This window comes from Enhydra lutris, unplaced genomic scaffold, assembly GCF_002288905.1.
Source record: "Enhydra lutris kenyoni isolate GAN:26980312 unplaced genomic scaffold, ASM228890v2 scaffoldscaffold12, whole genome shotgun sequence".
NCBI classification, from domain to species: Eukaryota; Metazoa; Chordata; class Mammalia; order Carnivora; family Mustelidae; genus Enhydra; species Enhydra lutris.
The window spans coordinates 76699074-76769777 of NW_019154096.1; the positions used below are offsets into that span (position 1 = coordinate 76699074).

General features: G+C 48.2%; 1 protein-coding gene and 1 long non-coding RNA gene across 6 annotated transcripts in view; one reads left to right on the forward strand and one right to left on the reverse strand.

Annotated features, from left to right (window-relative positions):
* Window positions 1-480: 480 nt before the first annotated feature.
* On the reverse strand, window positions 481-25947 carry LOC111145116 (marker of proliferation Ki-67). Of its 5 annotated transcripts, none has more exons than XM_022499772.1 (16): window positions 25840-25906; window positions 25277-25456; window positions 21907-21985; window positions 21681-21796; window positions 18930-18996; window positions 17027-17072; window positions 15451-16527; window positions 13657-13826; window positions 12204-12525; window positions 11995-12113; window positions 11726-11897; window positions 9819-9974; window positions 8007-8659; window positions 4401-7274; window positions 3127-3570; window positions 481-1744 (listed from the first exon to the last, which is right to left on the reverse strand). In XM_022499772.1, the coding sequence occupies exons 2-16, from the start codon at window positions 25366-25368 to the stop codon at window positions 1679-1681; spliced, it is 6453 nt and encodes a 2150-aa protein (XP_022355480.1). In that variant the 5' UTR covers window positions 25369-25456; window positions 25840-25906; the 3' UTR covers window positions 481-1678. The 5 variants fall into 5 exon arrangements, with proteins under 5 accessions (XP_022355480.1, XP_022355479.1, XP_022355481.1 ...); XM_022499771.1 differs by having other exon boundaries at window positions 4401-7412; window positions 7779-8659; XM_022499773.1 differs by having other exon boundaries at window positions 4401-5231; window positions 6324-8659.
* Window positions 25948-68703: 42756 nt separating this feature from the next.
* Window positions 68704-70704, forward strand: part of LOC111145059 — a 3001-nt gene continuing 1000 nt past the window's right edge. The window contains exons 1-2 of the long non-coding RNA XR_002640450.1: window positions 68704-69032; window positions 69555-70704. The exon at window positions 69555-70704 is cut by the window's right edge and continues 537 nt beyond it. This is a non-coding gene — a long non-coding RNA (uncharacterized LOC111145059). The remainder of the gene's footprint in view (window positions 69033-69554) is intronic.

Genomic DNA, 70704 nt, shown 5'->3' on the forward strand with positions numbered 1-70704 from the left:
GAGCCGGTGTACCGCAGTGAGATTTTGGTTAGAACTGAACCCTAAAGGGTTTTTTAATTAACCAGTACGTCCCATTCCCCAGGCATGTGGCTAATTGAAAATTTTCTCTATGCAAGGTTCATAATTACTACGGAATCTGGAGTACTGGCAGAACAGCTTAATCATAGAAAAATCCCATTATTTTACGTTTTCTTGTATTTTGCTGCCACAAGGACACACTCGTGACTCGCACATTCAAATAAAGAGCTTCTCCTCAGGGCTGCGCTTCCTCAACTCCCCTGCCCCTTCTGCTGCTGCCCAAGATCCCCCACCCTCTGGCCCGGCTCAGCCACCACCCGCCCCGCGGAGCCTTCCGGAGCGCCCTCCCCCCAGCTCCCCCCAACCGTGTGACCCCCGACAATGCTCTTCGGAACGTGATCATGGCAGCTGGGTAGGCAAGGGCAACATCCGTGGACCCAGAGAAGCGCCTAGACTGAGGCATTCATTCAGCAGACATTTATTACGAGCACCTGGCTCCACGCCAGACACAATGGTGTCAGAGTGGACAGACGGGGACGCTGTAGGGGACAGCTCCCCTACCTGGTCTTCCAACCCCACTTCGACCTGGTTGGACAGGGCACCAGAGGGACGGTGTGCTGTCTTCTCATCCAGGGAACACGAGAGGAACAGGACAGTGGAATGTGGAGGTGGAGATGCCCGGCACGTGGCCGTCTGGGTCTGAGACCAAAGGGGCCGTGGCTCGCGTAGACGGCGCGGGAATCACAGTCCTTCTTTTGGAAGAGGGTTTTGGTTATTTCCTGAACAAGGGGGCGTGCTGGGAAGGAAGGCGGCCAGCAGGGGCAGTCAGAGAAAGCGCTGGTGGGCGCAGGTTCAGGAGAGCTCAGAAAACATGAGGAAAATGTGAAAAGCTAGGAGAGCTATGGCCATTCAGAGCTGAGGGGCACCCTGGCCCACGGCCCTGGGACTCAGCGCTGGGTGCCTTCTCAGATGTGAGCAGTCCCAGGTCAGAGAGAGATGCTTGAAGCGGAAAATGTAAGACACCAGTGACCCCTACACCCTGCAGCTGGGGCCACCAGCCTCCTCCAGGCCCCACGCGTGTTCCCTTCCATGGCGAGAACCCTGAGAATGGGACTGTCCCATACAAGGGACCAACAGCCCTTGTGAGTGGACCCAGTGTGCCCCCCCCCAACCCCCGCCCCGGTAAAAAAATAGCCGAGGAGTTTGTTCATCGGCCCGTTCATTTGCGTTTCCTGAGTGCCTGCCCAGGGCTGGGGACTAGGGACAGAAGCCTCTGCTTTCACATTCTGATGCGGGACGCGGGCCAACAGAAAGCATTTACAGAGCAGCGGGGGCAAGTGCTGGCGCATGGGGCCGATAAGGACTGACGGGGGTGACAAATGTCACGGCTTCATTTCACTGCATTATTCTGAGTCCCAATCCCCGCCCCCACCCGTCCCCAAGCCAAGTTTGATATTTTTGTCACTTTATGAGACCAACAGTCCTCTTCGTGACCTCCATGTGGCCTTTATGAATAGACCACTCGGAAAGAGAAAATTCTTTCCTTAAACACCCGAATAGCATTATTTACAAAATTCCCTTTCAAATTTACCCAAATATCATACTAGAATATATCACTAGACTGCACTTATTAGTTTTTTTTCCCTTTTCAACTTCTCAGCTAAATATCTTCATTGTCCTGACGACTTCTGGTTCTTAATTTCTTGATACACACATTGTCATCATCCTGTTTGGGAAGAAAATAGAGCTCTTAAGTAATTGAAAAGAACAATTTTTCATGACCAACTCTGCGAAAACCCAAATCCTTAATAGGTGTGATGCAGGCTTTTAGTTTGAGGAAATTAATTTTAAGGTTGGAAATGAGTTTTGAGATGTGTCATGTGAAAGGCACTTTGGTTTTTTAAAATGTTGTTACTATTTGTTTCTTTAAATTTAAATAGGAAGCTTTGTAACTTACTTTTAAGTTAATACATAATAAAAAAAGAAAACTTCTACATAAATATATGCATTTTTTTCACTAATTAAAAAATACCACTCAAAAAAGTGAATTCAAATATATAAACAGGACAGGACGTTTTGGGTCTTCTCAAATAACCCACGTGTGAAGTGCACAATCTGTCCATACTCGATGGGGGTGGTACCCTGCTGGGCCTGTCCCAGGAACCCGGAGGAGGCTCATCCCTCTGGACAGTCAGATAACGCAGGAGACCATCTTCTTTCTCAGAACCAGGGGGGCGTCTGCTTCTGCCCCTCCCCCAACCCAACAGCCCACCAGAGGCAGTCCCCACCAGTGACCGCACCAAGTGATCTTGATCACCTGCCCTGTCCCTGCTCCCTCACAGCTTAAAAGGGGGCAGGGGAGCCCAAAGACACCCCGGACAGTGCCATCACCCCCATTCTGGCACGCAGGAAACAGATCCCTTCTGCCTTCACGGCCAACACCAAACCAGATGTTGGAACAGAGCTGTGGCCCACAGCACTGGCCTCTAGGCTCGAAATACATGCTGAGAAATTTATAGCACTAGGGAGCTGCCGACCCCCCTTCTTTTAAACTAAGAAAATCGAGTATTCCCCAGAAGAACACGGACTGAATTTAATCTTGCTGTGGATTTATTCCAGCGGCAGATGGCTTACGTGCCGCTCAAGGTGACAGGACATGAGCAGGCCTGGCGTACCACTTGCCGTGTAAACACCTAGCTTCCCTCCCTTCTAGCTTTTTCCACAGGAACTCCTGAGGAAACTGGACAGGACCGTCTTTCTGCTTTAGGAAGTTGTGCTGAACTAACGGGGAGACTGAAGACCGCTATCTAGAATTTTCTTACTCAGTATGTTGTATGCAGCCAGAAAGTACTGACTACCTACATTCCTTGCTCTTCCTGGATGGTGACTTCACAAGGTCAAGTTTCTACCGGAAGTAGAATTCCCAAGACAGAGACAGCTGAATACAGTGCCGACAAAATACACGGTTTAGACTTATGCTTCCTACAGTAGTATAACTAGGAGCCGACAATGTGTTATATTTCCTTGCTTTTGCACATGGGGCAAAAATTAGATTACGATACTCGTTGCTCATAAAAAAAATAAAAAGGAAAACAGTAAATTACTTGCCTTTTTTATATTTTCAGCGCATCTCTTGGCATTCCGAGTTACCCTCTGCTGGGGTTCACTCTCCAAAGTCTTTCCTCCAGGAGGGACTGTGATTTTTCTAGATCTCAAACGCATGGGGTCTGAAGGTTGCCTTACTTCTTCCTCCTGCTTCTTCTCCTGGACACCCACTCTTTTCTCCCTTTGCTTCTCCTGGGCTACGTCCGGCGAGGGCATCTTAGTGGGTCTCGCAGACCTCAGACACATTCTGCTTTCCCGGGCTTTGCTCCCAGATGCCGCATGCTTGGCCCCGTCTTCTGGGCTTTGTAATGCTGTCTCTTGGGACGTCTTCAAGGGCTTCTTGTCACTTCTTTTTGTTTTCGGCTTTTCTGTCGCTGTTACAACAGGCTCGGGTCTTGTCTCTTCTGCCTCGGTTTTATTTGGACGTCTAGAGCGCAGGGACCTTCCCTAAAAATGACAAGACATCCGCAACGTGCCACTCATGAGTAATGCAATTCTCACAATTCAGCATGGAGAGAGACACTCAAAGTGAGCTAAGAATCTGCCTGAAATGTTAACGGTTGTCTTAGAAGATGCCAGGAAGCACTTCGTCCCAACAAGAAATCCTCTCCACTGGTAAACTGAGTAAGGAAGTCGGCCTCAGTTTCTATCACTGTATCTGAGTGTCGTACATGTCAAATTGGATTAAAACAAGCACTGACAGCGCATTCTAGAAAAGTGCCCCCTTTTCGAGCTGTAAACGATTTCCCAGTCCTTTACCAACCGTTGCTGGAGCAGGACGGGGGAATCGCAATTTCTGGAACCGAATTTACGAGCTTCGCTCCATGCGGGAGTGTCCCCCCCCGCCTCACAAACCCGACAGGTAGGCTGTTCTCAGGGCGCAAATCCCCACGCAGGATCGTCTAACCGAGTAAAGCCTGGGGCAGACACCACCCCGACCCAGGGCTCCTGCCTGGGGGTTCTGGAGCGGCAACACGGGACTGAGCTGCCACCTTCTCTCAGCACCTTTCCCACGTCTGCAGAGAAGCATAACTCAGCCAGGTTCCGAGAAACTTGTCAAAATTCGCTGTGACAATTTTGACCAGTTTTTCTCCCCAATTCGTCTATTCTCTCTGTATGTCCCCAAAGGATCCTTTACCTCAGTCTGCAGATACTCAGTGTGGAATGCAGACCCCTTTGGGAAAAGATACTCATCTGCACCTTCAAGCCGTGAACAGAGGACACCAGACATTAGCCCCGAGAGCACCCGTCCAAGATGACACGTGCCCCAGCATCACCTGATGGCTCGGGGTCATGCCCGCCGCTTCTCCTGCCCTCGGCGTAGCCTCCCTGCTGCTCCTTGGCGGGTCTCCCGGGAGTTGCATCTGCTCTGCCACGACCCTCAGCCTCTTCTTCACTGTCAGGGGTTCAGGTGGGTCACAGTCCTCGCGGGGAGCTGCCCTCCTCCTCTTCTGGGGCGGCTTCTCCTCCGTCGCGTCCTGGGCAGGGGTCGCAGAGCGCAGCCTCTTTGTTCCCGTCGAAGCTTCCTTGGTTCCTCCTTCCCTCTTGGAGGGCAGGGAAGCGCCGCCTTCCCTCCCAGACCCGACCGGCTCTCTCCCGTGCCCCGGGTCTTCCTCCGCTGTGGCCCGACGGAACCTGAGGCTTCTCTGAGGAACGCTCACAGCTTTCCTCCCGCCCGGAGGGTGCACGGGAGCGGCCCTACCGCCACCTGCGTCCTCTCCCGCTTCCTCGCTGGGATCCGGCAGCGGGGATGGCTCCGGGGAACTGGCCAGGTCTTCCAGGGGCGGGGCCTTCTCCTTAGGTGCTCTTAGCCGACTTTTCCGGAGCGTTCCGTTCGCTGCAGGGCTCAGGGTCTGCTCTGCGGTGTCATTCACGCATCTGACGTCTCCGTCGCGACCGGCGGGTTCTCGGCCGGAGACCGCACTTGGCCGCCGCCGTCGGGGGGACATCCGCAGAGCTGACGGCTCTCGCCCCACGCCTGCCTGCCGGGGAAGGGTCTTGACTTGCCTCCTTCTACTTGCTGGCCTGTGGACTGGATCTGCTAGTGGCGATTTGCCAGAGACTGTGGCGGTTGGGTCGTCAGTCACTGGGTCCTGGGTGTGCTCTGGGGTTTGGGAGAGCTCCCTGCGGCCGGCCAGGTCTAAGGACGGGGCATTTCCCTTGCGTGTTCTTGACCCCCTCTTGCTTCCGGCTCCATTCTCTGCAGAACGCGCTTCCCGCTTCACAGTCTCACCCAGCAGCTCGATGTCTTCCGCAGGGCCTCCCGCTTCTCTGCCCGAGTGCGCCTTTGCCCCCCGCGTTCGGGTGGACTTCCTGGGAGCTGACGGCTCTTGCTTTATGTCCACTTTCTGGGGAGAGGTCTTGAGTCGCCTCCTTCTACTCATTGGCTTGTGGACTGGGTCTGCTAGTGGCGACTTGCAGGGGACTGTGGTTTTGTCGTCAGTCACTGGGTGCTTGGGGCGCTCTGGGCTTCGGAAGAGCTCCCTGAGGCCAGCCAGGTCTTCTAAGGACGGGGCATTTCTCTTGGGTGTTCTGGACCGCCTCTTGCTTCCGGTGACATTTTCGGCAGGGTTCATCTTCTGCTTTGGGGTTTCCTTGAAGAAGCGGATGACTTCTTCACCGCCTCCCGGCTCTCCGTGTGCGCGTGTGGCTTCCGCTGGCGTTTGGATGGGCTCCCCGAGAGGTGCGAGCTCTCTCTCGGAGTCCGCCGTCCCCTGAGGCATCTTCCGACACGTCTTCCTCTGGGGTGCTGTGTTGACCGTTTCTGCCAGAGGAGATCTGCCCGGCGTTACTGTGCTTTTGACAAGAGCTGTTGGTTCCCGGGTGTGCTCTGGGGTTTGGAAGAGCTCTTTAAAACCGACCAGGTCTTCTAGGAATTGGGCCTTTTCCTTACCCGTTCTTATCCCCTTCTTGCTTCTGCTTACGTTTTCTACGCGGTCTAGCTTCTTCCTTGGAGTTTCCTTAGACAACCTGATGTCTTCATCACCACCTCCTGGTTCTCTGTGTGAGGGCCCACTTTCCCCTAGAGTTCGGGTGGACTTCCTGAGAGCTGAGGGCTCTTCCTCTAGATCCACTTTCTGGGGAAGGGTCCTGAGCCGCCTCCTTTTGCTCATTGGTGTGCTGACTGGATCTGCTAGTGGAGATTTGCGGGGGACTGTGGTGGTGTTGTCATCAGCCATTAGTTTTTCTGTGTGGTTTGGAGTTTGGAAGAGCTCCCTGAGGCCAGCCAGGTCTTCTAAGGACGGGGCATCTCTCTTGGAGGTTCGTGACTGCCTCTTGCTTCCAGTGACATTTTCTGCAGAGTGCACTTCCTGCTTCGGGGTTCTGTTAAGCAGTTTGATGTCTTCATCACCGCCTCCTGGTTCTCCGTGTGAAGGAATGCTTTCCCCTGGCGCTCGGGTGGGCATGCTGAGAGCTGAGGGCTCCTTTTCTAGGTCCACTTTCTGGGGAGGGGTCTCGAACTGACGCCTCCTACTTGTTGGTGTGCTGACTGGTTCTGCTAGTGGAGATTTGCCGGGGACTGTGGTGGTTTTGTCATCAGCCATTGGTTTATCTGTGTGGTTTGGTGTTTGGAAGAGCTCCCTGAGACCAGCCAGGTCTTCTAACGACGGGGCATTTCTCTTGGGTGTTCTCGACCGCCTCTTGCTGCCAGTTACGTTTTCTGCAGGGGTCATCTTCTGCTTTGGGGTTTCCTTGAACAATTTGATGTCTTCATCACCACTTCCTGGTTCTCCGTGTGAGTGTGTGCTTTCCCCAGGTGTCTGGGTGGGCTTCCTGAGATCTTTCTCTAGGTCTCCTTTCAGGGGAGGGGTCTTGAGCTGCCTCCTTTTACTTGTTAGTGTGTTGACTGGATCTGCTAGTGGAGATTTGCAGGGGACTTTGGTGGTTTTGTCATTAGTCATTGGTTTATCTGTGTGGTTTGGTGTTTGGAAGAGCTCTCTGAGGCCAGCCAGGTCTTCTAAGGACTGGACCATTTTCTTGGGTGTTCTTGACCGCCTCTTGCTCCCAGTTACATTTTCTGAGGAGTGCACTTTCTGCTTTGGACTTCTCTTAAACAATCTGACGTCTTCATCACCATCTCCTGGTTCTTTGTATAAGGGCACACTTTCCCCTGACATTTGGGTGGACTTCCTGAGAGCTGAGGGCTCTTCCTCTATGTCCACTTTCTGGGGAGGGGTCTTGAGCTGCCTTCTTCTACTTGTTGGTGTGTTGACTCGATCTGCTAGTGGCAATTTGCAGGGGAGTGTGGTGGTTCTGTCATCAGTCACTGGGTCCTGGGTGTGCTCTGGGGTTTGGAAGAGCTCTTTGAGGCCCGCCAGTTCTTCTAAGGAATGGACCATTTTCTTGGGTGTTCTTGACCGCCTCTTGCTTCCAGTGACATTTTCTGCAGGGGTCATTTTCTGCTTCAGAGTTTCCTTGAACAAGCGGATGTCTTCATCAGCACCTCCTGGTTCTCTGTGTGAGGGCATGGCTTTCCTTGGTGTTCGGGTGGGCCTCCTGAGAGCTGAGGGCTCCTTCTCTAGGTCCACTTTCTTGGGAGGGGTCTCGAGCTGCCTCTTTCTACTTGTTGGTGTGTTGACTGGATCTGCTAGTGGAGATTTGCAGGGGACTTTGGTGGTTTTGCTGTCAGTCCTTGGTTTTTCTGTGTGGTTTGGAGTTTGGAAGAGCTCCCTGAGGCCAGCCAGGTCTTCTAAGGACGGGGCATCTCTCTTGGAGGTTCGTGACCGCCTCTTGCTTCCAGTGACATTTTCTGCAGAGTGCACTTCCTGCTTTGGGGTTCTGTTAAACAATTTGATGTCTTCATCACCATCTTCTGGTTCTCCGGGCACAGGGATGTTTTCCCCTGGCATTTGCATGGACTTCCTGAGAGCTGAGGGCTCTTCCTCTAGGTCCACTTTCTGGGGAGGGGTCTTCAGCTCTATGTTCATCCTGGCTTGCACGCCAACTAGTTCTAGTTTTGAAGATTTCTTGCACTTTTCTGTGGTTTTGTTTCCCACGTCCATTGGTTCCTGGGCATGAGTGGGGGTTTGGGGGAGATTTTGGATGCCCCCCAGGTCTTCCTTGGGTTCTGTGTCCTGCTGTTTCTTGAGGGTGGTCAGGTTGGCTATTGGATCCCATCTTTGCTCTGAATATCTTCTCGATCTCCTCATAGCCACCATCTTTTCAGAACTACCTTCTGATTTGATAGCTTTCTCACATGTGTCAAAACAGCTCTCTCGTTCCTCAGTCGCTCCCTCTGGTTTCTGTCCTCGCTGTGGAGTTTTCCTCAGACGTCGCCCTGACATGTTCTCAGCAGTGTCTGTGTTTGCTTCTTCGTCGCTGTGCCCTGAACCTGGCATCTGTGTGTTTCCGAGCTCCGTGGACCTTCGAAACCTGTTTGCACTTGACGTCACCTTCAGAGGCTCTGCCTCTGACCCTGGAGTCTTCTTAATGTTTGTGTTTACTCTAATAGCCGGTCTTCTGAGGGCAGGGCTGGCAGGACTGTGATCGGATGGCTCTTGCAGTTTACTCTGAGTCATGTGGAATACATTTTCTCCTATAGGAAACAAAAACACACATGAGAAATAGATTCTCTTCCCCACATTGTGCCGATCTGGTATTTTATGTTTATCATAACAATGTTATCTGGTGACCAACAGTGGGGTCGTACTGAGGTGATAATTCTACAGGGATCAGATATAAGGAAAAAAATCCTTAAGAAGGGTCTCCTGTAGGGCACTGCACCGCATCTTGGGCACCGGAACACGGTCATTCTTTTCCTCAAACATGAGAAGCAAACAGCTATGTCACCTGACGCCATAACATGGCTTCCGTTCAGTGGGCTTGGGGTCCACACTGCACAGGAAACACCTGCTTCTCAGTGGGGGAGGTACCATTAAGGTGAGCTGTTCCCTCTCCCACAGGCGGTGGGTGCCCAGTATACCCGGTTTTCAGTTGAGAGCACAAGATGGGCTTATTTCTCCCACCAGGGGCTCACAGCACCACATGGGCCACCGAGAACAGCAGCAGTGATAATCACACAGTGAGCACATTCTCTTTCCCTTTCGTTATTTACACTTATTTTGAGTTTGAGAAATTGACGTAACTGTGATGAGACATCATTCTACTTCTGTGCTGCTCAACCTCTTTAAATTAAAAGAAGGCAGAAGCTGGGGTGCCTGGGGGCTCAGTCAAGCGTCTGCCTTCAGCTCAGATTATGATCCCAGGGTCCTGGGATGAAGCCCTGCATCGGGCTCCCTGCTCTGCCGGAAGCCTGCTTCTTCCTCTCCCATTCCCCTGGCTTGTGTTCCCTCTCTTGCTGTCTCTCCCTCTGTCACATAAATAAATAAGTAAAAATGTTTAAAAAAAAAAAAAAGGCAGAAGTATACACAGGTTGTTTATAATTGTTATACTACTGTATTAAAATTATTAATATAATTATCAATTACAATTATTAAAAATTATTAAAATTATTCCTTTTTATGCCACTCACTAAATACCAACATTAGTTCAATTGCTAATAGGAATTTCCCCTGAACATGACAGAACTGAGAAGCTACAAATGGTATTTTTTTGGGAGTATCTATTGTAGAGAAGTAATACAGCATCTGTTGTAAACAAAAAAAAAAAAAAAATCTTTAAAAATCTTTAATTCCTACTGAAAACATCAAAGTGCAAGGGAAAAAAAAAAAAAAACCGAAAAGCAGTAAACCAACCAAAATTTACTGAAGTGCACAGCGGAGGTTTTTCTCCCGAATTGGGTACTTCAAACTCCTTTCCGATGAAGTCCTCTGAATTTGAAAAAGCCTTGGGACATAGGCTCATTGTTTGTGGCTTCTCTTTGGCTGGAGTCTTGAACATTTCAGTTAACCCTGTGATGTGAGAATATTGGAGAAGCGATTAGCGTATCGTTCCCCGTGCCATCAGCCACGCCGGCCCTCAGACCCACCAGAGGAAGTGGCAGAGCGCGTACAGGGAATCCCTCCCCAGAATTCTTGGGAGACAGGGTCATGCATTAATAATGAACTCATTTCGTTGAGGAAGAGCGATGAGATGTTGGAATCGTATCTCTTCTTTGTCTTTCCTCTTGGTGAGAAAATCTAATGAAGGCAGTCGACAGCACAGTCTTCGACGGTTGCCCTGATCCCGAGCACCGGCTGGAGACAGAGCCCGGATCCCCATGCCTCCTGTCCCGACATCTGGAAAACTAGAGTCCTCATGCTGCCTTGAAAAATCCTAACTTATGTAGGCCTGGGTTTTATGCACAAATAAAACATCCCCAACTTTTAAAAAATGACGTCCATGGGGCTGTCCACGAATAGTATTGTCAAGTGACAATATGTTTTCATTTTACACCAAAACGTAGCATTGACATACTAGAAGAAAAGAACCATACAGTTCTTCGGATGGAAGATTCATCTTTCTGAAACACTCACTCGAATTTCCTCTTTTCTCACTCCGCCATCAATGGGTTGAAATGCTCTGTCTGGTGTGTTTGCAAATTGTGTTTGGGGAGCCTGTTCTGAGGGCCCTCAGATCAGACAGTTCACTTAAAAATCTCAGCCCTCTGCCCCAGTTCTGCCTTCCGTAAAATACCCCAGAGCACAGATCGGTGTTTTGTCATGAAAGTCACTCACACCAAGGGGTGGAAGTCGTTTGACTTTCTAGGAAGGTGTGTGGAAGGAAGGTTGAGGAAATCCGCTGTCCTGGGTACTGAGTATATAAATTTCTATTCATTAGATCTTAAAAATATTTTTGAGAATTGATCTTCAAGGCTCCATGACACAGATTTTAGTTACACTCGTACGTAATTTATAAGGACACACGTATGTGCGTATGTCTGCATATCGGGGGCATATACTCGAAACTTTTTCTCATTGAGCATGTTATCAAAACCGGCAACTGTTCTGCATTATTGTGGTTTGTTTTTTTAAAAGCTAAATGCATTGATCCAACTATGACCGCAATCACAGCGTCCCTTGTTTGGGTTCTACAGAGGAGTACAATGATTCCATCTTAAAATATGCCCGGAAAGAAAAACAAGAACCTTGTAATGGGCGGTGGAGTCAAGTGTCACCTCCCTCCAAAAATGTGCAAGGCAGAAACCAGTGGTCAAACTGTGTGGCATGAAATCCCAAACTCTGGGCTCTTGCCTTAGTTCTAGCCTAGGACAACCACAAGGAGGTCCCATTCCACTTCTGCTGCTTAAGGGAAACCTTTTCACAGGATTTTGTTTCAAGACACAGTTAAGCTTCATGCCAGGGAAGGAAAGTATGAAGCAGAGAAACGTGGCCCAAACCAGTGGCTCTAACTTTGGAGCGATCGGTTAGTAGAGATGCAGGGAAAGGACAATTTTAAGGGCAAGCCTGTTCTCTTCAGCACAAAGCAGCTTCCAGTTCTCCACACTCATGCTGCAACCCATTTCCCATGCCCACCTGCTCCCCGCAGGACTCATGAGCCTTTTGATTATTGGGGACCCCTTCTTGTTCTCCAAATCCAGCCTTCTCTTGTGCCCATCACCACCCCAGGAGGTCGACTAGAATGTTTATCCTCCCCAAACCCACTCACAGTAAATACAACTGTAGCACCCCTATCCGCATCCTCCCACGGAGGGGGAATTTACCTGAAAGATCTTCATTAAAGTCTATTTTCTTGTTGAACACAAGGTTGTTGAGCATTCTGTAGGGCCGAGCGGGCACGTGTACCTTCTCGATGTGAGCTTTCCCTATTATTATGGTACAAGGAGAGTTGGCATGGCCTGTGCTGAATTGACTGTGAATATCGCTAACAGGCTTCTGGAAAAAAGATAACAAGATGAGCAAAATGTCAAAGCGTCAATGCACACACCGCAGAACCGTACCAAAGAGTGTGAGGGGAAAGGGCGCCCCCTACCTTTGGAGTGGTCGTTCTCTTGTGCCTTTTGCTGGGCTGCCTCTGGGGGCCATGTTTAACCACTTTAGCTTGTGTTTGTTTGGCTCCGAGTTTTACGACGTCTGCCCACGATTTTGCCACTGTACGAAGGAGAAAGTGTTGAAACATTTCCAAACTCGTATTGCTGAGGAAACGACCCTGAGGACCTTCTCTGCCAACCCAGCACTCACCGATTAAATTGGCTTCAGAAGCACCGCTCCTTCTTCTGGAATAGATCCTCTGCAAGATCTCGTGTTGGCTCCGATCGATGGAAGCTCTCTTCGAAGGCAAGGTGCCACTCTTCCTGCCTCCCCTCTTGGGAGTGTCTGTGGGATGAGGAGATGCGCTGCCCCTGGAGACCGAGGGTACCTTGCTCGACCTACGGCGGGCCTCATTTGCCACTGGAGAAGTTCTCGTCGGATTCCGAGCTGGAGATCCCTTACGCTGGTCTTGTGCACAAACTTCCAAACGGATTTCTGAAGAATCTTCTTTTCTTGATGGTTGAGGGTATTCCTGACGAGATTTAAATGTTCATAAGAAACCTTACCACAGATATAACATCTCTGTAGGGAACGTGAGAACCCTATTCAAATAAGAATTTCAGTTGTTTAAATCTTGAGACACCAAAGTGTTTCATCCACTATCTGTCAGGGGCCCGGTAGAAATGGGAGTCTTTCCCCCTCATTTTAGAAAAAATAAAACAGGAATAAAACAACAGATAAGTCTTAGTTGGGGTGTTACGGGTAGAAAGGCGAAAGGAACCTCCCGGGGAGCTCCTGGGGGATGAGCGTGCTCTGATCTGAACTGGAGAAAAGCACCATCCGTAGGTGTCTAATCCCCTTCGGTCTACACGGAAGGAGGGCTGCTCATTTCTGGGAGCCAGTATTAAATGGAAAAGGAGCCAGGCATACCTTACCCTCCTTTTGGTATGAAAGAAATTAAAGACAGACCAGGCCCTCTGACAGGGATGAGCCGTGGGGCCCTACAGGCCTAAAATCAGGAGGACAACACAGCCTAGGGTAGCTGACTCAAAGTTCTACACAGCTGATGGTCAAAATCATAGGTGGTTGACCTCCGAGATTTCCCTTTTCACCTCATAATTCTAAAAGAAAAGCAAAAATGCCTTATGGTTATGTGTCATGATGTCTCCAGATTCTTTGTAATTGCTAGTGGGTTTTTTTTTTTTAAGATATTATTTATTTATTTTTGAGAGAGAGAAAGAGAGTCGGAGGGGAAGGACAGAGGGAGAGACAGAATCTTCAGCAGACTCCCCAGCTGAGCGTGGAGCTGGACGCGGGGCTCGATCTCACAACCTTGAGCTCATGGTCTGAGTCGAAGGCAGACATTTAACCCATGGAGCCACCAGGGTGACCCTGTAATTGCTAGTTTTCCTGAACCCCCCGTGTGATACACCGTAAGCCTGGCTGGCAGGACGGCCCAGCAGAAGGCAACCCCAGGACTCGCCCCTGTTCAACCTCCTTAGAGTCATACGTCGAAGCCCCGGGAAGGAGCTCAACTTTTGATTTTTTTATTTTCACTTTTTGATTAGAAAGAAAAAGGTCTTCATAGTAACTGTATTGGCGGTGGGGAGTTTGGAAAGGATGTGTTACGGGCATGAGTGAGAAGACTGTCTGCCCAACATACCTTGATGATTTTCTTCAGGACAGCTGAAGTGTGGCTGACAAGAGACCTTCTCGGGGTCTCTCCTCTCTTGAGAGGTGTATTAGGAGGTAAGTTCTCATCAAATAACTCCGGCTTCAGACGACCGCCGAAGGAGACCCGCCTTCTTTTCAGGGGCGTTCCCTCAATCTTATCTAAAGAAGGAAACACGAATGTGGACAGGAATGAAAGACTCGCTTCAGGCTCCTGTTAAAGACAAGCCTCTGGTGAAGTTCACTGACACCCAACACCCCCTCACGCCGTCCCCTTGTCACGCTGAGGGCCTGGAGTGCTTCAAGAGCTCAGGGAAGATCCAGGGACAACCCAACAAGATGTCAAGTCCCAACTGGACAGGACAAAGACTTTCTACAAAAGGGTGAGAAATCCTGTATATTGATAAAGGGATCCGGACCGGTGGCGTCCACGCTGGAACTGGGCAATGACAGAGATGGACGTTTCTACAGTGACCTGAGGTTTTTTCGAAACCACGTATGGACTCAGGGCTCATCCAGACCAACCTAGTGAGAAGTCATGAACTTGACAACTTCTCCAGGTGATTCAAAACGGCAAATCATGAGTCCCAACCCCACTGCACATCCTGGTGAACCAGCAGGTGACAGAAATCCCTTGTCTGGGTGATGCCTCTTTGGAGACCCCTGGGGACATCGTGACAGATGCGTATGGGTCTCATTTCTGAGAGGCGAGCACCTCGCCCAAGGGACCCTCTGCAGACGGAGCCCGACAGTAAGCTCGCTATTTCAGGACACGCTCAGAGCCCTGGGAAGTGTGGGAGGGTGCCCAGGGGACGTGCCAAGCCTCCTCCAGAGGTCACAGTTCTGCCACTCGCTGTGTGACATGAGGCTATCAGTGTCCCTATTTGCAAGAAAGAAATCACAGGAACGCCCGTCCCGGGGGCACTCCTGCGGCCTGCTCAAAGGAGTAACAGGGTGAATGTCCGAAAAACACCTACAACAGCTCCTGATGCATAAACCCATGGGCAAAGTCCCCAGTTGTATAAAAAACAAAACACAAAACACAAAACAGAAAAACTGCTCGAAAGAGACCCTGAGAAGAGTATGATTACCGGAGAGACGCCCCATATTTAAACATTTCCGAAGGACTGAGTTCCCTGGACTTCACTTACGGAAGCAAACTCATAGGATCATAGGATACAACGTTGTATCATAGGATACAACGGCTTACGGTTCAGAATTACAACTTTTGTGAAAAGCCATTACGCTTGGGCGCCTGCATGGCTCCGTGGGTTAAGCCTCTGCCTTCGGCTCAGGTCATGATCCCCGAGTCCCCAGATCTAGTCCCGCATAGGGCTCCCTGCTCAGTGGGGAGCCTGCTTCCCCCTCTGACCTCTCCCCTCCCATGCTCTCTCTCTCTCAAATAAATAAAATAAAATAAACCTTAAAAAAAAAAAGCAAGCCATTATGCTTATTGGGTTTATCCTCCTTCCTATTTTCTCATAGGTGCACCAGGAGACTCCCAACATGGTGTTGGACCCCCTTAAGGGCCCCGGCGGTGTTCCTCCCTGACAACCAGCACTCCGCCCAGAGACCCTGGTACCGACACTCCAGGACGTGAGGACGCGGCTGTCAGGGTGGACGGTGCATATGGCTGTCGCATGAGTAGACCGCCTCGCCTCCAGGACCCTCCCCCTACACCAGAGCCATCGCTACTGAGGGAAGGAAAGTCTCGTGACTTCCTATCTAGATACAAAGAAGGTGTGAGCCTGTGGGGGAAAATGAATGCACAGGTAAGTAAACTTACTAATGGAGTCACCAGAGCTGCTGCTATCAACTGAACTATGGCCCGGGAACCCAGAGCTTGAAGGCCCGACGGTGGCGCCCACTTTCTCAGGCTGGTGCATGGAAATGCTCTGAATCTTCCTTTCAACTTGAACGGGCAGTGGAGCTAAAACAGTGTGAGTCTGAGTTTCCAGTTCTGTGGCAAGAACGTCCACACTGGAGGGAACACTCGCCCTCTTCTTGGAGAAGAGTTTTTCTGGTGTTGCTCCAAAATTAACAGCATTTTCAACTTTAGTGGGTGTTGGATTTCTGGTTAAGAACTTCCGAGGAGTGAATGTCTTGTTATCTGTCCCGAAGCTTTCCCTTTGAGCCAGATTCACGGGTTCACTTCCGCTGGGAACACGCAGGTCTTCACTCCGACGTTTTCGTGAGGAATTGTGAGGAGAATGATGGACCAGGGTCTTGGTTCTTGTCATCTCCTTAGGAGGTATGCTGGGACCCGTGGTCTCCTTGGGAGTCTGAAGGGCCTCCTCATCCTTTCTCCTGTCCTCTGTCTGGCTAATTCCTTGTTCTCCCAAAGCAGGGTCTGCCTTCACTGGGGTGAATCGACCCGACCTGGGTCTGGATTTAAGTGAGACCAGGACTTGTGTCCCATCTTGTAGCTCACCGGAACATTCGTTCTCTGATGCACGATGATTCCGCGACCCCGACTTTTTCCCACTCTGTGGAACATTTTCTTTTCCTGATTTCATGTCAAACTCTTCCTTCATTGACTCGTAAAGCTCCCTAAATGGAGACTCCTGGTTTTCACTATTCTCAGGACACCATGCAGAGGGGAAAGTCTTCAGTTCTCCATGACAGCTCACTAAGACAACGCTGGAATCTTCCTTAAAATCCCCGGCTGTAGGATCCATTGCGTTTCTGAAGTTCTCTCCAGGAAGTTCTGAGGAATGGACAGCATTAAGGGATTTTCTAGCAGCGTGATCTTTGGGACCATCTGAGGAGGCTGCTTTGCCATTCTTCACGTGTATCAGCGGACTTCCGGAAACATTTTCTTCACAGAGTTTTGAACGGGCATTGGAATCTTGAACTTTCCCATCTTGGCAATGAGTTATGAAATAAGAAACAGAAAGTTCAAGATTTTTCTCAGTGATTAACACTGTGCAGTATTCAAATTTTACAACCTTTTCAAACGGGCTTGCAATCTAGTTTTTCACTTAGCTCACAAACTACTTACTGCCAAAATGCATCATAGAAGTATTCTGATCCTCGAATTATGATGCAGACAAATAAATCACATCGGCCTTCTGTAACCAGTACGAGGGGTCAATATGAGGGGTCACCGGCTATTATCTACTCGATGAAACTGACACCCATGTTCAGTTTACACGTGGACGCTCTAATAAGTATTGTGCCCCATGCATCTCTGGGAGGAAAAATTAACTCAGGTGCCTGCCTGTTGTGTTACGTAACACAACCTCCTAACTTCTGTGAACCTAGATGTAGAACGCTGGTGTTCTCATTACCTCTTCCTTGCCCTAACCCTACACAGAGAGCTGATCGTGCAGGATCCCAGAATAAAACCAAAAACTACTAACCGGGGTCAGAAGAGAAGCTAGACCTTGAGACCTGATGCAGAGAATCCTGTGAATTGGAAAAATAGAAACAGTGATTTAGGTGCTTGTTCAAATACCCACAGTCATGTTTATGAAAATGTTCTGGCTCTGGATGCCCTTTCTTACCAAACTCTTCTTGTAGGAATTTTAGAGACTTTGAGAAAGGAGCCAAAGACACTTAGGGGTGAGTGCTCATAATACATGTATTTCTTAGCTGATTGTAAAAAAATATAATGATAGAATAAGAAACAAACTTGAAGCTCAAAACTGTTCCAATGGAACCTCAGCTGAGCTTTGCTAACTTCCTCAAACTTCTTTCTCATCACCCTATGAAAGAACTGAGGCTAAAATTAAACATCACCTATGTTCAGCGTCTGTGAACCTACCAAGGGCACAGAATTACCGACTTAATACTTAGGTTTGTCAGAAAGAGGCTGCAGGACCTGCGGTGAGCTGGGGCCCCGCTCGGCCTGGGGGCTCGGGTCGGCAGGTGCACCAGGGCCCGGATGTTTAGGAGAAAGTGAAACCGGCACATCACAGGCATCGTGCCCTCTGAGCCCAGCAATCAGATCCAACACTCCTACCTGGCCCCCACAGCTGCCTTCACAATCTGTCAGAAGATTTTTAGGGGGCGAGGAACAACCACAGAATAACAAGGACGTAAGGTACAAAAGTTCAGTGTTGCTTCAGAGGAGGAAAGTATCTCATCTGAATTACGATGGGGAAAAAAAGTCACAAGGTATATCCAAAGGCAAATAATTTCACTTCTCCCTAATCAATTTCAGATTTCTTGGTGTCTGAAACATTGCTTCTCTAACGTGCCAAGTGGGGGATCAGTTTCTTATTTCCAACTTGAAGTTGGCCACGGATCTTAGGACCAAACAATAAAAATGAATTAAAATTAAAATATATATACAAAATATGAGCGTATAAGCCCATTTTTGTACCATTATATTCCAGACATAAAAGTCACCGTCAAACGGCGATAACACATTCTCAGTATTCAGTTTCAACACTGACTTTATCACCGGCCAGACAAGCAGCAGTTGGTAGGCCTTTGAGACCACTTCTAACTCCAAGTCCAGCTTTTTGCTTGGTTCCCTAACACCTACCAACAAAGTGGTTAGAGAACCTCGAAAGCGAGCTTTCCCCCAAAGCCAATGAGGGGCAAGATCACTACGAGGGTCCTTTCTCTAGGAAGGAAGCAGCATGTAGCCGGGGCAGAGATCTTCGGTTGATCTGCTAATTTCAGGCATAGTATCTGATAGGATTTTTTAAGCCAGTGAATTACAACCTGGTCACAGAAGACCAGCGTGGCCAGCTTCAGCAAGCTTCCTAAATCTCAGCGGATGGGCCCAGGACTGCATCCTGACAGAGCCACACTGTTTGGATGGACACAGGTGATAAGATTCTCTGGCACTGATGCAGCACAGTGACGCTCTCGGGCGGCAGGGTTGTCTCTCCATCAAAGTCAGGAAGCATCTCTGGGACTCACAGCTCTGATGTGATCATTTCAGATGCAGAAGGATGGAAGAACACAGTAACTGGGAGACAACACGAGCCACTGATCTAGGTCCGAGATTTTAACTCTATGTGATGGGCTGTCCTAGCCAAAGGTTTGCAAGAAGATCATATCGTGAGATAGTCCAGGAGCCTTCAGGCCAAAGTGTAGGACTGACTCAGTCCTCTCATTGTGAAGGAAAAAAAAAAAAAATAGTTGTAAGTTTTTCAGTATGTTTAAGATCTCAGGTGTCTGTCCCTCTCTTAACTGGCGAGCCACCTTCCCTTGTGAGATGTCACTCATCTGCGTGCATATAAATGATTCCATAGTACCGTGCAAAGGAACCAGAGCCCACAATTGGATCATCCCTGCACCCCCCATCACCTGTTTGCGTTTTTGTCCCGGGCATTCCGTTGACCCGCTTCCATTCTGCTGACTTTCATTTTCATACCTGAAATGCACAGAAGGACAGACACACATTCAGACTCCAGCTCTGTGACTGATGGAAAACCTCCTCATCTCATTCACGTCCAAGCAGCGAGGAACAAACTTGAGGTTTTATTCAAGAGATTCACTGTATTTGTGGAAATAGAGGTGGAGTTAGAAAAGATTTTACACTAAAGACTTGGACAGGTCACCTCAAATTTCTTTTGGAACAGTGTTGTCAGAGGTGGGGACCCAGATTAACTTCTCAACGCAGACAAGCTGTGTGATTTCAACAATATCAGAGCACCTCCTCTGTGAAAACCTGCACAGGAGAGCCGATTGGATTCCCACGGGTTTATATCCACAATCATCTGAGGGCTTGGAAGGTCACCGGGGAAGCCGAGGCCTGAGGCACTTGGTGATGTCACCCTTACTGCAAGGTCACCACAGAGCCACCCTGTATAGGAACGCTGTGACCTCCTGTTTCCTGACTACCGCGTCTGCATCTGAACAAAGACTGGCACATTTCTGAAGATGGAGACAGATTTAACAGCATACACTGTCCTTCGACCAGACCCCGGACATAATTCACAGAACCGTGGGTATCCTGAACTTGGCCTCTGTAAGCTGGCCTGATCCGAAACAGACGGGTGTCTGGACTTACTTCTCATGGCCTCAGAGTTCATGGTCATGTCCCTCTTCCCAAGCCTCCTTCCCCATTCTTGTATTGGAGGTATTTAATTATCTCAATTAACCTCCAATCTGAATGGCATCTCATTTGGGGGAAGAAGTCCTGGTTTCCATTCCACATCAAATGCTTCCTGCTTAGAAGTCTGTTTCCTGGAAGGCAAGTTCACAAGAAGCCCTGGGAAGAAGATGACCAACAGAACACATAGGAAATATCTGCTCAAGACGAATGGAGGCAGTAAGGAGGTCAGTGTGCCATCTGGCGGCATGATGGCCAACGTGACCCAGTGTACGCTGCCTCCCAGGAATCTGAGGCACAATCAAAGGCACCTGCAGGATGAGTGTGGAGGATGGGAGGGGACACGTGGAGCCATCAGCAACCCTGAGCGAGCTGGAGGGGGCATTCTGGAGGGGGCATTCGCCAACGTCAACAAGAGACTTCAAGATAAAAATTGCTCCTGGGGATGAAGGACCCTTTATAATGATGAAAGGATCCATCTATCCAGAAGATAAACCAATTGTAAAGAAAAGCGCACCTAAGAGCTGGTTGTAAGAGACAACCTGAGCCTTAGGGATTATGACAAGTTGAAAGCCAAGTGCCAGAAACCAGGATAGTATGTGATTACTGATAAAAAAGCAGGAGGGAAGGTACAGAGTATCTCAGAAAGATAAGCCGCAGAGCTTCACCCACTAGGACAGGATTCTAAGTTTCAACACTCAACGGAGAGACGCAGAAACAGAAGAACTAAAAAAACAGAAAGAAAGAAAAAATCCTCAACGTGTGATTTCAACCTATGGGAGCCACCGGACACATATTCTTTTCAAACATGCAGGAGAGATTAGTAAAAAATTAACCACATCTGGTCATAAAGCAAGCCCTTGACTCACTTCAAAACCTGGAAATTTCCCAAACTTCTGTCCAGAATGAACGAATTATGTATATATACCCGGGATTTATTTCGGTGAAATAGTCTGACAGCAAGAAAGAACAAACCGGACATCTGTGCTTGGCTCTCCCAAGCATGGAGCAGAAGTCAGCTGCAAGGACATACGTCATTATTTCAAATTTAGAGTTTAATAAAGACAGACGAAACCAGACGGTTAGAGACACATGCTTCCGTAGCACTACTCCAAAGATTTTGTTATCAGAAAAGCCAACTAGGGTGGTTTACTTGGTGAGGGAAAGAAGCAGTGATTAGAAGACCTTTCCAGAAGAAGGTTCTGGAAATATTCTGTCTACAGCTTGAGTGGTGTGTTAGTTTGCTAGGACTGCCATCCAAAATGCCACACGCAGGTGGCCTCAACACAGAAACATATTCTCTCACAGTTCTGGAGGCTGGAAGTCCGAGATCAAGGTGTCGGCGGGACTGTTCTCTCCCTGAGGCCTCTGTCCTGGGCTGGCCAGGGCCGTCCCTGCGGCCTTCATGCTGCCGTCCCTCTGAGCACCTGCTGCCCTTCTTCTGTGTCCTCAGCTCGTCTTCTTACAAGGACACCAGTCAAATTGATTAGGACCCACGCTAATGGCCTCTTTTTAACTCAACCACCTCTTTCAAGACCCTGTCTTCAATACAGTAATATTCTGGCTGGCCGGGGGTGAACACCTCGACATAAGGATACTGATGGGGCACAGTTCAGCCCTCAAGAGGTGACAGTCACCCAGGAGCTCATGTCATGATAAGCTGAGCTGGACAGCTTGCCTTGTGTCTTTTCCCTAGGACCGTTTTTTAACTTGAAAATGAAACAGAAACTGAAAAATGCATGTGGCTTCACCCCACCTGCACCAAAAATAAAACCCCGGGGGGCCCTGGTCACCCGTCTTTGGCCCAGCTGCACGCGCTCGGATCCTCAAAGGGGGTCACAGGAGCCCCACGTGTCATCCCCGCTATGCCCACGTGACTGCAGACTGAGAACCAGTGGGGAGAGCGGCCGCTCCAAACGCTCTGACGTCATCCGCGGCACAGAAAAGTCACAGACGTCTGCCGAACATCAGCGCTGAGAGCGACTAGATTCACCTTCACCTACCTGAAAGATCGATCGACAATAGTGATCACATCGCCGTGCTTAAGGTGTACGGGCTCCGCAATGACAGACCCGTTCACTTGGGTCGGATTGGTGGAACTGAAATTAAACAGTATCGCCTACAGAGTAGAAGAAAGGGGAAACTAAGTAATCGATGACTAGGTAAAAAGTGCAATAAAAGGGAAAAAACAAAACAAAACATCAAAACAGACTTCAAACACCCACTTACCTCCTGCCCACTGACTTCAATTTTGCAGTGCTGCTTTGACACCACAGGGAGCTGGATTCGAATGTCACATTCAATACCCCTTTGAGGGAAGAAATTGAGAGTTTGAGGCTGCCGCAACCTTTTTTTTTTTTTTTTTTTTACACAAATCCCATGAATGCTTCAAAATATAACAGCATTTGACCATATGTTTGATCCAAAAATGAAACGGCAGAAAGGGGTAATCAGTCAGGAGATGTGATGACCTGTGCATTTGGCAAATAATTTTGACAAATATTGTGTAAGCGACTATTTTAAATCTTTAAGACTTTGGGTACTTGAAAACAATTATAATGGAAAATATTAGAATAAAAAACTGGATTGCTTTCACTGAAATGGCTGTGTTTATAATACCCAAATAAGGGAGGACTTTCCATCAGTTCGGAGAACTGTAACGATTTCTGATACTCTGTGCTTTTTTTCCATAAAGAAAGGTTTCTGTGTGTTCCTTTGTAACGTTATGTATGTTCAAAGTTTTCATCATCGCTACAGGTGCTGTATTTTATGCTAACACCTGTCTCTTCACATACAAACAGACAATCACATCAGCACCTATATCACGGGGTTGTTCAAACGATGAATGAATTATACATTTCTGCCCTTTGCCTGGCAAACTGTCAATACCATTGACCCATGAACTTTTCATTGCTTTACAACAACGCTGTATTAACGGGCAGATTCACAAAACTATTATTAAAAATATGAATGCAATCAACAAGTACGCATTATTAGATTCAACTTCACTTTCCACACAAAGAACATCAGCAGGAAGCACCAGAGGGGGAATTTCCAAACCAACATGCAAACTAATCCAAATGGTCCTTAGTGAAGTCTCTTTGGGTCTCCGGGGTTCCCTTTATTGTAAGTCTGAACAGTTATATACTCTCCTCTCTGTTCTCGATACACTGCTCTGCAGCTGGGACTATCTCTTTCTAGAATGTGTATAAAAGTTACAGGGGTATAAAATAATCGCAGAGCTGGACGTCGACTCCCGAGGGCTGACAGACTCAGTTTGTGTGAGTGTGAGTTTGTGAGTGTGTGCTGAGTTTCTTGTCCCTGCCTGGCTGCACGGTGTTCTTAACCTTCGTGGGAAAACGTGGTTTAGTGGTTTCAGTCATGTGGCAAATAGGTTGTAAAGGACAGAGCAGTTTGTCAGTAGCCGTGAAGAGAGTAGTGTTAGGTCTGTCTGTCCCTACAGAGAAATGGGTCAGCCACAGAGGTCTGTCTAAGCTGTCTGGTTATCCCACAGAGTAACACTAACCAGGCCTCGGATACACGGTTGTTTTATGTCTCATGGTCTCCTAACCTTGCCAGCCCGGGCACTTTCGGACAAAACTTTGTTCTTGTTTGAGGTTTTGTTCTCGGGTTTCTGTGTTTGTTTTTGTGGGTATTTGCCTCATTCCATCCGTGAGCTTTGCAGGCAGACAGATGTGACGCAGGACTTAAGTGCTAAGGTGTTTCTGGTAGTGGGGACATTGGTTGGCAGGAATAAGTCATGCTTTTTCTCTAAAGGGGGACGGGGGTGGGAATCCACGAGACAAGCTAAAGTTAAGTTGTGGGAAGAATTTCTTGATTGGAAATTTAGGCTTTGGGTTTTGTTGCTCTAGTTCCTAGAATAACTTAGAGATGCTGCTCATTTGTCCAGGGACCACTCTAACTCCTGGGATCCCACACGTTCTTTCACTATAAGAAAAAACAAGTAATTGGTGCAGAGGTCTCTGTATTCTGCCGCCGTCCTTTTTTAAGAAGTACTTTTCTCAAACAAAGCAAAAAAAAAGAATATCTCTTTCTACCTATGTCATATGACACTTTTGAATGGGTTTTAAATGATAAAATCCCACATAAAAATATATTTAATCACTACTGTAGAATCACCAGAATTACTGACATTTGACACCAAAATGTTTATTCTTTTTCCTTTGAAGAGAAAAGAAGCTAAGGAGAGTGAACAGCTACTTCCAGCTAAAGAGAATTTGATTTTTAGATAAGAGAATACTGCGGCAAGAGAGAGAAAGAGAGACTATGTCATTAGAACTGAGAATTTGGGGGGCTGCAAACTGCCAACTAGAATCCCTATGGGTCAGTGGCTGTTAACCTGAGCACCGTTGACATTCTTTCCAGTGTGGGCTGTTCTGTACATTGTAGGGTCCTTAGCAGCACCCCTGACCTGTTCACTAATGCTGCTGGCTTCAACCTCCCACACCGTGACATAGAAAATTGTCTCCAGACCTTGCCAGATGTCTCCTTGCAGGGCAAATGAACCCTGGGCTGAGAACCACGGGCCATTCATGTTTCCACACTGAGCCCACGCATCTGTTAGACAGAGAGTGCCACTGATCACCTCTCTCTCGCCAGACCCCCACCAGGCACTGCGTGCCTAATTATGAACGACACAGTCCCTGTGCTTGCCCAGCTTAGTAGTGGGAGTCACAGCCAAAGACTGATCACGCTGCGTGGTGTTAGGAAAGACCAGAGCTATGTTCAGTGAAGGGTTCTCTTTGGGGAACATTTAAACGGATATCTGAAAGCTGGAAAGGAGTCACTCACATAGGGAGACAGAGAGAACATTTCAGTCATAAGAGTTTAAAGTGGCCAAAAGCACCTCGATGAGCATGAGCTCGGAAGGTCTGAGGTGAGGCAGAACACGGTGGGGGCGGGACGGGGTATGGGTAGAAGATGGTCGGGGCCCCACCTCACAGGGCTCCACAGAGAGGGTGACTTATCATCATTTTATAAGAAATCGCTTGTCACAAACCCGGAGGAGTGTGCCTGTCACACAGGGACCGTAATATTTACCATCAGTGGCACTCTCTGTCTAACAGATGCTTGGGCTCAATGTGGAAACATAAATGGCCCGTGGTTCTCAGCCTAGGGTTCAGCAAGAAGAAGAAAGTTCTTAAAGCACTAGCAGGACTTCTGTTTTCATTTTTCCAAAAAACCAACAAGTCAAATACAGAGCCTCCTTCCCTCCTTTGCTCAGTAGTGTCCCCCCCAGCCAAGGTACACCAGGTTTGGAGGGGTTTCAGCTGAACATACTGGTCATCTAAAGAAGGCCTACAGAGAATCAGGATTTGAGAATTATCTACATTTTCCTCCATTTAAGGATTTTATCAACTCAATTTTAAAACATGTTCGATTAAAAACAATACCTAACTATATAAACATTGTTTTCAAAATTCTATTTCCTAATAAACAGCCATGTTACATTGACAATAAGTAGGAAAGTCCCAGCAAATTCGGGGGGAACCAGTCCTAGGGCGTTTCTGGTGTGTTACTCTATGATTAGGATGTTAATGTCTCCGAAACTAAATTGCCCATCCTGCGCAGGGCTCACCTTCCAAACAAGCAGGTGCTGAGGCTCAGTGGGAAGTGGGGGCCGTCCACCCCACTCCTTTTGATGGTCACAAGGCGACCCGTGGGACCCATTTTCTAAACAAGACTTTGAGTATAATCCGGATAGGAAGGTCAGGCATCAAAAGGTTTGCTGAAGCAAACTCCCTGCAGAAACATGTCCCTGAATAAAACAAAAACAAAACGTGGGGCAGGGGGTGGGGGGGTTTACTCTAAAAACAAAGAGCTACTCACTTGTAGGTGACCAAATGGGCCAGCCTGTACAATTCGCCATGCTCCTGCCACCCCGACCGACACGCTACTTGGCCCCCTGGGGGAGCCCCAGCCAGGCCCCGCGTTGCACCCCAGAGCGCCCCCCAACACCCAGTAGCCCCCAAAGACCCGCGGCCAGGACGCCGTCCATCAAGGTCGAGGCTCCCGAGACCGCCTCGCTAGGGCCCCGGCCGCGTTGCAGGCGCGGTTCCCGCAGAGCCGGGGGTCCCCACGGCCCGGGCCCCCAGCACACCGCCCGCCCTCGCCCGCCGAGGCGCCCCGACGCCGGCTTACCCAGGACCCGTCGCCCGCACCGCCACCAGCCGGCCCACCGCTCCGCCAGACGCAGCCCGAGTCCTCACCAGGAAAAGCCAGAGGTTCGCCCGCCGGCGTCCACCGCCCGCCCCCGGCTCCAAGGACGGGGACTGCCCGCGGCCAGCTCCGGCGCAGTCCTCACCGCCCCCCGCCGTCGCCTCGCCGGCGACCAGGTAGCCCAGCCCAGCCGCGTCCGGGAGGCGCCTGGCGTTAGCAGCTCCGCGCGTAAAGCCCCCGCCGCGCCCTCCCGATTCAAATGAAAACAACCATTCGAATTTGGCGCTAAGCGCTACGATTGGACGGGGCGGTGCGACAGTAGACCAATGGGCAGGCGCGAGGGAGGGGCGAGGGCGGGGCCAGAGGGGAGGGCGCGGGCCCCGCGGGGCAGGAGAGCGGCCGGCGGGCTACTTGTGCACCTGCGGAAGACGCGGGGCTCCCACCAGGGACGGAGTGAAAACGGCGGAAATGGAACATGGTCTTACTGCCGGGAAACCCTCCTGCATCCTTTTCTGTACGGACGAACACAGTTGTACACAGTATGTTACTCACTGCTGGAAGGTTTAAAAACTGTGAGAACTGGGGCGCCTGGGTGGCTCAGTGGGTGGAGCCTCTGCCTTCCGCTCAGGTCATGCTCCTGGGATCCAGCCCCGAATAGGGCTCCCTGCTCAGCGGGGAGCCTGCTTCCTCCTCTCTCTCTGCCTGCCTCTCTGCATACTTGTGATCTCTGTCAAATAAATAAATAAAATCTTTTAAAAAATTATGAGAACTTCCCATATCTCCTCAAAGATAACCAATTATAAGCAATATCTAGTGTCTTTTCCCAGTTATACATGTTATCAGTCCCCTTCGAAAACACACTAAAAAGATCATAATATGCACATTGTTCTATACTTTGTGTTCTCTGCTTAAGTAATCCTGTGGATATTACCACTGGGGACATCTCCCCCTTTACTTTCTTTTGAATGGCTGCAGAGCACTGGGCTCCAGAAGCCATGATTTCCGTAATCACTACTGTTACTGTGCATTTAGCTTTACGGTAATTTCCTATTAGAAAAAAAAAAAAAAAAAACAATCTCCAACTAAAAGAGCCTGTGTGATACAGAACGGATGGCTTCTAAAATAACTGCAGGATTCCTTTCTAGAGCCACTTGCCTGGTTGGGGGGGAAGGGGAGGCTCCTGTGGAAAAAGGTGGTGTGAACTGAATGGAGCCAGAACATGCTTCGCTGATGCCTATCCTCCTTGTCACTCCTCCCCGCCCCCCACCAGCTCACCCTACAACCCACAGAGCTTGGCTTTCCTTGGTCAGCAGCTGCCTTTCTCGTAGCGTGGACTGGGGACCCCTGAGGAAGTCTGAGATCATGGCGGGGGTCGGGGGGGTCCTTGGGATCAAAACCATGTTCGTAAGAACACCAGACCTTTGTCCTTTTTAGGCTCTTTTTTTCAGTAGGGTGGAGTTTCCTGAACGCAGAAGCCGATGTAAAAAACCAGCTGCCTTACTCTTTGAGGTATTACAGATTTTTGCAAAAACAGAAAATATTCCTCTTCGTCTCAGTATCTTAAGAAAAGTAGATGTATCTCATAAAAATATGATTTTATGTTCATACGAGACATTTCATTGTTGCTTTGAAATGAATGGACGAATGACGTTTGAACCTTTCTGCTCCTGAGTGGAAACTCAGAGACAGAGCGCCTTCAGGAATATGGAAAAGCTCCTCGGAGTGAAGTGTGCACGCATAGGACCTCCAACTCCTAATTGTCTGTGACAAGGCGATGTAGGTAATTTAAATGCGTGGATGCTATTAACCTTCTTCAGAGGATTAATTTCCATCCCCCGCCTTTCCACCACCGCGGAAAGCTCATCTCTGAACAACCCCATAAAATGCTACTTTTGTCACTCTAATTACTGCTTGTTATCAGGGAGGGCTCTGTGACCTTCCTGGGGCAGCCTAATTAGAACTGGGAGGTGCTAGACTTCCTGTCAAATAATCTTACAAACACGCCCCAGTACATGGAGCTGGTTCTCTAGACAGAGCAGGAGTTGCAGGAAGACTCATGGGGTTGTTGGCAAAGTGGTGGGTCTTGGCGGGCCGCACTGCCCTCTTTAGACTGTTGGATGGCAAACATTAGCGGGGGAGCTTTCTGCTGGCTTCAAAGCTTGGCCCACCACCTAAGACTTCATTGAAAAACACAGATCTCGGTCCTGCGAGAAGAATCCCATGCCCCACTGGCAGGGTTGGCACCTGGACCCCAAGCTTCACTCCAACACCATCGGAGTCTCGAATAGCATGTAGAATGGGGACCCTGTTAGAGCAACAGTCACCAGGATGGCGGGAAAGGGCTTTGGCCTGAAGAGTTTTCAGAGAATCAATTTCCAAGTCTTTAGAGCCCTCACACACTTCTGTCCAAATCATTCAGGCCAGGAAAGTGTCTCTAGGGGGTTCCCTGCCCCAGTGCCCCCTCTCCCTGGCCCTGCGCATCCCCCTTGTCACTTTCACGTGCCTGAAATTTACTTGGGTAATTGTCCCAGGCACCCAAGAAGGGACCATTCAAAAATTCCCTTCAACTCTGTGCCCATCCCCTGATTGAAGAGCGTATTTCCAATAAATGGAGCATATGTTTAAAAATATTTATCAACTTTGAAACATATACATTGTTTTGCTCATCTGTGTTCCAGTAAATACTATATTCTGTAATCCCTGACATGTCGTCCAATAGAGAAGGTGGAGGGAGGGAGGCGAGGGGCAGGGACATCCAGGCTCCCCTCCTGGGCAGGCTATGCCCCCACAAGTGTGGTCAGTCTGGGTTGAGTCCCACTCTGGCACTCTGGGAAACACCCTCGGTAGATGCTCCAAGCCCATGTGTGACTCCCAAGGTTGCAGGAAGGGGTCATGGTGCCAGGCTTCCCCGGAGCCCCTTGCTTCCTAACTTCTCTTCCATTCCAGATCTCTTATTCACCCCTCCTCAGGCCAGGCTTCCAGTCTCTGGGGCAGAGGAGGGCCTCAAAGTGGGGGCTGCGGGACAGAGCAAGTGGCCAGCCCTAAGTCAGCACTCTTTTCCCTGGGGCCCCAAATTAGGTGGACCCTCTTTCTTGAGCAAGATCCCAATTGCCTCTCACCCAGCCCTTTAGCCAGCATTCTGTGGGAGGGCAGTCCGGTGGTCTTGAGGTTGTGGGTCCCATGGGTTCCCAGCTGCTCCCCACACCGGGTGCCCTGGGCCTTTCTTCCTGGCTTGTCTGGGAGGTCAGGTCCACCTAGGTCCTAGCATGTATGGGACCACAGGTCTTCCCACCTTCAAATTCTGTCCGCATTTACCCATTCTCTACAAATCTGAAAGGGAGGTGCCATAATCCTGCTGATCTCTGGGACCTCAGCTCTGGACCATCACCAGCTCTAGAGCCATCACCACGGACAGGGAGTGAGCGGCTGTGCACGTTACCCCCAGATCATATGACTTGCTGGCTAATGCCCTTCGGAGGCTGTTAACTGCTTTTGGGATAGACTCCAAACTCCTGCCAGGACCTAAGAGGTCACAGGAGACCTTGGACCTCCTGCCTCCTTGATCTCCTTGATCCCAATCCACTTCAGTGTCCTAACCACTGAGCTCTTCCTTCCTCAAAGACGCTCAGCTCCCTCCAGCCTGAGGGCTGCTGATTCTTCTCTTCTCTCTCCTGGACGCTCACTGGGTCAGGAAGAGGAGGTGAGCTTTGCAGAGTGATCGAGCCCCTCCCAGAACAGGTAGTTGAAGACTCTACCTGGAGAGGAAGCATCCTGGTTGTGCCCAGACCCGTGAACACCTGCTCCAGCCAAGGTGGGTTTCCACGTCAACCATGTGTGCTCATCCTGGATTAATCTGGAGAAAAGGGGAATCAGAACCGTGATCTCTACTCTCTGAGTTAGGAAAAAAGAAAACAAAACAAAACTGGGACAGAACATGGCATCGAAAACCATGAAAGAAATTTTGAAAAACTTCTTTTCTTTTAATTTAAGAAGCTAATACTATATGCTGTCATTATAGAGTATTTGGAAATATACAATTGTGGAAGGAAGAAAAATTTACCCCGAGATGAACAGAAGAAAATCATGTTTTTGTCTGTGTAATGTTTCTTTTGCTTAATAAACATATTTGTGTATACACATTCCATTTTATTTCTTATGCTTTCATTATCATTAAACATTTTCTCTTTCATTCTTGGTGAATGTCAGTCACCTTAAGGACCCTATTTCAGCTCAACATTTAGTTTTTTTTTCCTAACATTTGCTTATTACAAATCACGCTGTGATTAACATCAGAAACCTTGTTTTGATGTAACAGATTATTTTCTTAGTTTCTAGCTCCTGAAGCCTATTTGCCGGATCAAATGACATTTGCTTCATATTATCTGTTTGCTTTTCAAAAAGGTTGTAACAATTTATCTACCCAGATCAATGCTTGAGAATGCCTTACCATTGGCTCTTTGCATTTACATTTTCTGTTAATTTCTCTGCTAACTTGATAAGCTGAAGGCATTCAACTTGAATTTTAAAATTACTAGTTAGGTTGAACACTTTTCCTTACCTGTTTAAACTTTTCATCTTTTTGGCTTTGGGCCAAGAGTCTTTCTGTGTCCTTTGCCTAATTTTCCGGTCATGTTCTAAAGTTTTCCTTATTTATTTATTTCACAAATATATACATCCTTGCTCAGCCAAGTTAGTGAAATTTTTAGAGTCGGTCATTTAGCCAAAGAATATTTAAAGCCATGCATTGGATTCCTTAGATAAATGTGTGTGAAGAATAAAACTCTCCAGCTGTCTGAGAGAGTTCTGTGTGTGGCTGACACACATGGTGGGGCGCGGATTCAATGAAACAGCCATTGTCAGATGAGACCCCAAAGCTCACAGTGAACCCCAGTACTGTCAGAGAAGCCCCCTCACCGAAGTAGCAGAGAGAGGAATTGCAGAGGAATATACATGCATCATAACGAAAGAGAGAATGACTCCCCAGGAGAACAGGGAAAACACACCGGGAAGTCAGGTTCCTCGAGTAGGCAGCCCCGCAGGGGACGGGTGCAGAGACGTCCCGTCGGACCTGGAAGGACTCATGGCCGTGGTGTCTTAGCCTGACTTGGGGAAACTACTGGGGATACGCTTCAAACAACAACAGACTGAGACGCATTTCATAAGTTTCAGTGTTGAGTATTAAATGTAGACTTAAATGCAGAACTAAGACCAGATGATAGTTTGAAGGAAGAGACTATTATGTCATGGGGATTTGCTGACGGTGGAGGCATAGCACAGGTGGGGAAGAGGAAGAGATACATGGAGAGTAAAGTCAGTGCCCTGATTGCCTTTTCAGTCTAAATGTGGAGTAAAAGAATGCTATTTCAAATTAAATACTGTAACAGAGAAGGCTTTAGCTAAATTTCAAGACTGCCCATATTAGGGGAGCCTGGGTGGCTCAGTAGGTTAAGCATCTGCCTTCCACCAGGGTTGTGATCCTGGGGTCCTGGGATCAAGCCCCACATAGGGCTCCCTGCTCAGCGGGGAGTCTGCTTCTCCCCCTGCCTGCCACCTCCCCCTGCTTGTGCTCTCTCTCTTCTCTCTGACAAATAAATAAATAAAATCTTAAAAAAAAATAAATACATAAAAGAAACAACTGGGAGACGAACCATATAACGTAAAAATGAAGGAGAGAGGACAGGAAAAGAAGCTAATTTCTTTGAACCCGTCTGCTTTGATAGATTTGACTTTTGGATCACACTAGTATTTATATAAATATAAAACCAATTAAGTCAAAGAAACAGAAAACCCTAAAAGTAGACATTAAAATGAAACTAACTGCATTATCAGGCAACAACACAGCCACACAGAAAACAATAATTTAAAGTCATTTAAATAATAATTTAATGGTACAACCCTTGATAGTCATTCCCTAAGAATAAAATGACTAATAAAAGAATAAAAAGAATAAAATGATAATAACAGCAAGTGGTTTTCAACAATTGCACTGCTGGTAATACTGAACCGTTATTCTGAGCTTACATCTTGTAGTAGGATAAAGCAAAGAAGTAATTTTGCGAAGATCACTCGGAAGAAGGTTTTTCAGTCTAAGAATAAAGGGACATGAATATAAACCCAAGAGCGGAGTCTTCCATGGCTACCCCACCAAAGCAGGAGGGCCCTTACCCCGAATTTGGTTTGTATGTGGAGACTGAAGATGCGATGTCTGCTCTTCAGAGGGTATGACAACTTAGTGATGCACATACTCGGGGTCTCTGTAGGGAGCAGGGCAGGTCTGAGGTGGCTTCAGAGAGCATGGAGAGGGGCTGGCTAGGTTTTTACCATCATCAGGAGGGGGCTGGTGGCAGGGTCTGGCTGCTTTGAAGGAGGAGAGAGGGCCTTGGGTTTTCTCACCAGCTCCCCCCGATGGGGGGACAATCAGGAGCCAGGGTGAGGCTCCATGGCTGTTAGCATTCAAACATCCAAAAATTGAGCCTGATTCCTTATGACATTAAGCAAACTTTTTTGTTTTGTTTTGTTTTGTTTTAGAGAAGGGGGGAGGGATAGAGAGAGAGGGAGAGAATCTTAAGCCGGGTCCATGGCCAGAGTGGAGCCTGGCATGGGGTTCCATCTCACAACCCTGAGATTATGACCTGAGCTGAAATCAAGAGTCGGATGTTAACTGAGTCACCCGGGTGCCCCTGTTAAGTAAATTTTGAGTGGGATATGTCAGTACAAATTCATGGTGTATTATTGGGTGTTAATATGCAAATGATGAATCATGGAACACTACATCAAAAACTAATGAGGTACTGTATGATGACTAACATAACACAATAAAAAAATTAAAATTTAGAAGAAAAGGGGTACCCGGCTGGCTCAGTTGATAGAGCATGTGACCCTGGATCTTAGGCTGTTGAGTTTGAGCTCCATGTTGGGTGTTGCGATTACTTAAGAATAAAATCTTTAAAAAAATAAAAACAAATATGAAAGAAAAGTAATATTTCCTCATATAGTCCCTGAGAAGACCTTGAAATTACATAATAGTTAGGAATGTCCTTACCACCTAGACTGTGGCTGCTTAACACCATTTCCTACTAAAAGGAACCCAAGTTCTTATACAAATGCTAGCCTCCCCCACGAGCAGCAGGGACCAGGCAGGATGATGTTGGGAAATGTCATCACACGGAAGAGCGGGATACTCCTTGACGACCACTGAGATCATATCTAAAGGCCCCCGGGGTCACTGGGACGGGTCCCCCTCGCTCCACAGATGGTAAACTTTGATCTTCAGTAGATAGATAGGTAGATAGATAGACAGATAGAAAGACAGATAGATAGGTAAATAACCACAGTGAATTGAAAGACCAAAAATACATTGAAATTCCTCCAGTTGACAATGGCCACCTAACCAAAAGAAAGAAAAGAACGTGGCTGGACTTCTTCAGAGGCCGGAAGGAAATGCCCATTCTGTCAAGGAAAGGGAGGAAATCACACTTTTCTCTGCCTTTCTTGTGTGAACCACACAGTTGATTATGGAAAGTCTCTCTTTAGAGATGCAAACAGTAAATGAATAAAAAAAGAAAACTCCAGTAGAAGATCACAACTGTGCAAAAACGTAACGAAGACATAAATCCGGGCAAGGATCATCGATGGCAGCTCATCCCAAAGAGACGCAGAGGCTCCCCTGCCACGTGGACCTCTGCATGGAGGGTTTGGGAAAAATACGTTGGGGTGGGATTCGGTCCCCAGACGGAGCTACCCGGGTACCAGAGACACGCAGGACAGCGGAGCCCTGAAGCAGCACCAGGGGGTGCAGTAGCGAAACCCAGCTGCGGAACACTCTGTAGGACAATGAACGTGGCTTCTTCAGGGTAGGGCAAGGACACAGACGAAGCGTAGGAGGCGATCTACAGACTTAAGGAAAGGATGGGTCAGAAGGTTGGGCTTCAGCCAGAGCTGCGCCAACTGGTTCCAGATCTCACTGCCAACAACTGAACAAAGGAACAAACCATGTAAGGCAGCTCTTTGCTTGTTCCAGGCGGCACGGACTGGACTGCTGTCTCTGAGAGAGAAGGAAGCCCATGATGTGAGCTCCGTGGGTCCAGCGCCGGTTCCTGCAGGGGTGTGGGGAGGTGCCCCGCAGCTGAAAGTAATGACCTCACAGTGCCAAGCAAGCAGCAACGGGGGTTTGGGGAGGCCAAGGAAGGTGGATCTGTGGGGCACTGGGCTGCCCTGGGCCCTCAGCCAAGGGCCACACTGCACAAATGCAGGGCACTCTGCAGGGCAGGATGGGAAGCAGCCACCGTGGGCGTCTGTATCCAAGGAAAACATCCGGTGACAATAAGGGCACAGGAGACACTTGCAGAGAAATAGAAACCGAGAGAGCTGGAGCTCATTGCCAGCACACCAGGGAAAGGCAGTGTAAAACCGCGCTGAGACACCGTCACACGCCCACCGACAGCTAAAATTAAAAAGACCGAACATGGTAAATGCTGGGGGCGGGGATGGGGGTGTGTGTGGGGCCAATGGAGCACTCATTGCTGCTCGTGGGAACTAAGAGGCACAACCATGCTGAAGGCTCCTGGACGGGTTCTCACAAAGCTAAACCGACATCTTTCCCACAACCAGGCAATCCCACAACTCGCCATCAGCCAAAGAAAAATGAAAGCAGATTGCCACAAAAGGACGTGTCTCAGCAGCTTTTTCACGACAGACAGAACCTGGGAGCAAGCCAACACTCATCAACAGGGTACTTCCTGGCAGCATGTATCACAGTACGAGCTGTGCTGTGTCCACGTGGTGAAATACTACAAAGGAATGAAAAAGGAGGAGGTGCGGGTATGGGGGCTGTTCCCACCCAGTCTCAACAACGCCGTCACCTTCCACGCTCTGCACAGACACAGAGGACATACTGTATGTCCCTGGATGGGACTTTCTGGGACATCATTATCTCTGCAGTGATAGAAGTCAGATCAGCGGCTTCCTGGGGGCTGGGGTGGTGGGGCGACTGGTGGGGGAAGAAGGGAACGTTCGGGGGTGCTGGAAGCCTTTTATATATTGATTTATGTGTCGATCACACAGGTGGTTTTATCTGTCAGAACTCGTAAAGCCATAGCCTTAAGATCTGTACATTTCAGTATGTGGAAGTGCTTATCCCAATTAAAAAAAAAGCATTTTTTAAAATCAAATGCAATTTTTGGTTCTCTTTTGGGCCTGATTTAGAAAGATAAACTGTTAACAACACTTCTAGGAGGCTGTGGGAAGAATCAGAGAAGACTGAATATTGGAAGATACTAAGGAACTATTTTTGCTGTGATAATAGTATTATTATCATGGCCACGGTGTTATGCTCTGAGTCCTTATCGATTTGAAAGCCACGCTGGAATATTTATGGAAGAAGAAATACGATATCTGGGATTTGCTCCGAAATAAACCAGTAGGAGTCAGAGGTGCCTGGGGGTGTCCTGGGGGCATAGAGGACACCCGATGGCCATGAAGATCCGTGGTGAAGCTTGCTGATAGGTGCTTGGGGATGCATTACCTTCCTATTACTACCTCTGTGTATGTTTAAACTCTCCCACAAGGGAAGGTTTTTAAAATCAAGGATTTCCAACAGGCAGAACATCAGGAAGCCTCTGGGCAGGGGGGAGCAGAGGAGGTTTGGCAGGAGTGCCTGAAGTCTTGAGAGGCCCATGGAGACCCACCCCGTTCCTGAACAGGTAATTCCTGGGTCCTCCTTGCTAAATGTGGGCTCTGGGCTCGGCGGGATGTAGGTCCCTGTGCTTTCCTGCACCTTGGCAGCCTCAGTCCTGCCGCGAGCGCCCTCAGTCACACACGCCTGCGCAGCCAGACCCTGTGCCAAGCCACGTCCCCTCCCGCCTCAGAAAAAGGATTTCTATTTAAAAATTAAAGGACAGTAATTGCCAACATTTCAAACAAAAATTCAGCTTTCCCCCGCTTCTTTTAAAGGAGCAAAACATCAGGCCACCTCCATCAGGCCGGCCCCCACCATCTGCGGGAGCCCAGTGACCCCCCCCCAAGTCCAGCGTGTGCCCTGCATTGTCCCCAACGCCCCCTCTGTGAGTCCCACACAGACCCCCGAGCGCGATGGCTGGGGCCGCAGCGCCACCTGGCGACCAGGTCGGGCCACCGCGCCCTTCGTGGGGAAATGCCCGCTCTTCGGGCGCGTGAGCAGGAGGTGCGGCCAGGGGCAGCCTCCGAGCCGAGCCTGCGCACTGGGGCTGGTGCCAAAGGCCTGGGTGGTACCAGGTAGAGCTGCATTCACGCGACTTTAGAAACTGGACAGCTCCGTGTTTCCACCTCGCCTTTGTGCCAGACGGGTGCAGACCCAGGGGGATGCAACAGGACAGCCTTGGTTAAGGCGCCGGCTGCCGTGGGCTCCCTGGCAGGTGGTAAGGTGCCCGGGGAAGGTCCCAGAGACCCCAACGGTCCTGTCTGCGCCATTCCTGAAGTCATGGATCCTCCTTAAAGCACAACCCAAACCAAGGGCTTTTGGAATAGGAATGATGGGGATACAAACCATTATCATCCGAAAATCTCTCAGTGAAGTTAAGCCCTAGTGTGTTCCAAACTATCTTGGGAGAAATGTCTTCTCATTGATACCCGAAACCTTGGAATCAACATTTCATCGTGGAACTAACTGCCTTAATTCATTTGCTGCTGCTTTAGTAGTAATAATAATAATGGTGATAATAATAATAATTATTATTATTATTTATTATTTGGAAACTTGAACCTTTTATTGTAAACTTACTAATTTGAAAACTTTAGACCTATCTGTCCAATTAGTCATTCTGTGTTATAGCATTTATTAAGTGTTGAACAGCGTCTGAAAAAGATGAGTAAGACAGTCCGTATTGTCAGGAAGCGTGCATCGTGCAGGGGAAAATACCCGAGAGGCTTACTAAGACCTCTTGGGGTGGGCCATGGCCGCTCCTGAGTGCTATTCCGAGTGACAGAGGAGTCCGCATCTAGGGGTAGAGCTCAATAGTCAGGCTTCCCTGTAGCCAGCAGGAAGACATAGCCTTGGGATACGGACAGGAACGGATCCCATTTTGGCTAAGCTCTACTTCTATGCTGCTGGAAATATTCTCCAGGTAAACTTTGCAGAAAGATTGAACTGAGAGAGATTTGTGGGACATTACAATGTCCTTTCACGAGCTTACAGAGCTGACATAGTTACAATTTTATTGAGGGCCCTCCCTCCGTCAGGCCCTCTAGCCCTAGAGAGGCCGGGACTAGGGTGAGGGCACCTGGTGTGAAAATTTTAGCAAGTGCCCCCTCTCCGGGGCTGCTGACCCTCCACTTACGCCAGCCTGAGAGTGAGCTCCTTCCTAAAGTTTGCAGCCCCCCCACCCTCCCCAACCTCTTCATGTCCCTCTCTCATCTGGCCCTGGTGGCCATTTTACAAAGGAGGAAACCAGAGCACTGAGAGGTTAATTTCACTTCTGTGATGACACAGCCTGGCTGTTTCCGAGTTGGGAATTGTATGGCTTTCTTGACTTTGGCACCCTTCCTCTTTTTATTTTTTTAAATAGATTTTATTTATTTATTTGACAGACAGAGATCTCAAGTAGGCAGAAAGGCAGGTAGAGAGAGAGAGGAGGAAGCAGGCTCCCCGCTGAGTAGGGACCCGACGTGGGGCTCAACCCCAGGACCCTGAGATCATGACCTGAGCCGAAGGCAGAGGCTCAACCCACTGAGCCACCCACGTGTCCCAACACCCTTACTCTTGACACCTAAGCTCTGTGCTTTCTTCTGGTGCCTCCTCTTGGCCCCCAGACTATGCCCAGAGACTAGCCCAGGGTTTTGAAAGGATGTTTTTAATTAGGCCCCTTTTTAATGAAAACAGAGGTAGCGTCTGTGTACCCAACCCTCTTCCTGGGCTCTTGCTCCCTTCCCCTAATTTTATGTCATTGATTCTTCACGATGGCCCACGCTCCTCTCTCTTCCCACTCTCTGTATGTAAAGAATGTATGTAAGCGGGGGCTAGTTGATTAAGACCTGTATGTGTAGTTAATATTTTGCACCACTGTTTTGATCCATTTTTTCTCTTAACTTCAGGCTGACCATTTTCTGTTCCAGTTTAAAACCCTCCCTAGTCACTATTATTTTGACCAAAGACAAATGAAGGCAAGATGTTGGGAAGAGCCAGCAAAGAAACTTTCTAAAATCTGCCAACCGTGGGCAATGAAATGCCACGCGCGGTGGGGATGAGGAAGGACACTCACACGGGACAGCACATGGGAGTCTTGCAAACGTGACCCTGAGCAGAAGGAGCCAGATAGGAAAGAACACGTGCTGGGGGCTTCCTTGTTTGTGAAATTCAAAACCAGACGAGGCCAGTCTATGGGTCTGCGGTCACCCTTGGATGGAGGGGATGCTGGGAAAGGGCAGGAGGGGCCTTGGGGGGCTGACAAGCCCTCGTCTTATTCTGGGTGCTGGGGGCAAGGCGGTATTTCATTTGTTGGAATTTACTGAGCTGAATTCTTGTGATTTGTACACATTCCTGTGTTTGATAGTCCAATAAAACACCTCTAACTGAAAAAACACACACACACACACACACACACACACAAATGAAGCTGAGTTCTCATTTTATTTATTAGAGGAGATGCAGCTTCCTCAGTGAGCCTTTGATAATAGAACGGTTTCAGATTCAACAGTGACTTGAGACTCCCAGTGAAGGTCTTTAACAGACATTCTCAAGGCGATAGCTCCTACAGGACGGAAAAGGGCTCAGTCTGTTCTCTCCTCAGCTCCTCGTTCACCTCCACCTCCTCCTCCCCCACCCTGCCCCCTCCCAGCAGCTCAAGGCCAAGGGCAGAGGAGGGTGGGCTCTGGGAGTTTCAGTCAGCGGTCAGGAGAGGGCCTGGGCCTGCCGTGGGAGCTGATGGCCCCGACTGGTTCAGTCCCGAAGCCTCCTGGTTCACCCAAAACCAGCTCTGCTGTTTGTTAGGAAATCTGTTTCCCAAAGTCATGTTCGGCTTTCGTCTTCCTGAGGAAGGTGCCGGGTTTCTGAAGGAGGAAACACTGATCGGGTTTGGTCAGCGTGTGTTTGACCGGCGTGCTCCAAGTCTGTGCTTGGGTGGGACCAGGGACGTGGTGGGGAGGAGGCCTGGCTGTGGCCGCGGCGAGTGCGGGCATTCCCTGTGGGTCTTGGGACGCCTCACTCCCAAGGGCAGCCTCTGGGGACCAGAGGGACACTTGGCAGTCACATGTGCATGCGAGACCCAAGAGCTTCCCTCTCTTTAAAACAATGATTATGGGCATCTCAGGAACCGCAAAATTCAGTGCTGCTGGGGGAGCTTGACCATGGACTCCTCTAATAGCTTCTTTTTCTTTTTTTTTTTTTTTAAGCCCCGGTTTGCTGGTGTTTTCTCAAAACCCACTCTCAACCGTATTGGCAATCTGGGCCATTGGCTTCCCCCGTTTTCCTTTCAAATCTCTTACAGTGGCGACGTCATGACTTCGGCCCCAGATTGCATCGCATATATGTGCTTCACAAAATATCATGAGATTCACACGCCACCGTGGTGAAATGTTCTTACAAGAGTGTAATCCAGGGAGGCCTGGGTGGCTTGGTTGGTTAAGACTCTGACTCTTGGTTTGGCTCAGGTCACGATCTCAAGGTCGTGAGGTCTCGACCCTTGTAGGGCTCTGCACTCAGGTGGGAGTCTGCTGCCCGTTCTCTCGTGCCCTCTTCCTCTGCCCTCCCCTGCCCAGGCTTGCACACGCACTATCGCTCTCCCTTGCAAATAAATAAAATCTTAAAATAAAAAGATATTTAAAAAAAAGGAAGAATGTAACCCGTTGTTTGTTTCGGTGGGTTTTGTGGGAGATTCTTCTTTTTTCAGGGTGGAGAAATCCGACAGGTGGGGTTCAGGACCCTTTTGACCTCAGAACTCCAGGAATGTTTTGTGTCCGTTGCTATGCATTATGTGTCATGGTCCAGCGCTGTCTCACTGGGTTTGGAACCCGGCACAGCTTAATTACAATGTCCCTTCTAAATCGGCATAGCTCTATCCAGCTATCACTTCCAGAATACGGTGCTTCCAAATTTATGTTGCTGTGTGCCGAGCTTAAAGATTTGTGCTAATTACATTGTGTAAGTTTTAATTAATCTAATTTTTTCTAATAGTATTTTTCGTAATTAAGGCCAGCCAGCGGCCAGCTCACACTCTAGCCTTACATCTTTTTAGAGGCAATTCACGTTCCTGTTGGCATCGTCTCCCAGTGCAGCTGTGGCCGTGAGACACCTCTGTGTCTCTGGTTGGTAAACCATCAGGGAAGCCATCACTGTGCTCTACTCCAGATAGTTGGGAATTCACCTGCTTGATGGCTGGAGGGCTTGGGACAGCTCACTTTGAGGGTTCCCTCCATGTTGGGTCTTCGTGACCCCGGAAAGAAAAGGTTCTCTCTTTGTCATTCCTTCGTGTCCTGTCCGGACCACTGACGACTAGTCAGACCCCTTGTCTGTGAGCAGGTGTCATAGTGGTGGGTGTCTCAGAGACTCCTTGTGAGGCTTGAATGGGTTAATACATTCAAAGTGCTTGGCAGAGAGACCCTCACAAGCAAGAGTAATATTCCATTAAGAGTATTACTAGTGTGATGCTGGTACTAATAGCATTGTTCTAGTATTGTACTGTATTGGTATACTTGATAATATGTTGCTATCACTGTTGATATACTTGATATAACTATACCAGTTATGACTGGTCAGTTGTCTCCGTGCAGACTAGACCCTCCCGGTTACTGACGCGTCTGACCTCTATGCCAGCTGCGGAGGAAATAGAGCCCATGGTTCTAGGATGTAAGGAATTTAACATTTGGTCTGGGAGGCAAGACTCAGATGACAGGGGACTGCAGAGGCTTTTTGTAGTTCAGTGGTAAAGTGAGAAGCCCCTTCACCGTGTTCTGGAAAGTTCCATGGGGAGTAGGTAGGCTTTGGGGAGAAGGAAGCTGCTGGAGAGCAGGGACGGGGGGAAGTGGAGTGTAGGGCGTCGGCGGGGAGGGTAGGAAGGCAGCGGCTGGGGAGGAGTCAGAATCCATGGGTTTGCTCCTGCTGCCCGAACAATCTATGAAGGCTTTCGACGGCTGAAACCACAGAAATGTGTTTTCTCACAGTCTGGAGGCTGGGCATCCAGGATCGCGGTGTCAGCGGGGTCGGGTTCTCCTGAGGGCCCTCTCCTCGGCTTGTGGACGGCTGCCTTGTTGCTGTGTGCTCTCATGGTCTTTCCCCCGCGAGAGCACCCCTGGCGTCTCTGAGGGTCCACATTTCCTCTTCTTACGGGGCACTCATCCTGCGGCACTGGGGTCCCCCAAGGACTTCGGTCTACCTCAATCACCTTTTCAAAGGCCTCCGAGTAGAGTCACACTTGAAGCAGCCGGGGGCTGGTGTGTCAACATATGTTCAGTCCATAACAGTCTATGTCCTTATGGAGACCCTGGGGGCAGGGGGAGGTGGAGAGGAGCGGGTGGGGCTGCTAAGGGTGGAGACTTTCTGGGATCCAGCTGGGACCCTGCAGGGCGGAGGCAGCCGTGATGGCGATGCAGGGGTCCAGGTGTCCTTGAGCTTCTGGGGCAGCAGAGAGGACAAGAGGCAGAAAGAGGCCTTGTGAGCTGGAAGGCGGTTCTGAGGCCTGGAGGGGAAACCCATGAGTCAAAGCCCCGCAAGGGGAGCTCCCGAGGGGAGCTCGTCTGGAGAAGGGGCTCCAGAGATTGGGCACAGGAGGGGAGAAGCTTGGCTTTGAGCTTTCTTCCATCAACCATTTTCCTTCTTCTCCCTTGGCCTTCCGTCTGCCTATCTGATCTATTCTTTCCCTTTCTCGTCAAGACCGGGAGAGGGCAACCGGCCGTCGGGTGCCGCTGGGAGCAGTCTCTGTGTGCGCGTCCCCCCTCCGCCCCGCCGGGTCTGTCGCCCCTTCCAGGCCTTGTTCTGGCTCGGCTCCGATTTCACGTGTCACAAGCAGATCCCACGGAGCACCCCCGGCCGGGCAGCAGGCAGGACTACCACCTCGGAAGCCAGGCAGCCTCTCTGTGGTTCCTAACAGTTGCATTTCTTGGGCTCTGCGACCGGCTCCGACTCGCCCCTAATTGCTTGGGTAGTGGGTGTCATCGTCAAAGCCGCGACGACGGGCGAGGCCGTTGCAGGAGCGGCCGCCTGCCGGCCGCGCCGTGGGGGGCCGCGTCCCGGACCCGGCAAGAGTCTCCTCTCGCGAGCAGGAGCCCCTGCGTTCCGCGGCGGGAGACCTCTGGGCCCCTGCGGACGCGCTCAGTGTGGCCGGGGAGCCCCGCGCTGCGGAGCGGCTGAAGGTCGACGACCGGGCTGGAGTCGTCTCCTCGTCGTGAGATGCTTCGGCCGAGGCGAGCTCCTCGGGAAACACAGAAAGGGGTTTGATCCTTTGCTCCCGGCCCCGGAATGGGGGCTGTTTACTTCTGCCTTTTCACCGCGGCTAAATCACCGCTTGGGCTTCTCAGAGCTCAGCAAACCGTCGTAATTAAAAACAAAAGTTACTAGTTTCAACGCCAAACAGTAAATTAATGTGAAGGCTTTACTGGCTCCGTGAAGGAAGGTCTCCGCGCCCTGGGTCCTGCGGAGACCCGCGTGCCTTGGGCAGGGGTGGGGGCGGGGATCCCTGGGGGCGTCCCGCCGCCTCCCACGGGGCTGCGCCAGCTGGCACGTCCACAGGTTCCAAGGTGGGGAAGACGTGGGCTTCTTGGATTTGGCACCACGGTGCTTAGTCTCCCCCTTCGGTTTCTGCAAAGTCATCGATGGAACGAAAACAAGGAAGAAACAGAAAAATGAAGTGAGTCTGGAACAAGTGAGCTAAAGCCCCTCCCCTGCCCCCCACTTTCTCCCCGCATCCCCTCTTCCTAATTCTCCCGTTGCTGTTCTTGTTCCTGGTCTTCCTTCGCTTTCTGCGGTCGCGGCTTCTGTGGATTATGCCTGTCTCAGGATATGCACGGGGAGCCTCCTGTCAGCCCTGAGCCGCGAGGGGCGCCCGGCAGGCCCACAAACGGAGGTTAGTAGAGAAACGAGCAAGAACATTGGGCCCCAGATCTCCAAATGACCATGGGCCACGCACACTGGGGTTTCTAGAACGATTCCAAACCAGCTGTGGTGGAGGGGAGGCAGTCCGTGTTCTCTCTGGATCCCAGTTCCCATCTTTAAGCCTGGAAGTGGATTTCCATTTTTCCCATGTTTTCATCAACTCCTTTTCTCCGACGAATAAAAGCAGGGTTTGTTTGGAGTTGGGTGGCATGAATGAGGGACAGGAAGCAGACCCTGCTGTCTCGGCCTTTCCCTTGTAGCCCCGTCCCTCCTCTGAGGTCTTGGGGATGGGGGTGGAATGTGTGCAAAAGGGCAGAAATCTAGATGTTTCCTAAGGGCCTTTTGCAGCTTTGCACTCCCTGGGCTTGTGAGTTCACACCCACGACCTAATGCATCAATGTCACCTCAGGTCAGTCGCTTCCTTGGACGAGCTGCGTTTGTTTCGAGGCGCTGTGTCTTCCTGTCCAGGCCCTCTGTGACTCTACGAGGCCACCTTCACCCGGAAGGGTCCCCATGGGAGGGGCATGCAGCCGTCCTGTCTGCTGGCGGCCAGGTCTGGCCATTTGTCCGCCCCCAGCCTCTTCCTCCTCCTTGCCACTGTCCCCTGCCAGCTCCTGCCCTCGTGGTCAAAGATTGGGCAAGGCCAGTGCCTCCTTACAGGCTCTTTTCCCCCTTCCAACCCCTTGCCTTCCCTCCGTGTCATGAGTCATGAATGTAGCTGCCAGAGTAGACCTTGGCCAACAGAACTTTTTGGGTGTCACATCCCTCCTCAGAAACCTAAATGCCCCCAGGGACGCATGAAATTAAGTCCCCCATTGTGGGCACAGCACTCAGGGCTGAGCTCCTTCGAGTTTCTACTTGTCCTTCCAGATTTGTGTATCAGGTGAGCGGTCATCACAGGCTGGCTGCTGGCTGCCTTCCACGCATGGAGGAGAATGTGATGAGTAGAAGGAAAAGCAGAGAAAAGGAAGGAACAGTGGAAAAACAGGAGAACTGCAGCCCCCCTCTTCTCATGCCAGCTCCCTCCTCTTTGGAGGGACCTCCCAGGATCAACCTCCCTGCTGGACGAAGGCTGCCGACCTACACCTCCTTCCACTAACGATGGGGCCCCTGGAATTCAAAATTTCATAGAAAGAAAGAAAGAAAAAGGAAGAAAGAAAGAGAGGAAGGAAGGAAGGAAAGGGGAGAGAAGGGAAGGGATGGGAAGAAGGGAGGAAAGGAAAAGGAAGAAAGGAGGGAAGAAGAAATGAAAGGGAAAGGGAAAGAAAGAAGGAAGGGAGGAAAGGAAAAGGAAGGAAGGAAGAAGAAAGGAAGAAGGAGGGAAGGCAAGCAGAGAACAATGGTTGTGACCAAATGAGCTGACTGGGACTTAATCATAATTTATTCAAACTCTCAAAGTATTTCTCCATGTTACTTGGTGTGTTCTATGTGACCTGGAATGTGCCAGAACAGATGTGAATACATAGCCTTGCTCACCGGGCGAGCTGGACACGTGTCCCCCAGCGCCTACTAAGTCAGCGAGGTTGGCAGTCTTGTCACGCTTCTGGGAACAGGATGTCAGGCAGGCGTTTCTCGTCTGCCTTTTACTCCTCAGTGCCACACTGGCACCCAGGGGTGTATGACCTTGAACAGCACAAAGAGGGGCTGCCCTCTGGGGCCTCACTGCCAGGCTATTGGCCTGTAAGCCCAGCTTCCCAGGAAGGACAACCCCCACTGGGTCTGGGAGGTGACTGGGGTTTGTAGGTGGAGTGGGCGGTGTGAGGCCCAGAGCATCGGCCCTGCCGGCTGGTGATCCGAGCAGGGGCTCGTGCTGGAGCGTGTCCTTGGGTGCGGCAGCTGGTGGAGAACGAGGGGCTCAGGCTGAGTTGGATGCCAGCTCCCCCGCCTTTGGCAGCTGTTCCACCTCCGTTTTTCGATCCCTAAAATGGGACGGCACAGACTCTGCAGGGTTGCCAGAGCCTCAGGGGACTGGATGGTTTCCTAGAGGGGCTCCCAGCCCAGCTGTCATTTCCGCTCAGGTGCTTCCAACTCCTACGCGAACCGGCCCTGGCTTAGTTATTTACCAGATCGCTGGAGGAGAGGGGGGCGTGTGGGTGCCTGTTGTTCTCACTTGGAGGGGCTGGTCCTTACCCACCAGCGGGCCTGCTGATGGCGTCTTGGACAGGTTTGGGATCCGCAGTGTGTCTGGCAGAAGATTTTGATATCTGAGAACTTGGGCTGGAGGCTTGCTGGAAGGACGGGTTTAGGAACGGAGCTGTGTTGTCTGTTGCGAGTTTCTTAGCTTCCTGGAGCCTCATTTTCTCCTCTGTGGAAAGAGCAATCGGCTTCTCAGGGCATCTCTGAGATGAAGTAAGTCGACCTAGGTGAGGCCACAGTGATTTCTACTCCCCACCTCCCTTAACCCAAAGTGTCCTCTGGCTTTCTGCCCATAGTGTCCCCCCTGATGCTCTCTGGGACCCCACAGATTCCCAAACTCTAAGCTGGGATGCGGACGGCATCCATGGAGGGAAAGTGGTGGTTCCAGAAAGAGCAGTGGATAAGAACAGGAATTAAAGCTGACCAGTGTCTCACCGTGTCTCTTGGCTCGAGGCGACCTCAAGGAGAATGTGTGGTCACCCCCTGCAGCGTGAGGTTCCAGGAAACTTGTCCTTGCCAGCATTTGAGGCAGTGTTAGAATTTTATGTGAGGGAAAACTGCCAACCTTAGATCACTGTTTTCTCATAATTTATAAGAAAGCATTATTCAGACTCAAAAGGAATGACTGCTTTTATTAATTTAAAAGCTGAGATGTGAAATAAGCAAAACAGGGAGTTCCTCAACATTTTTTAAATCTGGCTTAGAAAGTCTCCCTAAAACTCCAGATTATTTTGAGAAACTGCTCTCATAAAATGAAGAATTGTTAAGATCGTTCCTAACAGTTCAGTGATCTAACCGGCCATGTATAAGGTCTTTGGTTAAGTGGAGAAAACAGTTTCTAAAGCCAGACTGTGCAGTGTAATTCTACTTTATGAAAATATACAAGAAAGACAAATGTTGTATCTAGACAGTAAGACACATGGAAGGATATATCCTTTTGTGTTTCTTCTTTTGGATTTTTTTAGCGGTTTATTGAATATACATTGGTATATTGTATTGAATATACATTGGTATATTTGGTAAGAGGAAACAAGTAAATTTAAAAAAATCCTCCTTTCGTTAAACTCTTGGGGGAGGCACAAGCTCCTATGAAATCGTCTGGCCAGAACAGTTCAACCCGAGTGTTGGTACATGTGGAAGATTCAACAACTGATTTCCAAGACAAGACTTGGATGCAGGTTTGCCTAACGGGAGTGGGAGGGTCCCCCCAGGGCCAGGATCAGCAAAATCCAGACGGAGCGAAACTGTTTGGGCAAGTGACCTGGCTTCTTCAATAGATACACAAATGGAAGAATGACGGAGATAGTGACAGGAAGAAAAGAGAGATTGAGAGACGGAGACAAAATGTAGAAATTAAATACCAGCCAATTAGAACATGGAAACTTGTTTGCATTTTGACTTGAACTATATATATACATATATATCAAATATTAAATATCAAACTATATATATGTATATATCAAATATATATCAAATATGTATCAAATATATATCAAAGAATATATATATATATATATATATATATATATATATAGTCGTCTGGGACGTTTGTGGGACAATCGGAAAGTAGAGCTTGACCTGGCTGTGCAATGTTGTTAAGGAATTCAAGAATTCTTGTTAGTGTTCTTTGGGTATGATAATGATATTTTACAGGTTAAAATAAAATATTTTACTTTTTCGAGGTATATCCTAACTGTCTACAGTGGGCATGACAAGCTGCCCAGAATGGGGGGGAAGGATGGAGGGAGGGAGGTGGCGGGGGCCCAAGGAAACGAGGTCAGCTGTGACTTGAGCAGGGAGCCTGGGAGGAGAGATCCAGGGATCATGGCACTGTCCTCTGTACTTTTGCACGTGTTGCTATTCCTTGTGAAAGAGAAGTTTGAGGAAGCTGCTCTTGGTTCTCTGGAGTGACTCGGGCCAGCACCGCGGAGTAGACATCTCTGCCCACCTCTCCCCAGAGGCCCTTCCCCCTACCACCCCTTCCTGTTCTCCATTTACTCCTAATTATCTGGAGAATGCCCGGGGCAAGACCCACAGGAAGCTGGCCTTCTTGGCAAGGTGCTGCGAGGGCTTTCCATTTCCAAAAGATTTATCTCTCGAGTACCTGGGGACCGGAGCTTTCTGTGATGGAAGGTCCCTTGCCTTGGCGCCCACGGCCTCTCATGGTGGGCAACAAGGTACCACCTTTGCGGTCCAGGTATGTTATGAGCGAAACCCAAATTATTAGCCTGAATACAATTTTAAAACAATTATTGAGCTAACCGGATGCAAATTAAACAAAATGAACCTATAAATATATGTGTTTTTCAAATTAGTAATTGGATTTTTTGATGATCTTTGGCGTGACATTGATAAGCTGCCTCTCATAACGGTCTAATTAGGCAGTATGTAAACTTTGGCATTCGGTTCTGTCCTGGTGGCTTTTTCAAATGATGTTTGTAAAATTTGCAATTTCATATTACAGATTAAAAATTAAAAACTGCAGGAGGCTAACATTAAAATGAGAATTCATTTCAGGGAAAGCCCTGTAGACAAAATTCACCCTAATAGAATTGTGCATAAGGGGCCGCAAATCACGGTGTATGGTTACACAGGGGAAGGCTTGTCAAAACCAGTATTGTTGGTCTGTAGTTCTATTCACAGTATTAAACCCATCAGCAAAGCCACTTTGGGGAAAATGTGAACATTATCAAAGAACAGTAAATTAGCAAGAAATTAAAGCATATACCCTTGCATTTCCAAAACAAAAGATCCCTTCATTAAAAACCTTTCATCAGTGGTTTAATATTCATAGCAGTAATTTGCATAACTAAATCAGTTTTCACTGATGAGAGACGACCAAAGTTTTTTCACTAATTTCTTTTTTGAATGAGCTCTCTAGTTTTTTGATTAAAATTTCACACCAGTAGTTGAACAGAATTGAATACAAGGCTTAGCCGTATTTGCAAGTGTCATCTTTTAAAACACCAGATTAAATGTTGCTTCTTAGGAAGGAAGGTATTGTTCAGATAGCTTTGTTTACTTTAAATGCACGTGTTTTTCTCGCCTTGACGTTCAGGCCTTGCATACACAGGCTTCGTGAGGGCCAGTAGCAAGCGGACGGATTCAGGTTTGGTTCTTGTTCTTTGGGAGCCCTGTAGGTAGGCATTGCTGTAAAGCAGATACCGTCCCCTACTAACTAGGGCAAAGGCATCAGCCTGCCCACGATAGGAATTCCAAGGTCTCCGACGAACGTGCAGCTATCTTCCGGGACATGCTGCTGGTCTTTAGAAAAGGCGGGTTCCGGGTGCCGAGGGGAGGGGAGGCTCGCTGTCTACACCCTGGGGACGGCTCTAACCTGGACCTGGTGCTGTTACGCTTATGATCTCCCCAGGACGAAACACGGTGACTACGATCTGGGGCTCCGGGCTTTCCGTGGGACCCATCCTCCCAGGTGTCTCACCATTTAATCGAAGTTAAAAACACACTGGCAGCCCATGTTCTGAGTAAGGTGGCCCACGATGACTTGCTTTTCATCTCCAACCAGAGGGGCTCAAAGGTGAGGCCGAGCACATTTTGGGGAGGGAAGGTAGTTATGGGACTTTAATTAGTCGTGGGTGATTTTCAAACTTTAATAAGATGGGTGATTGAAATTCCGGTGGCTTACCTGAGTGGGCAGCATTGCTGCTTGCTTACAAAGATGTGTTTGGAAAGACAGTTGGCCCTTCTGCTGGGAGCAGTGTCTCCTGCGTTTCTCTGTCCCAGACGACCCCGGCTACTCCCAGAAAGTGGTTGAACAGTCCTAACTGTAGAGAGGTGAACTCTATCTAAAAGCACCTGTGGTTGTCTGTACACGTGGGGTAGCTGAGTGACTCTGAGGGACAGGAGATTATATAGACCAGGCAAAAGGCAAGTTAATTTTTTTCTCCTCAGATTAGGAAGCCAGTACATCAGGCTCTTGGCCTGACATAGCCCAAGCCTGACTAGCAGCCCGATCTGAATACTTAAGGAATCAGTGGGAAGCATCCCGTTTCATGAGAACTTAAGGAAAAGCTCTTTTTCTCCCCTTTAACAGGCCTGTGTTTTTTCATTTCATTTTCATTCCCCCTAAACAGGCGTTGTCATGCGCTGGTCACTCTTGGCTGCCCCTCGTGGCCTCAGGAGCCCTGGCAGGTGGGGTCAGAGACAGGGGACATCTCCACTGTTCCGGAGCAGGGGAGGGGGGCTGAAAGCAATAGTGGGAGCAAAGGGGAGAAAATCAGGAGGGTCATGTCCTGGGCAGAGACTTGGCTGATGGAAGACAGGAGACGTGGCAGGGGTATTGATGGAGGGTGTCCTGCTTGTGGGGTGGGCTATGTCCCTTAGGAGGGAGAGAAGACAGTGTAGGGAGACTCTGGCTTTCCCTCCATCAGACCTGGTCTTGGACAAGCCCATCTGAGCTCAAGCATCCTCGTCCTCCGACCCTCCTGCACAGAGTGCTGATGACCGGCCAGAGAACACCGAGAAAACCGCGGGAGTCCAAGCCGAGGAGGCCTTCAGGTGGAGATGAGCCTGTGGGGCGCCGGGGTTGCCCTGAAGGCCTCGCAGGTCTGGCTCTCCTTTCCATTTGCGTCCTGATTTCCTGGCTTTCTGTGACGTTTCCATGGGGGTACGCATCTACAGAAGTCTATGAATTGGAGAAGAGCCCAAACTTCCTGATTGGTAGGTGGTAAGGTATTAAAGAGAATTTTTAGACAAGATGTGGGATAGAGAGGGCCATGATGAAGCAGAGAGCAGAGCCGAGGGAGGAAAACGTCTGAAGTGTGACTTCAGAGGCGAGCTGGGGGTTTGGACATGAACGCTGATGTGGCGGTCAGGAACAAGTCTGCCCTCATTGTGTCCCGGCTCTGCATGGAGGCAAGGGTCCGTGACGGGCTGACTGCAGGAGCACCCTTGCAACAGTCACATTTGCCTTGGCATCAAACTTCTAGAGCAAGGCTGACCACTCAGCACAAGTTCCTGCACTGAGCTCCTCTGTGCCGATGTCCACCTCGATTTTAGCGACGGGCATCGGCGCAGCCTGGGGTCCCGGCCCGTGCCCGAGCTGAATTTCTGGTTGCAGGGAACCTTCAGATCTCAGCACCGTGGATGCCTGATGCTTCTAATCTCTGACACCCTGCTAGCTCAGGAAAGATTTCATAATTAAAAATGTAAAAATGTTAATTACCTGAAGATACTTCCTGATGGGTAGCACTGATCAGGAGGGAAATTGATGGTATTAAAACAGGGACAATTATTAGATTAAGCAATATTCATGGGAAATGTCTCTCCTAAGAACTCTGTGTGTGGTCATGCGTGTTTGGTGCTATTTTCGACGTTATGATCTGTCAGTAGGATAGGCTGCGCAGAACTAAAGAGAAAGAGATGAAATGAGGTGGAGAGAAAGGAGGGTGTCAGCAAAACACTTGTCAGTGAAACACTTGGAGACATGGGAATGGTTTGGGGAGGAGAAGGGGAACGAGTCTGACAGCTTTGATATTCCTATGGCCCCAGTGTGAGGGGTCGACTGGTGGAACCTGGGACTGGGAACTGGGGGAGCTTCTGCTGGGGATCTGGCTGGGGTCTCGTGGGGGATGGTTGAGTTGTGTGAGGACCTGTCCCTGGAAGGCCTCTGGTCTGTGTTAGGGGGATGTTTCTCCAGCCGGTGTGGACTGAGCACCCCAGCGGCCTGTGGCAACTTCTGCAAAGTATCAGAGAGCAACTGACGTCAGCCTTTGCGGGTCATACCTGCTCTCACACCACCCAGCTCCGACTTGGGGACTCACAAGCAGCCATACACAGCTCATACACAAACAGGCACGCTGCTCCCATCCAGCTTGATTTATGGACACCGAAGTTTGAATTTCATACACTTTTACGTGTGATGAAATATCTCGTTATTTCCTCCCCGTGATTGAAAAATGTAAAATTCGTTCTTAGCCCATGGCCTGGATTTGGCCCACAGACTGCGGTTTGCCAGCGCCTGATGTGTGGGAATAGTTCAGAATTTTCCCTGGCAAACACACTGTTTGGTCAGTGTCATCCAATTTAAACCCTAGAAATTGCACACAATGTATTATCTGGACGAAACCGCAGCATTCACAAGAAGGCAAGCACTGAGAGGTCTTCATGGTCACAGGGGATAATTCAAGTTGCCTAATAACTCAAGTCTCTCCCAAAATCCTGGCGTATTAACTGATTGGGACTATGTGCCACTCAGACAAGAGCTCATGTGAAGACTTTCATTCATTGACTCTTGGAATTGTTCATTGAGCAATCATTAGTCCAAGGTCTCATTGTGTAGCTGACACTCCACCAGGCCCTTGGAGGCACAGCTGTAAGGCTGGACAAACCCCTTCCTTTCTTGGGGAGTTTGCTGCCTATGGGGACAGACATTTAACAGAGACGTGCATAGATGCCTGTGTCACTAGGATTTTCCGTTGTGGTCGTGACGCCTCACCTCTGCCCCAACTTCCAGCTATGAGTGGAGTGTCTGTCTCCCTGTCTGCTCCTCTGCCTGTGGGACATTCTTCTGGCAGAACTGGGGCATTAGTCCCTGAGCTGAAGTGTTCAGGGACTAATACACTAACCCACCTTGACCCCAGACTTTAGGATCTGATGTACAAAGATCCAGCTCCCTGGCTCCTTGAGTAGGAACACACAGAGATCTCCGTTCCTGTTTTACACCATTTCCTGGAGTTTCCCCCAAGCGAGTCATCTCTCATCACCTCTGCTGGTCCCTGACTGGACAACAGACATGCTGGCATGTGACGTGTGACAGCTGTGGCAGCTTGTGATTCGTCTGTTGGGTCAGGAAGTGATATCAAAGCCACATGTTGGTGGAGGAAGTGGGAGCTGACCAGGCAAGGAGGGAGCCAGGGTGTGTGTGTGTGTGTGTGTGTGTGTGTGCGAGTGTGTGCGTGTGGGAGGATCCTAGGAGGTGGAGAGGAGCTGGGGTGTCTGACCATTGTCCAAGCTCAGGTCCTGTGCCAGATGAGGGGGATGCTGATGTCCCTGGAGTGAGGTCTGTGGTGGTCTGAGTCCTCGGGGAAGAGTGTCTAGAATGTGTCTAGATCTTTTAATTCTCATATTATCTTCCAATTTCCTCCACCCATGAGGGTGGAGAGGGCAAGTATTCTATATATGTAGAAAGGGAGTTGCAGAAAAATTGAATGTACATGAAGCTGCTGGGCCCCTTGGCTCTCAGCTGCCTGGTTCTCCCCCCTCTGCAGAGCAGGAGGCTGGCTCATGCCCAGCAAGGGAACACCTTCTGCAAAACCGGGGATGCCTGGACACTGTGCAAAATCTTTCAGAATGCTCCGAAGTGTACAAGAGTCAAAGTCGTCTGGGATCCTGTCCCATGCTGGTAATACTTGTTGGCAGTCTTCTGTGCTTTCTCTACCCAGGCAGGCCCCTGCGCACACACAGACACATGGGGCAATGCATATATGTGTTTTACAAAAACGGAATTCAATGCGATGTTATTCTTCTGGAATCTACCTTTTGGCTATCATGATCTGAAACGATGACTATGTCAATAATTAGACATCTGCAAAATAATTCTGGATGAGTGTGCTGTTCCATAGACGTCCTGGGGGTTTTTTATGTCAATATTTTTTGCTATGATCAACAGGGCTGCAGTAAATATCCATGAATGTTGGGTTGGGCCCGTGTCCAACAGTGCCCCGGGGGTCTTCGTAGATTCAGAGCCGGCTCAAGAGCTGCGTCCTCATTGACTGGTCTCCTAGCTGCTGCTTCTCCACCATGTGTGTTTGAGTGCTCCTTTCCCCATCATGATCGGTCCCAGATATCATACATTTTCTTGATTATTAATAATTCGTGATAATAGCTAATGTTTTTTGAGTGCTTTGAATATTGTTTGCCAAGCTCTGAGGTTGATGCTTTTTTTTTTTTTTTTTTTTTTTTTTTTGCCTTGATTCATTTAGTTCCTGGGTTGAACAGGCAGAAGAATGCCCTCCAGAGCGGTCCACATCCTAATCCTGGAAAATGGTGAATGTGTCAGCTTAAATAGTAAAAGGGACTTTGTAGATGTGATTAAGTTAATGATTTTGAAAAGGAAAGGTTGTCCTGGGTCATCTGGTTGGACTCCGTGTAATCACAACGGTCCTTAAAAGATGGAAGGAGGAAGCAGAAAGTCAGAGCCGAAGAGAGACTGGTAGGTGCTCTGCTGCCGATTTTGACAACGGAGGAAGCACCGGGGAGGTCAGGTGTGTCTGGAAGCTGGAGAGGAGAAGGGAACAGAGTTTCCCCTGGAGCCTCCAGGAGGAACACAGCCCTGTTTATGTCTTTTCTTGGACCCAGTGAGGCTGATTTTGGACTTCTAACCTCTAGAACAGTAAGATAATAAGTCTGGGTCATTGTAAGTTGCTAAGTCTGTGGTAACTTGTTACAGCGGCCGCAGGAAACTCAAACATTCGCATGTGGTGAAAATTCTGTGGTGAGCCCCATTTTATAGAGGTAACTGAGGTTTGTTTAGTGCAGTTAGGTAAGGGGCCTAGATTAAGATAATGAGATTCTTTGGGATTTGCAGCACACCACCAGGAGACAAAGCTGTGCTGGGACTCAGCTGTGTTTTTCTGAAATCTGTTATCAAACAGGCTACTCTGTTCCCCGCCGCTGGCCTGAGAGGTTAGAAAATGTCATCTGGTCTTTCAGGTTTGCGTTCCTTCCATTCTGTCCCTTTGTATGTTCACTGGCCATTTGGATCCTTTTCTATTCATACCTGTTCTTATTGATTTGTTGAAACTTTTTATATTTTGAGGATAAAACCACCATCTGTCAGGCATGTTATGAGCATGTGTCTTTCTATTTTTGCTTCTTATCTTTGTTTTAAGTGTGTTTTTCTGTACCACAGTTTTTGTTTGATTCTTCTTTTTCGTAGAATCCACCTGCTCTTTCGTTTGTGGTTTTTGTGGTGATGTGACACTTTAAAAAGACATTTTCCACTCCAAGATTATAAAAATGTTTATTCACATTTTCTTCTGACTACTTAAAGATTTTCTTTTACATTTAAAATTTTAACTCCTGTGTGATTTTTTTTTCGTTTGGAGTCATAACTAGGAATCTAACTTTTCCTTTTCCTTTTCTGACTTCCCATTAGTTCTTGGATCCGTATCTGTATTCTGTGTACGGCAATCTGTTTTGCTCTGTCTTTCCTTGCACTAGGTCACACAGCTTTAGTATTGCCATTTAATAAGATCCTTCAGTATACAGTAAGGCCAGGGCCAAGATTGGGGAGGCTTAAAGTAGTATTTCTTTGATCTTATTTTTTTATTTGATCTTATTTCCAGTTTATGGGTAGCTTACATTCACCTCTCTCTGTATTATGTTTTGATGTTTCTTTTAATATAGATTTTTATCTTATTTTTTCTTTTCCTATTTTTATTTCTTTGCTATCATGATTACATTTCCTTTGTTAACTAAAAAGATTATTCAGGTAATTTAAAAACTATGTATATTCATTTTCTGAGCAGTTAGTTGCCACTCTTACTATACATATATTTGTATCTATACCTATATCTATATCGATACCTACATCTATAGATATAGATATAGATAGATATAGATATAGATAAATGACTATAAAACTATCAGAAAATATCTCAAAACTTAAAAGGTGAGATGGTGGTATCAGAGTATCACCTAGAAAGGACTATTGTTAGCAGCTGGTGGTGTAATTTATAGACTGTCTGGGTGTCTACATAGGTAATTCTTTCTATTCATGCTCTTTGGGAGTGTGTCTTTGTTTGTTTAATAAATATCCCAGATATCTTTCCATGCAAATAAATTAAGCCATTTCGTCACCCTCAAAAGTGATATATTCTATTCTATTTATTGATCTATACTTTTACTGTTGAATATTGAGTCTGTTTCTACCTTTTGCTATTAGGAATGGTACTGCAACAAATATTCTGGTTTGAGTATTTCTTTAACATGTGTTTCCAGCTGTTTGGTAGGAGGTGTGACTATTTTAATGGCTTGTACGGCAGGTTGCCGAATTACTGTCTCAAGAGACTGTACCATTTTGTATTTCCACCAGAAATATAGAAGCATCTCATTTTTCCTATACCCTAGTCAATACTGGGCTTTATTAGTCACTTTGATCTCTGTCAGGTTGGTAGTTAAAAATGGTATCTCATTATTTTAATTTGTCTTTAATTGATTTTTAGGAAGGTTAGGGAGATAAGCTGGTGAATGCATTCCTTGACTCCTTAGATCACCAGTTTAACTGGGCTTTGTGGTTGGTCAGCTGAGTCTTCTTCTAAATGGTGACTTGACCCTGGATTGTTTTCTTGGCTCTGATTCGGAGCTTCCTGGAGATGCTATTTTTAGTAAAATTAGCTTAGTTAGCTGTATCTGGCCATCAGAGAGTGGCTCCCCGTGACTTCTTTGGATAAAATCCAGAATGCCATGTTCTAGCCAAGACTGTCCAAAGCACAGGTTTTCATTCTCTTCCTCCTGTGTCGTGGCATCTTACCTTGGAATGACCCATTTTCACTGCCTCTCATTATCTCAACATCTGTATTCTTAGCTTCACCTCTCCACATTTCATTCATTCGCTTAATCACTCAACAAATATTTACTGCACACCTACTGTACGCCAGGCAGTGTCGGGTGGAAGACACACCAAGTGTTTCCTGATGAAAGCCGTGGTCTCCAAGACCCTCCAGCCCGAACATTTTCTAATTCTATAAAATCTGATCTCTGGTCTAAGTCGGTCCAATATTCAAGTTGTGGTCTACAATTCTGGCGAATGAATCCCTCTGGGATAAGTATGCACTACAGCTTGCTTTCTTTGGTATTAAATATGGAAATTTTAGAGGAGCCACGCAGCTGAGATTGACTTTTAAATAAGTTCTACTACTTCTCTTTCTCCTGCTCTCCCCAGGCTCAGGGCCCACCCCCCCCCCCCCACCTTTGTCCCGGGCGCCCACACACCTGAAAATCAAAAGATGAGCTCCCTGTAATTCTGGCAGATCTGTCTTGATTGAAGACTTGTAGAAAAGCAGGGGTATCTGGGGTTTTGGAATAAAATTTCTTCTTCTTCTGCCTACAACAGATCTGCATCTAATCAAAACCCTTAATTAAAAAAAAAGCTCAGGTACTTAATTTGATTTGCTTATTTGCATAATATTGGAGGACAAAAGAAACCTGCTCCCCAGCCCCCTTTTCTGCTGCAGGCCAAGGACTGGCCCCCTGTGATCTGCCCCATAATCGGGGCTGGCCTTGGGGGAGACAGGGCTCACTCCTACAGTGCTGTTCAGCTGCTCTGGGCGGGAGGCGGGGTCGCTGCTCTGTGAGTGGGAAGATTCTGGAAATGCTTTTGTTGGAAAAAAGGATTTTGTCCCACATCTCAGCTGCTGGTTTAAATGCCAGATTCTCTGAAAGTGGACTCCTTTTCCCTCTACTGTGCCTGCAGGAAAAATGGAAAGTGAGGTCAGAAGCTTTAGGGAAAAACCTGGTAGGGAGAAGGTGGTGAAGAGGGAGAGGGGGGTCGCTGGGAGCAAGCTGCCTTCTGCACATCCTCTCAGGTGTTTGGGGACATTTGCTTCTCACATTGGTCCCTCAACTGCCCTCTCGGGAATGCCTGTAAGCATCCAAGGACAAACGTCCCACAGCACATTTGTCCCAAGGATCAACTATCAAAAGCGAATGGGATGAGAAGTTCCGCTTATACAGTGTTGATTTCAAGCAGGGAAGCGAAATCCCACAGGGGATCTACCTGCCCGGGGCTGACTCTAGTCTTCGGTCAGACAGCCGGGCTGTGTGCTGAGAGGCCAGCCCGGCCCTCGGCCAGCTTTCCGCAGAGAACAGAGACAGGGGCTGAGAAAACCACATCCCAGGAACAGAGGCAGCTCTAGGAATCTGCACGGTTATTTATCATACAAGTTCAATGCTGTTCAGGGCATGAGGTTACATTGGACTCTCTGAACTTTGAACAAACGTTTGTGTCCATGGTAGTGCAATGAAATTGCATTTGATAAGAGCATTTTTCCCCTCAAATGGTCTAAGGGATAACTTTAGAAGAGCTCCATTTCAGGTCTTTTAATTTTGAATTATTCTCTTATCTGTAATAAAGTACCAGTCGAGCACAGAATTAGTATTCTGGAAGAAAGGGCTTAATGAGCTCAAACATTTCTATCTGGGGTAGGGAGAGCATCTTATCTTGCTTAAGTGTTTGAGAAAGAATTTGTGAGGAAAGATGCAGAATATTTGCTACGACTAAAGGTGGGGAAGATAGGTCGGCCTCTTCTCTTCTCCCGTGTGCGTCATAAGCCAGTCTGCGTGGCAGCGCCTCCCTACAAGGAAGTTCGGCACGAAGCACTAAGTACAAAAGTTCAGCTCTTCATTTCAGATATGCTGGCTTCTTTTATTAACCAGAGCTAAAGAAAAAATAGCCTTCTTTCCCCACTTACATTTCTGGCATCAGATGTTCCATAATATATCATCATCTGCCCGCCGACGACTTTGGAAATAGCTGACTATTAGCAACTTAATTGCCCTTGAATATACAAGGCACACTTGTGCAGCACGTTCGTGGAGAGGACTGCCAGCAGACAGTGAAATTAGAGAAAATGTCCCCTTGGGTTACATCTGTATTGAAGTTTTAAAGGAGGAATGGAAGGAGATGTGGCCGTTAATGGAAGTTTCAGCAGGAGTTTTAGCAACTGTTTGACACTCTGTTTTAGGCTGCCAAATTCTTGCTCTGGGTTAAAGGCTAATTAACATCTAGCCTCTGGGTAAACAGGCAGGCCAAGTATCATCGTCCAAGTGTCCGGCTTTGTGAATAACCCAGGTAAGAAAGACCTTTACAGTATGCACCCAAGAGCAGCGGTTTCATAAAGAAAGCAGATCTCCTAGATGGGACTTTTGAAGTCCTGAGAAGGAGGTCTGGGATTTAACGTCATCCCACGCAGCAAGAACGTGATGACGCAGCAGGCTGGGTTTTGAAATCATCAAGCATCCAGAACAACACAAGTCAGAAAGGCGAACAGTCAGCTACGGGAAGTGCATCTGTACCTGTAGTTGCCCCAGACAGACTTCTTGGGTATAGTGGCAAGTCTCTCCAGCAACGAGCCAATGGCCACCATTTGTCTGGGTAATCCACAAAAAGTTCATTTAGAAAGCTGATGGGTATGCAGATTTTGACGTAAGACATCAAACGAATTAATGAGATCAATGCGGCACTTAGTCTAATAAACGGTGTCGGTATTGGATAGTTATGGGTGCAAATATGAAAGAACAGTTTGGATTCTGATAAATATCAGGGGGGACAGAAACTGAAGCCACAGAGGTTGAAGGTGTTGGACAAGGAGGCCGCCGAGCTAGCAACAGTTTCAATAGTTGAGTCTCTCATTCATTTTGTAGAAGGAATCCTTGTCATATTTGCATTTCTTAAAAGAATATGTTTTTCAAATGAAAGGAAAATGAAATTGACGTTTGCCAGCATAATCCGATGAATGTTAGACATTGTAGAGGATTGGGGAACCACCGCCACAGTCAGGATTCGCCACGGTTCCTCTACCCCCAAACCTGCTGCCTGCCACTCCTTTGCTGTCGTACCATGTTCTCGTCCGCGCCCTGGCGGCCGTTGGTCTGTTTTTGTCTTACGGCGAATGGCGTGTAGAAGGAATGGAGAAGTGCATAACCTCTGACACTGGCTTCCGTCACTCTGCATAGCGCCTGGAATGCTTTTGAGATTGATCCGATATGCTACGAACACCAGCAACTTGTTCCTTTCTTTTTATGGCCAGCGATGTGGTTGTAAATGTACCATGGCTTGTTATCCATTCATTAGTAGGACTTGGGGGTTGTATCCAGTATTTAGTAATTATGAATAGAACTGCTGTAGACATTTGTACACAGATTTCTGTGTGCACATAAATCTTCTATTTTCTCTCCCTTCCTTCCTCCCTCGCTCCCTCTCTCCCTCCCTCTTTCTTTCTCTCTCTCTCCCTTCCCTTCCCTTCCTTTGCCTTTTGAAAGAATCAGATGTGAATTGAGGGTATGCTTAAGTCCATAAGAAATTTCTAGACTGTTTTCCTGTGTACTATTTTGCATTCCCAGCAGCAAAGCGGGAGAACTCTAGTTGCTCTGTACCTTTCCCAGCACTCGGCATTTAGCCATCTTGAGAGGTGGGTAGTGATAGTACACTGGGTTTTAATTTACATTTGCTTAATAGCTCATGGTATCGAATGTCTTATTTGTCATTCATATATGCTCTTAGTATAGTGTCTATTTAAGTCTTTCATCCACGGTCAGATTGGGTTGTGTTTCCTTACTCTTGAGTCTTCCTCAAGACTTTTTTTTACACATTCTGGATCCAAACCTTTGTTGCATATTATCTGCTTTGTAAATACTCCTCCCAACTCTCTGGTGTCTCTTTTTATAAAGACATGAATCCTATTGGATCAGGATCCTACCTTTATGACTTCATTAAGCCTAATTACTTCCTTGGAGACTCCACCATTTCACCTTACTCCCTTGACCAGGATCTAGTAAGATGTTGAAGAGCAGGGTGGAGAGTGGACGGCTTCCTCGTCCACGACCTTAGGGGAAATACTACGTCTCTCACCATTAAGCGCTTTCTACAGAAGGTATTTCTGTATGTGCCATCCATTGGGTTCGGGAAATCCTTTTTATTTCTAGTTCTCTGAGAGGTTCTTTTTAAAATTTTTTTAAATTTTTATAATTTTTAAAAAGATTTTAATTTACTTATTTGACAGGGAGAGAGAGATCACAAGTAGGCAGAAAGGTAGGCGGGTGGGGGTGGGGAAGAAGGCCACTCCACTGAGCTGATGCCGGGCTCAATCCCAGGACCCTGAGATTGTGACCTGAGCTAAAGGCAGAGGCTTAACCCACTGAGCCACCCAGGCACCCGAGGTTCTTTTTTTTTTTTTTTTTAAATCATGAATGGACGTTGAATTTTGTCATTTTTTGCAACAATTGTTATGATCATGTGGTTTTTCTTCTTTACATTCTCTTTTTAAAAGTCTTTCTTTCTCTCTTTCTAGAGCAGGAGTGGGGGGAAGGGCAGAAGAAGAGGGACAGAAAAAATCTCAAGCAGACTCCCCTCTGCCTGTCGCGGGTCTGGATCTCACAGCCCTGAGATCATGACCTGAGCCTAAACCAAGAGTTGGACACTAAACTGACTGAGCCACCCAGGTGCCCTTCTTCTTTCTACTCTTAACATACTCTTAACTCATCGACTTCGAATACTGGAGCGGACTTGCATTCCACAGGGCACAGTCGCCTTGCAGAGGACCAACTCCATTTGGTTACAGTCTCGTATTTACTTTACATCTGCTGATTTGATTTGATAACTTTTTGTGGAGGCTTTTGCATCCATGTTCATGAGGGATATTAGTTTGTATTTGTATTTTCTCATCATGTTTGTCTGGTTTAGTTACTAGGATCTCACAAAAACGATGTGGAGAAGCATTCTCTTGCCTTCCATTCCTGAAAAAAGTTGTGTAGAGCTAGTGTTATTTCCTTTCAAATGTTTGGCAGAGATCGCCTGTGAAACCATTGGGATCTGAGGGTTTCTTTTGTAAGAGTTTTAAACTACAAATTCAAATAATGTAATGTGGGATTATTAAGTTTTTCTATTTCTTCTTGAATGAGTGCTGGTAGTTTGTGGTTTTTGAGAATTGATTCATTTTGTCTAAAGCGCTGACTTTATGTGAGCAGAATTGTTCTTAGTATCCTTTTATTTTCTTTTGATATCTGCAAAGCTTATCTATAGCCATACCCCCCTGTTTCATTCCTGGTATGGACAATTTGAGTCCTTTTTTTTTTGTCAGTTTGACTTGAAATATATCATTTTTATTGATCTTTTTGAAGAACTGGCTTTTTTATTTTTCATTTATTTTTTTCCCTGTTATTTTCCTTCTTACAATTTCACTTATTTTTATTCTTATATTTATTATAATTTCCTCCCTTTTGCTTACTTTGGGTTTATTTTGCTCTTCTTTTTTCTAGTTTCTTAAAGTAGAAGGTTAGATTTTGATCTGAGGCTTTTACATGATCTAATGTAAGTATTTAATGCTATCCATTTCCTTCCGAGCCGCTCTCTCAATTTCAAGAGAAGCAGGTAAGAGCTTCGAAGTCAATTTATTTTCAAGAAAGCAAATTCTAGGCTGTCCCTACACCTCCCAGCCAGTTAAATATAAAAAAAAAATCTGTATTGTGAGCCTGCGGGGTGAGGGACTGGATCAGAGTCTATCAGATTTCTTTTACTATGTATTTCTATTTCCATGACATTACTGTGACCTTGAGTCTTGAAGAAAAAGTTAAATAATATTCCATAGTGTGTGTTTGCTATGTCGTGAGATACATGCACAGTATTATTCAGAAAGATCTCTATAAAGAGCCACCAGTGTAACTTGCTGACCACATTATCCAAATTCCTCATTGTTAGGTGATTTGTGTGTTATCCTGGTTCAGTAAGAAAAGACTTCAGATCCATTTGAACTGCCAAGGGAATTCAATGTTTAGAAGATTTTTTTCCAAGAGAAACCCAAATTATATATAAAATAGAATTTCAGTAATGATTTTAAGAAGAACAGACACAGTTGTTAGTCCCTGGGGCTCTTACCTTCCACTCCCCCAAATGGTTTGTTTTGGGGCTTCCTTGGATGAGCGAAGGCTCCTCCTGAGCCCCACACCCACCGCGAGCCATATCCACACTTGCTACTTGAGACATGACAAGGCACCTTCAGGGGGGTGTGGCCTTAGACCACCCTGGCTCCTTCAGACACTGAATTTCTTTGTCTTCCGGTGATTCCCCAGTAGCCAACAACGCTTTTGGACTTTTGGTTCATTTATTGTAGGGGGTGAATTTTTTACTATGGTAAAGCACATGTAACATAAATATTACCATTGTAACCACTTTTAAGTGGCCTAGGCGACAAGAAGCATAGTCACACTGCTGTGCAACCCTCGCCACCACTCACCTCCAGAACTTCCCCATCTTCCTCGACGGAAGCTCTCTATTCATTAAACAGTGACTTCTTAACCCTCTCCATGCCATCACTGGTACCCACGGTTCTACCTTCTGTGTCTGTGAATCTGACGACTCTAAGTACTTCATCAGAGTAAAATCATAGTCTGTTCATTCGTGTTGGCTTATTTCACTTAGCATCACGTTTTCCGGGTTCATCCCATGTGTTACGATGTGTCAGAATTCCCTTCCTTTTTGATGACCAAGTGGTACACCATCGCTTGCCGTGCTGTATCTTGCTTATTCATTCATCTGTTGAAGGACGCGTGGTTGTTTCCCTTCTAGTTCACCTGGCAGCAAAACATTCTGAGTTTCCTTTCAGCATCTGGGTATACAGCAGGAAAGTGCTTCTGTAGCCTTGAAGTTGTTAGGAAATCTTGGATCTGACTCACAGGAGTGCTAATCATGCCTTTGCAGCGCCTTAATCTATGGTTCCGAGTTGGGATTCCCTATAGAGCATGGTAGGGGCCATGTCGGAATTTCCTGTGGACTTGTCCAAAGGTTACTTCTTCCTTTTCCTTCCAAGTTGCCTTTCTGTTGGGAGTGGGTCATAACTCTTAAGTGTATTAGGTGGGAGTTTTTTTGAGAGCCACGGCTGTAGACTCAGAAACATTCTGCAATTAGTTCCTTGCATTAATACTTGGAATTATGATGCATGAGTATTTATCTTGGCTGGAAATATCCAAGCTTGTCATTCTTCAAATGTCTGTATTTACTCCCTGAGGCTTCGTTAGTTTTCTCAATACTTTATTTTTAGTGCGCTCTGCAAACTTTCCTCATGTGGTTCTGGCTGGGTTCATCTGTCTCTTCAGAGTGGAAGTGGTGTGAGCTATTCTAAATGGTGATCGGGCGTCTGGGGGAAAAGGCCAGAGTTATCGCTTGTCATCGCAGGCGTGGGGAAGCAGGATTCTGACAGCTACCGATCGGCTGGTGAGTGTTTCCGTTTGTGGGACAGAATTAACAACGCTGCTGGGATACGGGAGTATAGAGCTGTTTAGGGTTCCAAAGAGGAAGAAGTTGAAGACGAGAAAAAATACTCCATCTTCTAGAATTTCTTTTTCTTTTTCTTTCTTTCTTTTCTCCTTTTCTTTTCTTTTTTTTTTTTTTTTGGCTTGATTGTCTATCCCTCCACCCCCCAGGACCCCGGACTTGGCTGTAGGCCCACGTCCTCCCCGATGCCCCCACCCTTTCCCCCCCCTCTGGACCCCCCCCCCCCCTTTACATAGCAAGTCATCTTTTCCTCTGTTTCCACTGAGCTAGAATGGGGGTATTCCCGTCCTTCCTGAAAAGCCCGTGAGTCCTCATGCCTCTTCTGGTGGGAGGGTCTGGCCCCACTGGAGCCTGAGACACAATTCCTGACCAAAGAATGAGAATCCTGGAGAAGAATTTGAGACACACAACCGTTGAAGGGTAACTTGCAGAGGAATATTTGGTGCAAGCAAACCAACAGTATTCCACAGAAAAATAGACTGTGTCACTAGACGCAGGCCACCCATTCACCTTCTGTATTAATGTACAGAAAATATTGGAAAGACTCTTTAGTGAGATATTAATATTTGCAGCCACTGAGGCAAGTTTTGGATGATCATATTTTCTGTTTTCAGGTATTTCTAAATCACCCTTAGCCCCCTGCCCCTTCCACGGGAGACTGCTTCTCCAGAGCAGAAACTGTGTCTTTTGTTTTATCTTCTGGTGGGAGCAGAGGCAGTCCTTAGTGGGCGTTTGTTGAATGAATTAACGAGTGACTCATATAGTAAAGGTGAAAAAAATGAGTCTCCTTAAAATCTGGTTTAAAAATCTCTGAGGTGGGGGGAGGTGCCTGGGTGGCTCAGTGGGTTAAGCCTCTGCCTTCAGCTCAGGTTATGGCTTCAGGGTCCTGGGATTGAGCCCCACATCAGGCTCTCTGCTCAGCGGGGAGTCTGTTTCCCCCTCTCTCTGCCTCCCTCTCTGCTGCTTGTGATCTCTCTTTCTCTCAGTGAAATAAATAAATAAAATCTTCAAAAAAAAATCTCTGAGGGGGTTTACAATTAGAGGACAAGGTGTGGGTCTCTACAGGTTTAAAATGGTAATGCAAGAGCGGATGTGCGATGACGATTACTGTAACCGTTACGCGGAAAGATCTCCAGACACCCTGATGCTGTCCTTGGGCACTGTTTCTGCTCCCCAGAGGAGCCCCTTTCTGGAAGGCTGGGTAACCCGAGCTCGTGGTTAACCCAGATTTATTCTCTTTCACGTTATCTTCTGTTAGAGCTACTTTAGCAACACACATGGCCTTTCTCAAGATTTTTATCAGGTGGTAGTGAACTTTTAACGAATGTAATAGAAAGCATTTCTCCATCTGAGAAAAACAGAGGGAATTTGAAATGCATTTTGACCTCATCACCTTCTTTCATCTGGTCTCTGTAATTGCTTTTATAAAAAGCACATGTCTGCCCTGCCATATCTTGATAAAGAACAGTTTTTGTGTCCCATTTAAAAAAAAAAGTCAGAGAACTGTTTCCAATCTTGAGAGATAATGGGGGTTCCCAGGAGGGCTATGAGGATGGCTATTCCGCACCCACATTTCGGGGTCTGTGAGCTGGACAAAATCTATTCCTAGGGGCTGTTCCTTCATCCCGGCGACAGCAGGGATGCCGTCTGGGGGTCGGGGCCCACGTCACCCCCATGAGGGGATACAGAGGTCTGCCTTCTGAGCTGTATATTTGTTCTCACTCCAGTCCCATCCACCCACTGCCTCAGCTGAGCTGAGACAGAGCTCAGGGAGCCTGTTCCCCCCCGGCCGAGTTTGTGTTTGGTGAATGGCTCTGTTCTCCAGCTAATGGCAAAGTCAGAAACCTGGGAATCCTCTAGGTTGTTCTTTTCCTTGACCAATAAGAATCAGTGTGCAAGGTACTGGCCAACTAGTCATGGCAGCAAACATCTGTGGAGTGTTTACCTGGTGCCAGGCTCGGTCAAACAGGTGGACATGAGGTCGGTACGGGTGGAGAAATGGAGGCATGAGACGCTGAGTAAGCAGCCGAGCTGGGAGGCGAAAGGCTGAGACTGACGCGTGCACCTTTCACCAGCACCGTGAGACGAGGTCCCAGACAAGCACTGGGGTCAGATCACGGAGGACCCTTCAGGCCACGCTACAGAAATTGCATCGTATTCCTTAGCAGAGGGAAACGATGAAAGGACTTTAAATGGAGTAGGAAAGACAGGGAAGCATTGATGGTTTTTATTCTAGCTGCAGGTGGGGGATGGATTGGGACAGGAGGGTAGCAAGACAGGCAAGCAAGCGCGAAGCCAGTGGCATATTACAGTAGCACTGGCAAGGGACACGGGAGCCCGGTGAGCACAGTGGCGAGGGGACGCAGGGCATAGGGAAGAAGGTGGGCTTTCCCACCGTCTCCTGTGTCCAGTTGTTTGCGAGCTCCCTTTGATTATACATTTTTCAACCTCTTAGAAAAACATTCCCTGATTGTAAAATTCCTGTGTGTTTTTTTTAAAAAATATTTGTTTATTTATTCTAGAGAAAGAGAGAGAGAGAGAACATGTGCGCTGGGTGGTGGGATTGCAGAAGGAGAGGGAGAGAGAGAATCTCAAGCAGACTCCTGGGGAGCCTGACACAGGAGCTCAGTTCCACGACCCCGAGATCACGACCTGCGCCGAAATCAAGAGTCAGACGCTTAACCAACTGAGCACCCACATGCCCTCTACGTGTTCATTAGAAACTACTGAATGTAGAAAAAGAGTGTATGTTGAATTCCACCATTTAGTGACAATCACTGTTGATATTTTGATATATGCCAAGCACAAATTAATATTAATGTACATTAGTGTTTGGTATGTGTTTTTATATATATGCAAACAAATATATACACTATGTACACATCCATAAACTCTTTTTTGTGAAGATCGACCTTCCTCCAGAGGTGTTCACGAATGCACCTGGTATGTGCGGCGTGTGTATGACATATAGAAATATGTCAAGTACATATATATAGCTGAGTTTTATTATATAAGAATAAGGGTCACAATTTACATATATACATGTACAAATATATGTGTGTACATAGTTTACGTAGATACATATACATATATATCTTTAGCCTAAAAAGTAACATCAATATCTAGTTTCTTTAGTTTTTCTCATTATTTTAATGACTGCATAGTGGCCTTCTCTCCTTCTAGCTAACCATCCCATAATTAATTTTACCAATTCTTTATTGCCGAGCATTTCCATTGTGTCTGAATATTTGCTCCCATCAGCGTTCCTGCAGTGAACATCCTTATTCAATATTAAAATCTTTGTATTCTCTGGGCTCGGGTTTGGCTCATAAATGCAATCAATTTGGAAGTGATTGTTATTTCCTTAGGATAAATTCTCAGAAGTGGATTTGGTGAGTCAAAAGGTAGGAGGACATTTAGGGTGCTCGTTCTTAGTTGTTGCCAAATTGTTCTTTAGAAAGGGTCACTAAATTGCATTTCTACCACAAATGAATGACATTTTCCCAGTTATTACAAATTTCCAAATCTTTGCCAAATTTCCTTTCACAGACTATAAGTGAGGATGAATGTTTGTTCACATGTTAATTGGCCGGTTGTATTCTTTTGTGAATTCCTTGTTCATGTCTTTTGTCCGTTTTTTGTACGGGGGTGTTTTCCTTTTTTGACGGTTTTTTAAAGGATTTGTTTTAATTAAGACTTTGGAATGGAAGAGATGGAAACAGGCTTGAGCCAGGACAGATAAGGACGGGAGTCTGCCAGCAGAAAGGCGACAAGGAATGGACACTTGGCTTCATCTCAGCAGAAGCTGGGCATCTGAGCCTCAAGAACCCAGCGCCTTGCCCTTGCCTTCACTCCTGAAGGCCACATGGCCTCACCCCCATGCTCTTCTCCTCTTGCTTCCCCATCCTCCTGCCCCAACTAGTCTTTACATCCTGCTTATCTTATAGGTGACCCAGCATGGTGACCAGCCCAAGTCCCCCCCTATAACCTTTCAGCGTCTGTTTCTAAAGACAGACTGAGGAGGGCAGCCTCCCTCCCCACAACCGAGCCAGACCACAAGAGGGGCCAGCCAATGGCTGGACTGTCCTGATGTCACGCATCTGCCCTTGGTTCCATCGGCCCCTTCTAGGTCTGCAGGTGGGACCGGTTTTCTAGATGGGACCAAGGGTAGGGCCGTGAAGCACAAATGATGCAAACATCAGTCTTTTTGTTTGTCAGACAGGGTACGTGTATGTTCTACTCAGGATATGTGTGTTTTTCCAGCAGTTAATATCTCAACATGATTTCTTGGATGTGTTCATTTCCCTTCCTCCGCTGACGGAATAGCTTTCCTTCGGTTCTTTGTTCCTCCTTCCCTGGATTATTGTCTCCCGGCCTCCGTGCCTCTGGTTACAACCCTACCCACCCTTGTCTCCCCACCCTGCCAGCAGAGGTCTCTCCCCAAAATCCAAACCCGAATGCCATGCCTAGGACCCTTCCCTGGTCTAAATCTTCCAGTGGCTCCTGATAACCTTCCGGACAAAGCTGAAAGTTCTAATATGTCAAGATAGGGTCCTTCACCGTAGCACCATGTCCCTCCCCCTCCTCATCTCTGATAATGCCCGATGCCACTGTAGACACCCTGTGTGCCGGCCACAGATGGCCCCCTCTGCCTGGGATGTCCTTCCCATCTTCACTTCTTAACAAGTCTTCAATTGTCACTGTAGTGCCTCATCTTTGCTTTTCTTGACACCTATTTGGGCTGCATTAATTTTTCTTTTTTATACCTTTTCTCTCTTTATGCTGCATGGGAACATGCTGAGTGAGAATTTTCCCATCTTCTCCTCTTCCAGGTGGGATATGCTTATGGATCCATGCCCACTTTTCTGCTTCCCAACCACCAGAAATGGGTTTGAATTAATGTCGCCCCATGAATGAATGAAGAGTTGATACATGGGCAGTTGGCCAATGGAATACCCTCGTCAACAGTCACCGTAAATACATACTACCATTTTCCACATCTCAAAGGACAGGTAGATGGATCTACCATCAGCAATATTCTAAATTCCTGTCCAGTCTCTGACCAGCTGGATGGATTACAGGACTGTGGGAAAAGCAGGGTCTGAGCACGGGGAGGTGACGCGGGCAGCCCATGTGGGGATCCTGCCTCATCCTCTCGCTCTGGGATCTCCAGCAAGTCAGTGGGTCCTGCTGGAGATGCTTTGTCTGTAAAGTGGCTCACGCAGCATCGTCCGCACAGAGCAGAGACGATGCGGGTCACATGGTTCACGCAGGGCTCGGCCGAGCCTAACGCATGTTAGAGTTTATTGATGTGAATTTACATCACTAACATATTTGTATCCTGAGAGTGCTTGTCAGCGGCGGAGCGTCTCCTACAGCACTGTCCACAGAGAAGAGAAATACGATTATTTCCACTTTCTAGTTGTTTCGATTCTGGACAAAAAGCAACTTGAATTGCATCTCGGAATTCCCCGTTGTATAAATATCACCTTGCCTCCGAAGGCAGCTTTGATCGTCAGAGCACTTTTGAATTCGACACCCTCTCCCCTTTTCTTTGCTGACGCTTTGAGAAGATTCTGACCACGACTTACTGAAGTGGGACGTGACCCTTGGAGCAGAGCGCCTGCCACCCCTGCCGTGGACCGCGTCACATCAGGTGTGGCCCTCCGGCTGCGCTCCAGCACTTGAGTTTCGTGGCTGTGTGTGTTGTGTCCCTGAGCCTCATCCGCTGTGAGCTGTGACCCCCTCACCCCAGGAAGGCGGGAGTTGGACATGAGATGAACTCTGGGCAAGCCAGGCCAGCACTTGCACGGGAAAGTGCTCACAAGCTTCTGCGGGCAAAAACGTTCCGAGAGACGTGCTCAGAGAGCAGCCGCAGTGACGAAGGTGCTCGGAGATGGGGAGTGAGGCTTCTTCACAGCGGCCTCAGCCCAGAGGCAAGTCCTTTGCGAGGACGGGAGCTCCGGGGCCACGGTAAGGGGAGAGGACTGCCAGCGGTTTCTGCTTTGTGCCCTCCAGATGCGTGAAGGGTTTTGTTTCAGAGCTGCGTTGTGATGGGAATCAATGGATTTGCTCCTGTCCTTCTGGGCGTCAACTCTGCTGCTTCATCCTTAACCAGAGCCCGGGCCCGACACCCTCCCAGCTCTGTCAGGATTGCGATCCCTTCCTTTAAGCCAGGGCTCAGCCACCCCTGGCCCGTGGGCCAAATCCAGCCTGACTCTTGTTTCTATGGGAACGATGAGCAAGGGGTAGTTTTTTAAATTGTTGGGAAAAAAGTCTAGAGATTTCTCTTTTTTGAGCCGTGACACCCACTGGAGCGACATCTGTCCCCACCTCATCCACGACTTCAGTCATGCTGTGGCGGCCATGGGCAGAGGTTGACACGGGAACACGGTGTCCGGCGGAGCGGAGCCCAGCTGCTGCATAGCCCTCGGGGGGCGGGGGGCGGGTTGTTGATGACAGTCGCTACCGGCTTTCTGCTTTTGTCTCTGAAAGGACTTCAAAACTGGCGTGTGACCATGTGGGAACCCGGCTGATGAGACCTGCCTCATCCTCTGCCCCTGGCGTCTACACCGGGAGCAGGGTTAATGCGCCCCTGATTTCTTTGCACGTATGTACACGGCGTGGACGCGGCCTCGGCGTGCTGGTTGTCTTCTTGGTGGATCTGGGGGTGTTCTCAGAAGCCGTGCAGTAGGCTTCACCCCTGTGGCCCGGCGTGACCTGTGCGTGTCCGGGCCCGCCGCGCCCCTCGGTGTCTTGCACAGACTGGCTTGCACGCAGGTAATGGTCAGTCGCTGTGTAGTTTCTGGCAAGCTCGCGTGCGTTTGTGGTTTGGCGAGACCGGAAGGTGCCGGGCGGGTGGGAAGTGGCCGGGCCATCCCCGGTGAAGCTGGCCCGAGTTGGTAGATGGCCTCACAGAAGCCAGAGAGCTGCCTACACGATTTGGAAACTCCAACGACCCAGCCTGTTCATCTCTAGGGTGGACGCGTCTACAAGGGCAAGGCACTGGGGGCTGCCACTGCAGGAAGGACACAGACTGGCTCAGCTCCACGGGAGACCAGCTCAGAGCTGCTCCTGCTTGTGTCCAGAGGCAAAAGTGAAGCTAGCCCGGGTTCCCTCTGCACCAACCCCCAGCGGCGTGCACCTTGCTCTGAGCCCGGCCACGCGTGCTGCCCCTCAGCCATGCCCTGGGGACTGGCGTGCAGCTCCCTTCCCCAGAGGCCGCCATGTCATCCTCTCCTATCTGAAGACCCACCGTTCTAGAACCGTGAGTCGTAACAGCCCCTCACCCTCTGGATGACAGGGACTGGAAAAGAGATTCACTCTGTGAGGTTGACTCTGTCCTTAATGACCCAGACCTTTAAACACAGGACAGCAAACAGGGGCATGTTTGCTTGTCCCTGCAGGAACACCCACCCGTCTCTGTGTCCGTCTCCGGCTCTCATCCCCGGCTGCCTTGTTGGGGGTTGTGTCATTCACTGGGTCACACGTAAGTGGAGGGACTAGTCCTTTGGTTTGCCCCAGATAAGGGGCTTTCGGGACTCAAACTGGGAAAGTCCCATACAAAGTGAGGCAAGCTACTCACCCTGTGGGCACGTAATCTTGAGAGAATGTTGCAGGATGCTCTGTACCCTTCGAGGTTGAC

Excerpts from the sequence above, each read along its gene's own strand:
- LOC111145116 (XM_022499770.1), bottom strand. The coding sequence starts at position 25,368 with ATGGGTCCCACGGGTCGCCTTGTGACCATCAAAAGGAGTGGGGTGGAC. Across the intron at positions 12,114-12,203 it reads TTCTGAAGCCAATTTAATCG|TGGCAAAATCGTGGGCAGAC; the intron begins GTGAGTGCTGGG and ends TCCTTCGTACAG. Across the intron at positions 9,975-11,725 it reads CTTTAATGAAGATCTTTCAG|GGTTAACTGAAATGTTCAAG; the intron begins GTAAATTCCCCC and ends CTCACATCACAG.